This window comes from Cupressus sempervirens, chromosome 6 (assembly GCF_028749045.1).
Source record: "Cupressus sempervirens isolate cs-2001-9-10 chromosome 6, ASM2874904v1, whole genome shotgun sequence".
Lineage (NCBI taxonomy): Eukaryota > Viridiplantae > Streptophyta > Pinopsida > Cupressales > Cupressaceae > Cupressus > Cupressus sempervirens.
The window spans coordinates 571,768,764-571,840,852 of record NC_143123.1 but is presented as its reverse complement, the minus strand read 5'-3'; the positions used below and the strand labels follow the sequence as shown (position 1 = coordinate 571,840,852).

At 33.2% G+C, this 72,089-nt stretch overlaps 1 pseudogene; it reads left to right on the top strand.

Moving 5' to 3' along the window:
- The first annotated feature begins 17,538 nt into the window (after positions 1–17,538).
- Positions 17,539–38,710, top strand: LOC149553550 (polygalacturonase-like; annotated as a pseudogene).
- Positions 38,711–72,089: the final 33,379 nt, after the last annotated feature.

Sequence of the window (72,089 nt, the reverse complement as noted above, 5' to 3'; positions counted from 1 at the left end):
TAGATACAATGTGTCCTAATAATTTTCCTTGGCTTGTAGCAAAGACACACTTGGCTGGGTTGAGGGAAACCCCAAAATCTCTACATCTTAGAAATCCCTGTCCTAGATGATCAAAATGATCTTCTACATTCTTTGAATATACAGTTATATCATCAAGGTATACTAAGACAAACTTGTCAATTAATTTTTTGAAGGCCATCTCCATTGCCTTCTGAAATGTGGCACCTACATTTGTTAGCCCAAATGGCATCTCGCAATAAGCATAGGTGCCCCATTTAGTAGTGAATGTTATCTTATATCTGTCAGATTCTTTAACCAGCACTTGATTATAATGAGAGAATCCATCAAGAAAAGAGAATCTCCTTGAACCACTGACCTTGGATAGAATCTGCTCCATGGAAGGGAGAGGATGGTGATCTTTAAGAGAAGCCTAATTAAGGCCTCTAAAGTCCACACATAGTCTGATTTCTCCATTCTTCTTCCTTATAGGGACTCAAGATTCCTTGGTACATCATAAGCTGCACCCACTACTACAAGTCTATCAACATGTTTATTTTCTTTCCTAGGAATGCTCTGAATATTAAATGCATTGAAGCCCTCAAGAAAATCCCAGACTCTATGTTTGTAGGACTTGAGTAGGCCATTTTTGGTGATATTCTGGTTTCTCACTTGGTTAACTACCAACTCACTATCCCCATATACTCTCAAGGCTTGAATTCCTCTCTTTTGGGCAAGTAAGAGACCTTGAATCAAAGATTCATACTTGGCCACATTATTGGTGCAACTAAATTGGAGCCTAAAGGAGAAGTAGTATCTTATTTGTGTAGGAGAGATCAACATAACACCAGTCCCTGATCCATTTTTATTCCTTGAGCCATCAAAGTACATACTCCATGTTCCATTCATATCATCATTAGTCCTAACAAGGTCAGGAACTTGAGCATCTTTCTCTATTATGCAATATGTACTAAGGCCTATCTCAAGAGTCTCTAACATATGCTCAAACTGATATGCATTTGCCCACTCATCCAAGAAGAAATCAGGAATCTCTACTATGGAAGTGACATGCTCATTTACTATGTCATTTTCATCCATCTCTAGAATAGGGCAATTCATGTTGATGAAGTTGGGGGTGTAGGATTCAGTGTGATGAAGGGCTTGAGGTTCCACTCTAATTAAGGCATTGGCTCCATATCTGGTCTTAAATGATATATATGACTATGGATATTTCAAAGGCGGGAAGGGCAATATGAATTATGAATTTTGGCAGGAGAGTTAAAATACAACATTTCTGGTGACTCATAGGGGGCATGAGCCTACTTGATGCATGACCAGTGCCTGTAAACAATCCATTGGGCCATGGAGTCTAAAAGTATGATTCTGAGAACTACAAAACCCTAACCCGTCTGTGAGGAGATCAAAACATTTTAAAACCTAGCTCTGCAATTGCAACAAAACAAAACTTTCTCGACAACCTGAGACACCTCAAAATTTGCTACCTCACAGGGAGACGGCTGTGCCCACACACTTCTTGGAAAGCAGGAAGCAACAGAAAAGAAACTTGGCCCTCATCAAAAACAATCTTTAAGATAAATCCCAAATTTTTAGAAATAGGGTTTCAGATAGATCCCATTGATTGGAATGGGAAAAATCTCTCCATTAGGCCGGCTCAGCTAGAATGCATTAGCCTGTTTGCAACTAGCAATTAGATAGGGGCCACTCCATAGTGGGTCAAACTTGGAATGTCTTCCTGGTTTTGCTCTGTCTGAATCCCACTTTAGAACTAAATCTCCCTCTTTGAAGGTTCTGACCCTAGTTTTCTTATCAAAACTCCTTTTCATCTGCTATTGATGTATCTCTAGGGTTTGCATAGCCTTATTTCTCTTTTCTTCTAGTTCGATCAGCTATGCCATTCTTACTAACATGGCATTATTTTCAATCAATTCCAGCTGATGAGCCAATTCCAAGGATGGGAATTCCAATGAAATTAGGAGTTTGGCCTCTCTACCATATACCAGCACAAAAGGTGAATTCCCAACAGATCTCTTGGGTGTTATCCTATCAGCCACAGAGCAATTCTTAGTTTCTTATGCCAGACCCTCTGATTGTCTTCTATTGTCCTCTTCATGATTCTAATTAGATTCTTGTTGGAAGACTCGGCCAAACCATTGCCTTGGGAATAATAATTTGATGATGTGCTCAGGTAGATATTGTGATTCATTGCCCATGCACAAATTTGGGTTCCAAAAAAAGACCTAGCATTGTTTGAGATGATAGTGGAAGGAGCACTAAACCTAGATACAATTCCATCAAGGAACTCAACAACTGATGGTTCTGTGGCATCCTTCAAGACAACTACCTCTATCCACCTAGTGAAATAATCAGTAGCAGCCAATATCCATTTATGACCTACACTAGATGGAGGATTAATAGGACCTATAAAATCCAATCCCCACTGAGTAAAGGGTTGATCCACTTGAATAGGATGAAGGGGGAGAGCTGCAAGCCTCTATTTGCCTGAAAAGAAAGCACATTTCTCACATTTTCTCACATATCCATAACAATCATGGAACAAAGATGGCCAATAATAACCAACCCTCATGATCTTCATGGCAATTGTTCTTGCAGAGAAATAGCCACCATTAGGGCCATCATGAAGTTCCTTAATCATCCTCTCAGCCTGATCCCCTTTAATGCATCTCAACAGGGTCCCATTAAAATCCCTCCTGAATAGGATACCATCAATTACAACATAGGGGATGGACTACAGTCTATATTGTCTTCTTTTGGCTCTGTCCAATCCTTGAGGGTATCCATCCCCTGATAAGAAGCTCTTCATATCATTTATCTAGCTCCTTGGACCATTAATATTTCCTTCCTCCTGCTGCTCTGCTATTACCATAGTAGCCTCTTCACCTAAATCCTAGTCTGATAACATTTCTTTGCACAATCCTCTCCCTCTTACCAGCTTGGTAATGTGGATATCAACATCATATTCCATTACCCTAGTGATCCATCCAGCTCTCTTTTCATTGATATCTTTGCTTAACAAGAAATCCTTTACACTGGCATGGGGCACCAACAAATGGATCCTATTGTGGGATAAGAGGTGCTTGAATTTCTTCAAGGCTTTGATGACTGCAAGGACTTGCTTCTCTACAAAGTTGTACTTATCTTCATATTCTTTGAGCCCTTCACTGAAGAAGGCTATGGGCTGCTCCTCATCCTTGCCATTTGTTTGAGTCAAGATAGCAGCGATACTTGACTCACCACCTAAAGTGTAGAGGATGAAATCTTTCTCAAAATTTGGGTTCATGAGAGTAGGGGCTGAGGCTATGGCTGTCTTGATTTCTTCGAAACTCTCCTTCCCTTCCTTGGTCCATGAGAAGACCATACATTTCTTAAGCATAGCTGTAAGAGGTTTCACCATGGTAGCAAGATTAGGAATAAACCTTCTCACAAAATTTATTCTACCAAGGAAACTTTGCAGCCCCTTCTTATGTTTAGGAAGAGGAAGGGCGAGTATTTCCTTTGTTCTTTTTGGATCAATGGTCAGCCCATCCTTAGATACAATGTGTCCTAATAATTTTCCTTGGCTTGTAGCAAAGACACACTTGGCTGGGTTGAGGGAAACCCCAAACTCTCTACATCTTAAAAATACTTGTCTTAGATGATCAAAATGATCTTCTACATTCTTTGAATATACAGTTATATCATCAAGGTATACTAAGAAAAACTTGTCAATTAATTTTTTGAAGGCCATCTCCATTGCCTTCTAAAATGTGGCACCTACATTTGTTAGCCCAAATGGCATCTTGCAATAAGCATAGGTGCCCCATTTAGTAGTGAATGTTGTCTTATATCTGTCAGATTCTTTAACCAGCACTTGATTATAACCAGAGAATCCATCAAGAAAAGAGAATCTCCTTGAACCACTGACCTTGGATAGAATCTGCTCCATCGAAGGGAGAGGATGGTGATCTTTAAGAGAAGCCTGATTAAGGTCTCTAAAGTCCACACACAGTCTAATTTCTCCATTCTTCTTCCTTACAGGGACAAGGTTAGCTACCCATGATGAGTGTTTGATAGGAAATATTATATTAGCCTCTACCAACTTGGATAGTTCTTTTCTCGTTAGGGGCTCAATCTTAGGATTCATTGGTCTCTATTTTTGCCTTACTGGTTTGGCCTTATCAACTAAATCTATGGTATGCTGAAACAAACTAGGGTCAAACCCTTTTAAGTCATCATATGTTCAAGCAAATACATCATTAAATTCTTGACATAAATGAATGAAGTTTTCTTGCTCAGTTTCAGAACATACCTTTCCCATATTCAAAGATTTTCCATCAGCAATTGTAACTGGGGCATAATCATCCTTTTCTGTAGCTAGATTCATTCCTTTGCCTCTTGTTTGATCATCAGGATTAAAGACACTCTCTAAGGTTATGAGACCCTTGGGAAACTTGTTAGAACTAAGATGAATGACTTGATCACCATACTGATCTTGTAGTCTTGACTGGTTTCTATCTGAGAATTTTGCCTCATTCTGCAAGAAACTCACAATTTGCTCATCAAAATCAAAAACCTGCCAATGAGTGTTGTTGTTAGGGATGGCAGGCCTCACTACCACCTTTATTTGTTGCTTCTTTTCTTCCTCAAGATTCCTTGGTACATCATAAGCTGCACCCACTTCTGCAAGTCTATCAACATGTTTATTTTCTTTCCTAGGAATGCTCTGAATATTAAATGCATTGAAGCCCTCAAGAAAATCCCAGACTCTATGTTTGTAAGACTTGAGCAGGCCATTTTTGGTGATATTCTAGTTTCTCACTTGGTTAACTACCAACTCACTATCCCCATATACTCTCAAGGCTTGAATTCCTCTCTTTTGGGCAAGTAAGAGACCTTGAATCAAAGATTCATACTTGGCCACATTATTGGTGCAACTGAATTGGAGCCTAAAGGTGAAGTAGTATCTTATTTGTGTAGGAGAGATCAACATAACACCAGTCCCTGATCCATTTTTTATTCCTTGATCCATCAAAGTACATACTCCATGTTCCACTCATATCATCATTAGTCCTAACAAGGTCAAGAACTTGAGCATCTTTCTCTATTATGCAATATGTACTAAGGCCTATCTCAAGAGTCTCTAACATAGGCTCAAACTGATATGCATTTGCCCACTCATCCAAGAAGAAATCAGGAATCTCTACTATGGAAGTGACATGCTCATTTACTATGTCATTTTCATCCATCTCTAGAATAGGGCAATTCATGTTGATGAAGTTGGGGGTGTAGGATTTAGTGTGATGAAGGGCTTGAGGTTCCACTCTAATTAAGGCATTGGCTCCATATCTGGTCTTAAATGATATATATGACCAATCAGCAGATATGAATCCACCTATTTGGGTAGTGAAGTCTCATGAAAGACAAATGGCAAAATAGGGCTTGACTTTAGCAACAGATATGTCTTGAATCATAGTGCAACCAAGGCATGCATGTAGGGCCATCTCCACATTCCTAAGGATACCTATAGTTTTGATAGTACTACCATCTAATTGTAACACATCCCTAACAATGGGCTCATATTTCATTCCTAAAGCGTCAGCAACACACCTAGGCATTACTGAGCTACTAGCCCCTGAATCTATCATGCAATTGTGGACTAATTTTCCCCCTATAATCAGAGAAACATAGAATGGAGGATGTCTAACCTTTTTATTTGTCTCCACATCCCCTACTAGTTGTACTAGACTTGTGGCACTCTCCATGATAGATGGCAGATCCTTGGGTTCAATCTTCTCTAATTCTTGTTGCAACATCCTCTTCTGCATTGGTATGGTAGCAACAACATCCCACATAGAAATGTTCACATTGGTCTTCTTCATTTGCTCTACCACACTGAATGGAATATTAGGAAATTTGGTAGAAACTTTGGGAGCTGCACTTATAAGAGGTTGAGATGGAGCAACATAAGGATCACTTGCATCTTTCTTTCTAGAATCTTGCTTTTGCTGTTGTGAAGTACTTGTTTGTTCATTTTTTGCATGTGCATGAGGTGCAACACTTGAAGTTGAGGCCTGCTTAGGAGAAGGAGGGGCGACATGTTCCACAGCTCTCTTCTTACTTCTTTTGTTATGAGAAATGGAATCCTGGTTTACATTAGAATGCTCCCCAATCTGATGATTCATGAAAGAGCAATCATCATGTCCTTGAATATATGAGGCCTCCTTGGGATGATCCTCCTTGTACAATTGCTTTGCTATAGGTTCTTGGGTAGTTAGGGCCAAATAAGATTCTGCCTTCTAGCACATGCAATAGGCATAAGAATAGTTGCAAGAAGGACAGAAATCTTGATCTTGGGCCAAGTTATTTTGGGGGACTATAGCTCTGTTCTGATTTGAGCTTGAAGCAGAAGCATGACTATTTTGCCTACCCTAATGAAAAGAGCTATTCCACTGATTAGGAGGCCTACCACCATTTGGAGCCTGATATTGCAATTGGGGAGGCTTACCACCTTCAGCTTGCTGCCTTTCCAAGGCCACCACCTTGTTACTAATTTTTTGTATCATAGAAAAACTATCCTCTAATCTCTTTCCTTGGTCTTTCAACTCCCTCCCCTGCTCTTGCAATTTTTTTTATCCAGGGTCTTCTCTCTTTTATCTGTATTTAGCACTAGACCTTGGAGCATTTATTTGAGTTCATCTATCCCATTTGAGGATGTGGAAGCTTGGGGAACTGGAGTAAGGGCTTGTGATGTAGAAGTTGTAGGAAGAGAGGCCATTGCTGGTTGGTGGTTGGGAACATCAGGAAAGAAAGGCATAGGGGGCCTTGGAGCCAACTTTCCACCTTGTATTAGGATGTTCTTAGCTTTTATGGCTATCTCATAGGCATTAGGTAAGGTATCTCCTCCCATAGTTTGGATTGTAGTGGCAATATCACTGTTAAAAGCTCTAAGGTAATGCAAGAAGGCATTACCAGGGGTAGGTTTCACTGTAGTAGGTATTCTATCCCATGTCTTTTGAAATCTATAGTTAAAATCGGTCATACACTCATGGGGGGCTCTTTTTATAGTACTCAACTGCTCTAAAAGTGATAGATGGTCAATTCTATCCTCAAAATGTTTGCATAATCCTACTCCTAGTCCATCCCAATCAATTATAGAGCCATGAGCTAAGCCTATATACCACTGTAATGCTTTTCCTTTTAAAGATGAGGCTAGAAGTCTGACAACAACATCATCCTCTGTGATACCATGAATATTACAGACATTTGCTACTTCTTGGATATGCTTTAAAGGGGAGATGGAAGTTTCACCAGTAAAATCAGGTATACTTTTTAGTGCAAATACTGGTATATCATGTCTTTGGGCTAACAATAGAGGACTTCCATCATTAAAGGTGGCAAAAGCATGAACTCTTAGCTGTGCCATGTAAACAAGTGTTCTATTGATGAGTGGTGATGGCAGTCTAGCCTGAGTTTGAATAGTAGGAGGAGTAGAGACAAATCTTATAGGTATATTAACTATTATTACACCCCTAACTGGTGATAATGAAATTCTAGTCCTCCTTCTAGGATTTGAAAGAGAAAGCTCTTGATATTGAAATTTACCTCTAGAAGACCCCTTTGTTTCAGCTCTGGGCATCAATCGCTGCAACTTTGGTCTGGAACCAAATTTGTTGATGTTTAGAGTCGCCAAGTACTTTGAAGAATCAGCCTCTTGAAGGCTTGAATACTAAATCTAGCACTACCTCTTCAGAATTAATCTCTGAAACTCTTTCTTCTTTGACACCAGTAGACTTTAAATCCATTTGAAAAGTGTCCCATCAGGCATGCCAAAAACTATTGGTATGATTGGTGGAGGTTCAAAACTGATTTGAATCTTTGATACAGTCCCACCGGGTGTGCCAAAAATTGTTGTCACTTAGGTTTGCACCCTTGTCCAAGGCCTATGCATGAGGAAAACCTAGTGAAACATGGAAACAACCTCTAAGCTATGGGACTTGAACTGTGAGGTTGAGTCTCCAGAGAAGGCCAACTTCCTCTTACTATCAAGGTGCACCTAACTACTCTTACAGAGATAAAAGGGAGAAAGAGAGCATGAAAGAAAATCTACCTAGTCTAATCTAAGGAGGTGATGCACCAAAATAGAGTGTTCAGACTCATTTCTACCCATATATGCACTACAAAAACAAGATAACATTCAAAAGACATACACACCCAGACTTATGTCAATCAATAACCACATACAGATTAGGAAACCAAACTGAATAACACAAGGAAAGGATTTCACTTATATATTATCCAATAGGCCAAAAATAGACACAGTATGCAAGCCACAGATCTCAATAATACACCAATGAGAGGCAAGATAGATGCACATACACATCGATGGCTGAAGGAGATGATACAGAATGTTATACAGCTCAGAGAGAAAGGGAAATTTACACTATAGACCTGCGAGTAGTAGCAGAGAAATCAAAAAAGGAGTCCCCCTACAAAAACAATAAAATTTGCCTTTATAGCTTAGGCATAACTGAGATCTTTTTGCTGCTGAAGTGACCCTGCACCTACCTACCATTAAGTCCTACGGAGGACAATCATGGAAATCTAAGGAAAATCTGATCTTGTTGCAACAGGTGTCTTGAGAGGATTGAGAATGGTGCCATCGATGTTCTGACTGGGTAGATGGATCAAATGAGATGGTGGAGTGTCTCTCTATGTTTTGCATTCATTTCTAGTAGGTCAGGATTGATCATGAAGATCAGATCGCAAGATAAAATTGATCACCTTCACCCCTTAAGTTCATGAATCAGCGGGGGTCAGAGAGTCAACCTAGTTTCACAAGCCAACTGGGCCACATGGGCCAATCGCTTCTTTTTGTTCTGCCACCTGGGAAGTCCTTTGTGGTTGACCTCCTTTTATTGGACTAATCGCACCACCCCTGAACTATTATCATTAATTGTGGTAATTAAAAACTTGACTGTGACATTAACTACCGGCCGCTAACTATCACCCTTATTCTGCCAGTGAGACACATGTCGGTAAGACGCTATGTCACCATGGTATTCATCATGTAGTTTCACCATAGTGAGACAGTGCCCTCCATCGATTTGCCTTGATCTGACTATCATGAATACTCGTCATGCTCCACACTGTCCTTACCCTGGGCCCATCATATCTGGCACCACCTCAGCAACTGCACCACACCCAAATGACACTTGGCAATACCTGACAGATGTACCTTGGTGCAATCTAGCCCCGTTGACATGTGGTGAAAGGGTGACATGTCACTATGGTAAAGATTTCACAACTTCACCATAGCGACATATCATCATTCGTCGATCTGACTTAATTCGATGATCGTGAAGACTCATCGTACCTTGCACTTTGATCCTCTGCTGTCAGCACACCTGGCATCACCTTAGTGAACGCACCCTGGCGAGACCTGGCCCCACTGACACATGGTGAAAGGGTGCCATGTCACTATGGTAAATTTCACATAGCTTCTTCATAGCATGATAGCGCCTACCTTTGATCCCTGTAGATCTGACAGTGGAGATCTTTACCCTTTACTGCATTGGTGACTGTCAAGATCTGGTCCCATGCGTTGTATTCTAACCTCGCATACGTGGATGTTCCCCATTGGACTAATGAAGAACCACCTTGTTCTAACAAGGCACCAACTTGGAGGGTCTATACTGCCTTGACCCTATTGAGGGACACGTGGTGCCTAGGCACTATGTCGCTGTTGTAAATCTCGCGCAACTTTTCCATAGCACGATGGCACCCATCGTAGATCAATTTCAATCTGACGATCAAAATCACCTCATACTCTGCACATCCTTTCCACTAAAAATTGTTGGGCTCGTGAACCACATATGCCCTAACTCATACACTTGGCACCTCCCTACTGGCCTTTGAAATATCAACTGGCAGACCCATGACTTGACCCCACAGAGCGGCCACATGTCAACAAGTAATTCACCACCATGGCACCAGACTCCACCAACTGGGCAGATGAGGTACATGGGACCCAACCACTTGCCTAAAGCTCTTGCTGTGGATCTTTTTTGTTGCCATGAACCTTGCTCTCGACACTTGGACTCGTCGTAGAAACAACCTCCAATCGGGCGAGTGCTATGTCGCTATCAAAAAACTCATGGGTTTTTCGATAGCAACATGGCACCTTGTTGCCTTTTGAACTTTTCGGCCCATGAAAACTGACTATCCACCGTAAGACATTTTCGGTGATGCAACCTGCCTACCAGACACCTTTTTCGTCAGGTGCTATTTCGCTATGAAGATTTTTTGACCAACACACGATAGCGACATAGCGCCCATGGTGCTGTGAAACCTTTTCCAACCCGTCGTGAAACTTTGGATGACCTGCAAACTGGACCCACCTGACACGCATCAACAGGGCGCGATGTCACTAACATAAATCTCGCACAACTTCACCATAGTGAGACAATGCCAACCATAGATCTTCCTCAGATCTGACGGTAAAGATCTTGCGGGCTGCAAAATATATCATAAGGTTTAAAACTTTGGTATTTTTTAAAAAGAAAATTTCACTGGTATTTGACTATGGATATTTCAAAGGTGGGAAGGGCAATATGAATTATGAATTTTGGTGGGAAAGTTAAACTACAACAATTATTTTATATAAAGGACGAGTATTTCTAGCTCCACACTCAAAAAATAAGGAAAAATTTCTTAAAGAATATCATGACAGTCCCTTAGCAGGACACCGAGGTTATTACAAGACATATAAACATATTAGGGAAAAATATTCATGGAAAGGCTTAAAAAAAGATGTGCAGAAACATGTAGAAGAATGTATGATGTGTCAATGAAATAAGAGCAAATTGATACATCCGACTTACCAATTCCAAACCAGAAATGGGAAAGCATATCTATGGATTTCATAACAGGTTTCCCAAAGGTAGAAGGGAAGGACATTATCTTCATGGTAGTGGACAAACTTACAAAATATGCTTATTTCTTTTCTATCTCCATAGAATATAAAGCACACCAGGTAGTCGATTTATTTTTCAAAGAGATTTGTAGACTCCATGGGCTTCCTCAAAATATTGTTAGTGATAAAGATAGTAAATTCCTTAACAAATTCTAGCAAGAAATTTTTGCCTAACAGGGACAACACTGACTTTGAGTACTAGCTATCAACCCCAAACTAATGGGAAAATGGAGGTGGTGAACAAATGGTTAGAAGGATACCTAAGAAATTATGTTACCAAACAATACAATGCATGGATTAACTAGCTACACCTAAGCGAGCATTTTTATAACATCACTCATCATATGTCTATTAGAATGAGCACTTCTAAGGCACTATATTGTTATGATGCCTCATCATTTGGAGAATTGATAAACCGAGAGAGCAAAGTTCTAGGCACACAAGATTTTGTGAAGAAAAGTGTAGACATCCTCACATCCCTTAAAAATAATTTGCAATAGGCTCAAAATCAACAAAAGATATACATAGATAGAAAGCATACAAAAAGATCCTTCATCATTGGTGATTTAGTATTCATATGCCTACAACCTTACACACAAACCTCAATCAAGAGGAATGGAGTGGAAAAAGTCAAGCCTCAATTCTATGGTCCTTACAAGATTATACAAAGAATAAGAGAAGTGGCATACGAGCTGGAACTTTTGACAAATAGTAGAATTCATAATGTATTTCATGCGTTGTGCCTCAAGAGAGTTTTGGGACAAAAAATAGATCCATGTATCGATCTACCACCTTTAGATGATGAAGGACAACTTACCTCAGTACCTATGCATATTCTTGAGACACAAAAATGTAATCTAAGAAATATAACTATTACAGAATTCCTAATTAAATGGAAAAATTTACCAGAGTTAAATGCCACCTAGGAGAATGAAGAATTCTTGAAATATCTTAAGGACAAGCAAAATCAAGATCAAGGGACTGCAATGGACCTTGATTAATGTTCTTATTATTGTAAAATGATTGAATATCATAAATAATTGGATCAATTATTATAAATATTCTTTTAAATCTTATTGAATATCATAATTTGATTAATTATTATAAATATTTTTATTAAATCTTATTTATAAAAATAATTAAATATCGTATTGTTATAAATTAAAAAATATTAGATCTAATATTAAATAGATCAATTAAATATTGCTATGAAACTTATTATATTGAATTATAAAATTATGCATTGAATGTTAACATATAAAGAATACATTAAAAATAATTAATAAATTGGTGCAATATATCATTTTGATGTGGCATTCCACATGGCAATAAAGTCCAAGCCACAAAACATATTAAAGGTAGAAGGAAGAGGGGTTGTGAAGAATAGGAAACAGGTCAAAACAACATCTGCCACCTCAACAAACGTACACCAGCCAATCCCAAATCTACAAGCACATGAAAAAGGACAACACATCCTTCACATTGTACTAGCTATGCCATTAGCCACAACACTGCAAGAGGTACATACCATAGTAATTTTCATGGCCCATACATTTCAATTAAAATTTATATTAGACATCCCCAAAAATAATAGTTATTGTATGTTATAAACATTTATTAAATTCAGTTATAAATAATTCTATGCACATTAGTAGCAACCAATCCTTTGAATGAAAAAATAAACATTGAAATTAAGTAATAATATATTAATCTATTAGGAGAAATATAAGACTCGAAGCATGGGGGTAGCAAGGTATTAACACCTTGAACCAACCACCATGGTTGAGAATCCTCTATGTTGCCAAAATATTCTGATGTTGTCAAACATATGCATATGTTGTTGGCCTTGGATAGTGGAAGTACCTATGAGCTATGGAGCCTAATCTAGAGACATCGTTAAGATTGGGCTTAACTTATAGGGTAGAGTAACATAGTTAGTTTTATTATTATTAGTCTAATGTTTATTTTTGCAGGTATTACTTGTCCTTAACTATCCCAATGGGTGGGGACATTACATAATAATAATAAACATAATTAATAATCTTCTCTTCAAACTAAAATAACCCAAATTCAATGCTATTTTACTAAAGCCGCCTATATTTAGGACTAACTGGTTGGCTTCGAATGTAACTATAATTGTTATGTTTCTAACCTTCCTTAATAACTTTTATGAATTCATACTTATATAATATAGAATGACTATTAATATATAATTATCAGCCGATAGGCTCTTCTCCTTGAGAAATACTAGTTGGTTTGTCTAAATTTCTCAGTAGTCTTATGACGATAAAAATATTTTTGGTGCTAGAAAAAAAACTTACTTTGGTTGTCTAGAGTGGAGATGAGTGTTTTCATCATGCATAATGACAATTTTGTGTAAAACCTTCCCATCTATTATCCTTACACCCTCTATCATCATCAAAGTTGTCAATCCTCCTTAATGTAGACTAGTTTCACTTTATTACCACCTATACCTCTTCCCAGTCACATTCAATCAACTTTGATCACAAACTCAAAATTTTGATTACATGTTCATTATAGGACTCACTGTCCATAAGGCCCCATCAATGAGTCTTTTCCTTCAACCAATCCTTTAGCCATTTGGATTTATAACACCCAATCATTTTGGACTTTTCTCATGCACCCAACTCCCAATACTCACCAATCTTGACTCTATTAATTTGGAAGCATCTTAGATGAATCATTATGTCTGGTATGACAGTCCAATACATTATTACAAATAGTTATCAAATTAAATGTTGCCTTGGTCTCCCAGCCTATACTCAAAGTGTAAATACTTCTCACATCCCTTAAAATATTCCAATTTTGATTAGAACTAGATCACAATTATTTACAACTCATAGTCCAACAAAATAAAACTAAATAACCTAGCACACTAACTTGGAAAGAAAAATAAAATTCCACTACTCTTGAGAACCTTTTCTCTAGTTCTACATTTGTAGAAAATACTCACACCTTAGATGCACATATTCATCTCAAACTTGAAAAAAATAAATAGTACTACTCTATGACCTACCTCAAAAGGTGTGATATTACAATGGAGTCCAACACCCCTGCACCAAATCTGACCATCATCTTGCTTACATTGCTAAGATTCTTTGTTAGAGAATCTTGTAAGGAAACCCACAATATAGTAGTAGTCTCCATCTTGATCATGTACTTGAGGGTCAAATTTGTGGAAAAATGTGTGAGGCCCTTCCATAGGGATCTAATTCCCTCTATTTTAGTAATGGATGTGCTACTGTGAGAAACCCATTTGTATTATCCCACCATATTAATTTGAGCCCTTTTTTGTTGCAATAATAAATCGATATTTTTAGGAACAAAGTCCTCAACTAGTTTGAAACACAATTGAATTATTTCATTAACATTCAAATTAGTAGTAACAACTAGACAAAAGGATCCACAAAGCATAGAAATACCTCTAAGAAAAATTATTAATAGAAAGGATACCAAGAATTATGATATATTATGATAACTGTGTTGCTTGTGTAGCTTCTACACAAGGGCTAGCTCTAGAACGTTACCATAGAATTATTTATTTAGTTCAAGTGTTCCACGTCTACCATATGCTCCCTCTACACCTATACCTACTTTGACAAGAACAAGATTCACTTGTTCTTCCCCATCACCTTTGACAAGATCTTCACTTGGAAGTGAGTTGCCTTGGCACTTGAACCTTCTTTTGAGAAAGTACTTTGAACTACAGAGCTTCCTAAAAAATCTGGGTCAAACGATATTAAATCATGTGTAATCAAGGATGAATTTATAAATTGCAATAGGGTAAAAGAAAAAACCTATGTCACCCTTTTGTAAAGGAAAAGACTAACAAAAGTATAATTGTTCACCTTCAATGACATCTAATTGGTATTATTTATTTGAATTTATAAATGAAGTAAACTAATGAAATATGTAGAAATGGATGAATTTTAGGATTATAATTTTTTATAATTATCTAGAATAAGAATTGATATATTTTACTAATTTTTATAGATAACTTTTTAGGTGTTGAAAAACATTTAAATTTAGGGGTCTAGTTCCAACCATAAAAATATATGGAAATAAATTTATTTCATTTTGATCTCAAACTATATTATAGATAACATATATATCTAGAAAAATCAAAAATAAAATCATCTTTAGACCTATATTTTCTCTTTTATAAGGATTGAAATTTTAAGTCACCTAAAATCGATAGTTTTCATCTCCCACCACATTATGAAAAAAAAAAATCGAACTAGGAGAAAAATTAGAAAAAATAGTAAGAGTTATTGAAATGCAACTTTCCTGAAATAATTTTATTTCTATAGTAATTGGATACCAACTAGTATAAAGCATGAATTTAATAGGCATTTCCAATTGGAAAAGTGTGAGACCATATATAACTTAGCTATAATGAATTTATGTAGATCATATGTTTAAAAAAATGAATTTTAGAGAGAAATGCTCAAATTTAGTTGTTTTGATAAGTCAGCTTGTAAGGTGACACAACTTTGTACTTTTACCCAATACTATACAAGTTCTTTTACACTGTTGGATGAATATATTTGGAACTCATATGTCATGCATATAGACTGATTTTCATCATGATTTTTAGATCACGTATGCTCAGCACATGGTTAATTTAATCTATTGCATCATTTTCCCCAATTGTATTATGTACTATGCAGGTGTATTCATATTCTTTTTTATTTATCCAAGTATTTGTCATTTGGGATGTAGTCCATTTTTGTTGGAGTTGAGGAAAGCCAACTCCAAAGACGGCAAGATCACCTGCATGCGAACCTGTCAAAGAGAAGCCATAGAAGGGGAGGAGCATGGAGCATGGGCAAAACCCTAAACGGACATGAGAGACACCATGAATGCAAACACAAGAAGAAATGTATTTACAATAAGAAATGATGTGATAATGTTGTTGTTGTTATGATATTTTACAATGAGAGAGAGCCCAAATATAAAGAGCTCATGGAAGCTTGTAGAACAAGCTGGAAGGTGGTAGAAGATAAGTGTGACAACTAGAAGGGAACAAACTCCCGTGTTGTCACCAACTAACCACAACACGCATTAAATATGAAATATTAAATAAATGCATGACCTAAGTAAGCTTAAGCAATAGAATAAATAATTAATAATTAATTATTTACTCTAACACCCCCCCTTAAGTGCAACTTAGGGAAATGCCTTAAGCTCACAAAGCTAAGATGAATGCATAATGGGTCCCGACAACGAGGCCATTTTAGGTACCCAAGTACAATGCAAGGGAATGCAACCTCTGTAAGTAGGGAAAGAGAGAAAACCACATGGGAAAAACCCTCCCCCAAAAAGAGGTAAGAACCCAGTGAAGAGCTGAAGAAGTCTCCAACTAGGGAAATTGTCCCCTAAAATAGGAACAAAGAGTGATCATGAAGAAGTAGCATCACTGAAGCATGAAGAAGCTGCAAATCTACCAAACTGCTGATCTGAGGAAACCTCCATGGAAGAAGAAGGCACGAACTGAGCATGTCTATATGGTAGATGATCCATCTCACCGAAATGCATAGGTATCCAGCCACTGCAATCGCCTTATACATAGGATCAACCACTGAATACATAGTTCACACTATCGAACCATCGAACCAAGGATGCATTAGAACACAGCATAACCCCCCCTTAATGCAGACGGGGTGTGATGACAGGCAACTGAGAAGGTGAGCCAAATCTCCTGCAAACGAACCAAGAACGAGGAGAGAGGGAAAGAGGTACAGACACCGATAAAGACACGGTCTAACTGACTCTACATGGGGCTAATGTCATGGAAGGGACACTCACTTGACAAAGGGAGAATGCCTAAAACAGCAAACAAATAATCCCTCCCATGGTGCTTTATGAAATGGTGCATGCACAGCTGACTCAAAACAACGTTCATGACTCCCGAAAAACAAAAGTGACAGTTTATCTCAGTGTGAAATAGAAAGTGCTTCAAAATGATAGCTACAATGATCATAACTGAAAAAGATCTGAACCAAAAGAAAGTACAGCCGAAAAGAAAGCAAACCATGCCAGGAAAATGATCCTCGGGCCTAAAATACTCAAAATATCCACCATAGAGCAAAAACACCAAAACTATGATAGAAAGAGAAGAGGCCAAAAACGAAGAAAAAGGACTACATTTCTGAAAAGAACACATCACTAGTTTTCTAGAAATATAAAGTTTTCAAAAAACTGACATGGGATGTAAAAGATATGCATGCCGGAGTCAAAAATAGGACTTTGGACTTCAATAGAAAAAATGAGCAATAAAAAGCATCAAAACCAAAAAATGCCTGCACCAAAATCTCTGTCTCGGAACTAGCTTTCTGGTGCTTCTTTTGGATTGGAAAAATACCTTCGTATGCAAGAGTTATGGCCAAAAAACTAAAGATAGGTCCAAAAGCAATCGGGAGAGGTGCATGCAAGGGCTGATGCAGCGCTGATGTCAGCAAGTCAGACGATTAAATTTGATGGTTTGGTGGCCATCGCAAAAAAAAAGAGTGCCACGTGGCAGTACTGACATGGCGGGGGTGACGTGGCAGGTCCACGTGGTAAGGTGCCACGTGGCGCCCATGCCACGTGTCACCCTCGCAGTGGCTGATTCGGCTGACGGTGCTGCATAGCTATTGAGCAGAGGACTGGGCAGAGCGAAGGCGGTGGAACTGGGAGGAGGTGGCCGCAGGGGCGGCGGACTAGGATGCACCGCCGGCGGAGATCCATAGTCGGGCGGCGGCCGGGAGGAGGCCGAGCCGCGGCGGAGCGCGGGCGACACTGCCTGCTGCGGCCGCTGCGGGTTGCGCGCAGGTGGCGTGGTGGTGGTGCGCCCAAAACTATTTTTTTTTAAAAAAAATCCGTCGCTACGTCCGTACGACCGTACGATAGACCCCTGCAAGCAAAAAAGATTGCCTCCCGGAGCTCTGTCTCCAAAATTGAAAAACTTTATATGAATCCTGACTGCAAATGGCCTTCCGGATCCATTGGTGATGTCCGTTTGGGCTGAAAGTGCTCTGAAAAAATGCTGATCCCCTGATTTGAAGAAAAAATGCACAAACAAACTAGGGTTTGTGACTTCAAATCACGGTTTCAAAATTTCTTCAACGAAGCAGCAACAAGAAGGCTCTGATACCATGTTGGAGTTGAGGAAAGCCAACTCCGAAGATGCCAAGATCACCTGCATGCGAACCTGTCAAATAGAATCCATAGAAGGGGAGGAGCATGGAGCATGGGCAAAACCCTAAACGGACATGAGAGACACCATGAATGCAAACACAAGAAGAAATGTATTTACAATAAGAAATGATGTGATAATGTTGTTGTTGTTATGATATTTTACAATGAGAGAGAGCCCGAATATAAAGAGCTCATGGAACCTTGTAGAACAAGCTGGAAGGTGGTAGAAGATAAGTGTGACAACTAGAAGGGAACAAACTCCCGTGTTGTCACCAACTAACCACAACACGCATTAAATATGAAATATTAAATAAATGCATGACCTAAGTAAGCTTAAGCAATAGAATAAATAATTAATAATTAATTATTTACTCTAACAATTTTAAGGATCCTTATAATTTATGCTCTGCATACAACTATTTCTAATTTAGGGTCCCTTTCCCATAATATTTATGCTTTAGAACAGAAAAATGTATGTACCCTTTGATTCACATCAACCTACTTCTAGTCATTTATGAACTTAAGTGATCTCTTTCTTGCCCACTCCTTTGTTCATTTATAGAAATTAATTCTTAATTTCTTTATTGTGTATTGATGAAACTAATCTTTGAGCATTTGGAAGCAATAAAAAAAAAAGGAATCAAACCTCATCTCCCTTGATTTTAGCCTCGCATAGATTTCTTTTATGAACTACTCTATGAAAGACATAATTGTTGAAGAGTACTACTACCAAGATACTTCATATGATGTTGTTTCTATGATAGAGAAAAACATATGTAATATGAAAGGATACTTGAGCTTGAAATATTTTAAGAGAAAAAAATCTTCCCATGGAAACTATTTGGCAACAGATGGATGGAACTATCCAATGAACTACTTTGACTAGTATTGTTAGAATGAAAAGTTGAGAATTTTTATGTGCATTAAGTTGTAGTTTTTCAAAAAGTATGATGGTGCACTTATAGTAATACTCTTAGAGTTTTTAGAATAGAAAATAATACTCGAAAAAATTCTCATCGATTTTGTTTGTAATAGTAGCCACCAAATTCTATCAAACATTTTTTATATGCAGATGGATAAAAGACTTGATCTATCTATTCTAGTTAATTTTAAAGAGATTGGTAATGACACTTGAGGTGAATATTTAGTGAGGTTATTGTTCAAAGGGGAATTAACAATAGATATGGTAGTGGGGTTGAAAGTTAGTAACATTAACTTGATAAATTTTATTGCTAACAACCTGATTTAGTTTATATCTTTTGCTAGCAGAGTAGAAATTATAATTCATATTTTCTGCTCACCCAAAACTTGGTTTCAAAAAATCTTGAACAAGAAATTCCCACATGAAAAAAGCTATAATTTTAATTGATTGGACCAAATTTTAGGACCGAGCACACCCGTTGGTAAACTACAAAGTCTCAATAGTCTCTTTTGTCTCTACTTGATAGGATTTAGCATAACTAAATGTTAGCTCCAAGAAATGTTATGCTCCCTAGATAATTTAAGTCCAATTATTTACTAACTCATCTTATAGCATGTCATGAAAAACCTAATTTAATGTCTATGGCACCTCTAGCTTCAATCCTTTGCATGACAACAATAGCAATGTGAAGGACAATCTATTGGCATTCTAGAAGAGTGTGGAAACAATAGGATATGAATTCAAAGATGCAAAAAATATAATGTAGGAGGAAGACATTTTGAAAGAAAGAGGAAGAAGATGGTTGAGGAAAGTGGCGAGGTGAGTAGCCTTGATCTTCCTTTGTAGCATCATCATGAGTTGTATCATGCGCAACATGAGGAATTCTATCATTTTGACCACTCCCTTCTCTATTAATTTTGTTACATTCTTTAGATGGATGACCACAACCATGGAGGAATTAGAGTTTCCTATTATAGGCCTATCCTTCACATGGGTCTCCATATCCATCTTCATCTCCACATCCTAAGCTATTCTTGTGGTTTCAAGTTTTTGGTTCAAGGTTATCTATTTTTTTCAAGCATCTACTACTAGGTGGGCCCATTATTTCTCTCCTAAGTCTAATCTTTGATGTTGACTTTCATCTATATTATTTGATGTATCATTTACATTGATAAAGGAGAGGATGGATGTGGTCATCACCATCTCTTGATCCCACAATGGCATGTGATTTTTTTTTTTCTAACATCTAGCAATGCTGTAGTTTCCAAATTATTTCTCCTTCACAGTTTCATGAATATTAATTTGCTTTAGGCTTGCAAATCCATGAACCCACAAACTACTATTGTTTGAGTATCTTCAAGTTCAAACATCTAAAATCGGAATAGTTAATCTATGAAACAACTAAAACTCAATCTCCATTTAATCCTTGAAGTGAGAGACGCCATTAGATTGATAAAAATTAAGACATCTTTTGGTATCAATTCTAACAAGGAAAATTTAGAAAATGAAGAAATCACAGAAGCTTGAACAAAATTGATTACAAAATGTGGTCTATGACATTGTGCTAAAATAGTGAAAGAATGTTTTCATCATAAGATTTAAGAAAAAAGAGAGATATATAGCAAACAAGTAGGTGTCAAGCATCTTGCTAAACTAATGAGAACTATTATGTCTAACTATTTAAGGATTCAAGAGATGTTGAACATATGACACAATCATTATCAACTATTACCTAGTTAGAAAATGTAATTTTCTGTGGTCATACAATAATGGCTAGAATTTGTACAAAAGCATTGGTATATGCACCCAAATTAAAAAATGGAAAGGACTACCTGAGCCTTTGGAGAATATATCTATCAAAAAATGATCTATAAAACAATTATAGACAAACATTTAATGCTGATTTTGTGAAAAATTTGTTTTGGAAATTTTAGAAATCTTCACAGTTAGCCTAGTATAGCTAGGAACAATCCCTTCGGTAAAATATACATCTTTTGTATGATAAGTAGTTTGAACTCCCAAATCCAATTTGTAAAACATGATAGACATCTACAAAAGCCATGTAAAAAAGATTAATTCATTCCAACTTTGTGTGGGAAGTCATGACTAATTTGATGTCAATATCTCTTATCATTAATCCTATTGGTGTAATTAAATATTCACTAATTACACTTACTTAAGATTACTTAGGATAATACATTGCATAGTAGTTTGTGATTGAAACAATTGGGAGTTTGCACCTCAATTAAACACATGGTGTAGAAGAATTCCACTCTAGGTGGTCATAGTTTTTATCTCATTCCACCTTTAGTGTACTTATCATATTATCATCCTCACCATTACACATACTTCATTGCATAATGGAGGAAGATCCACCTTTGGTGGACATGTAATTACATTATCAATAATAGCATTCTTGCATCTTCATGTAATTGTCTTGCCAATCTCTTATGGAAGTTATCTTGGTCTTTCATTTGACCTTGGGGGTGTTGTAGAGTCACTTAGAACTCTAACATGGTATCAAAGCCCTCATGGTGTGAAGACCTCTTCTCAAGAAGTGCAATCTTAGCTTGACTTATTGTTGGTGCAACATTGGCAATTTGGACATCATAATTTGGAGGAGATTTCAAGAGTCGTATTTTGTGACCTTCTATTGCAGGCAAAAAATGGAGCTTGTTGGTGCAAATTAGAGGTTGGCATCATATAGAGGATGTCCAAAAACCCTTAAATCAATTTTTTTTTCATTCAAATCAAACATCTAAGGCCAAATCTAGAGCCATTTGATTTTTGAAGGTGTGGTGGCAACAATTCAAAAATAATAATTTTAGAGGCAATTTTCAAACATCAATATCTCCCTCATATAGACTCCTTTTTTTGAGCAATTTTTTTGTTTTGAGGTAGAATTTCACAATCTACACAGTGGTGTAGGTGATTTTGGGTCACTATCTCTATTTTTTTTGAAAATCACAGATCTTGTTTTTTTCAACTTTCAAGGTTCTATTTGGACACATTCAGTAACATTTTCAAGTGCAATTTTTTTAAAGTGCATGATTTTTCCTCTACTTTCTAGATTTGTAATTAGATTTTAGTGATTTGGAGTGGGCATATCACTTTTAGAAATAGGTCTTTTTTGGCTATATTTACTCTTGGTGAATACTTGGATTTCAATTTTCTTAATTGAATCAGTAATTTTAAGGAGTTATCAGTTGATTTCAGTCATCATTTGATTTCATTATAGATTTTTCAAAAGTTTCATTACTCACTCCATATAACTATCATGAATGGAAATAAGTAATCTCTATCAATTGATGAGTATTTGATTTCTTAGAATGATTCTTGGACAAGATCCAGAACTAGCTATAGTTGTTGCAGAAAGAAGGAAATGGTTTGATATAGGGGATAAAGAAATTGTCTCTCTTATATCTACCATCTCTAATGATTTTTTATATCATATTTCATCCTACACACATCCTCATGATACATGTACTACATTGGAAGGAATCTTTGGTAAACCTAATAGAATAAGAAAATTCAAATTGGAGAATGAGCTTATAGGTCTAAGTCCATGTGATTTTGACAATATTCAAGACTTTTTCTCTAAGTTCAATTCCATTAAATTGCACCTTTCTAATTGTGTCATTAGTAAAGATGATGAGCAATTCATATTATCTATTCTTTCCAAGCTAGGTCTTGAATATTCAATCTTTGTTTCCACAATCTATGCTACTATTGATGCTCTTGTTAGTGCATAAAAAATGCCTTCTCTTGATGAATTTTTAGCTCATCTCACAAGGGAACAAAAAAAGTTAGCACACATGGGTTAGTTGAAGCCTTCAAAGCATCAAGCATTGGTTGCAAATGACTCCTCTCCAAAGGTTCCCATAGGAAAGGGAAACAAAGAACACAAGGATCCTAAGCACCATGACAAAGGTGATGACCCTCCTTCACAACTTAATATTAAATCCAAGTCCTCTTCAAGAGAGGAAACATGTAGGAGTAAGAGAGATAAGTGTGCTTATTGCAAAAAGTTAGGAAATGATGAGCATATATGTTTCCATAAGAAAATTGATGAGCTCACTCACATTCTTTAAAAGAACAATATCTAGTTGCCCTCATCACTATCTTCTTCTTCTTCTCAATATCAGGTAGCTACTACATCTACATCATCATCTAGAGGTAAAGGACAAGAAATCATTGCTTCCAGACATCCTAAAAAAGTTAAATGGATTCTTGATACAGGTGCATCACATCATATAGAATCTTCTATGGATATGTTTTCTTTTGTTGAGCCTTGTAGTTCTCCACCTATATTGATGGATAATAATTGTTGGAATTATAGATGGAGTAACTGAGAGGGGGGGTGAATCAGTTACCACAAAAATAAATCTATAGATCCCTTAGATATCTTAAATAACTAGTTACTGTTGTCAGTCAATAGCCACACAAAAAATACTATAACTCGATAGATGAACTATGTATTAAGTTATTACTAATATTTAAACATTCACAATTATTAACATACATGCAAAAGTAAATAACATGAACACAAGAGACACCACATTTAACATGGAAACCCAATATGGGAAAAACCACCAAGTAACTAACTACCAATTTTCACTCTTCTGAAGTGAGCCCTGTTAGGAGCCAACCCTATTAAAGGTTACAAAACACACCATTATGTGTGACCCTATTAGAGGATTTAAACACCCTACTAGGAGTGTCCTTGCTAGAGGACTTTAGAACAATTCAATAGAAATGTCCACCTTGTTAGAGGATTTACAAAATGGCTGCTAAACCAACTCTATTAAGAGATTTAGAATTCGCTGCTACAATTGTGAGAAAGTAACAATGAGTGACTTGAATGAGATACAACTGAGCTTTGCTAATATACATCTTTGTTTTGCTTCAATAGATCCTCACTGATTGAATACAACTCTATTTCTCCTCAAGGATATATGATCCTTCTCCAAAATTTTCTCACACTTCCTCTTCACAATCAACTTACTTGCATCCTCCTTCATTAAATTTAGAATTTACAACTTGACCTTTTATTTATACATTACAAATTGTCAAGTTGACTTATTTACAAGTTATATTTACCAATAAACAATACATCAGTCAGCTACAGACATTACATGAAACAAATAATCTATATTTCCCAAAATAATGAAATCCTTCATTGGCCAACCCTGCTCGATAGACACTGCTTCAGAAATGAATTTCAGTTTTAACCAAGTGAAGCTCAATAAGTACTTCAAACTTTGCAAAAATCCTTTGGAGACCGAGTGAACTTGGTAAGAATTGATTTTCCTTCACTGAATTTGTGAGCTCGATAGAAACTAACTTTCCTTTGTTAACCTTGGTAGCTCGGTTAACACTAACCTCTATCTCAGAATCCTTTGATGCTCAAGTGAGCTTGGTAGAAACTATCTTCATAGTGTAGAATTTAGGAATGCTCAGTAGACTCTATAATTCTCTTTGCTGTGCTTCTAAACTTGGTAGACTTTTTCTTTTGCTTTGCTGACCAACTAAGCTCGGTAGACTCTATCTAATAACTGATATGACATTTGTGTAATATCAAAGGCAACACTGAATTAAACAATTGTATCCAAAAATATCCCTCTTTGGCATTGATGGAAACACAACATGTCATAGAAGAATGAAATTTGAAAAAAAGTCTTTTCAAAACATTTCTCCCTCTTATATTATATTCCACAAACTTCTCAAATACAATAGTCTCCCTCTGTGAAGGAATTACATAATCAGCAAACTCTCCACAAACAAACACAAATTTCAGAAAGATTATGATAGTATACTCTCCCTCTTTGACAACACATGCCAAAGAAAATACAAGCCAAATGAGTAGTAATGTACCTTAAGTACTGATTCATATGTAATGTTCTCATGATTATGCTATATCAACTAATAAATATTAAACTTGTTACCTGTTGATGCATCACTTAAAACTTCATTTTAGTGAGCCTTAGATATGGGAATGACCCCTAACTTACCTCTTAGATACAAGAATGCATCTTTAAGTAAAGGCTTGGTGAATATGTCAGCAATTTTTTTCTTTGTATGGACATATTCCAATCTGATCTCCTTATCCTACACCAATTCTCTGACAAAATGATATTCTATTACAATGTGCTTGGTTTTTGAATGAATCACTGAATTTTTATATATGTTAATTGTACTTGTATTTTCACAAAACATAACAATTGGTTTTTTGATTCTCACCTTTATGCATTCCAATAATTTCTTGAACCAAACAATATTAGAACAGTTTATTGCTATTGCAACATACTTTGCTTCAGCTGTGGATTGGGATTTACAATTTTTCTTTTTAATTGTCCAAGAAACCAACCTCTTTCTAAGAAAGAAAGCTCCTCCACTTGTACTCTTTTTTTCATCAATGTTTCTTGCCCAATCTACATCAATAAACACTTCCAAATCTAGATTATCTCCAAATTTGTACCATAATCCATAATCTTTACTGCGTTTCAAGTATCTCATGATCCTTTTGATTGCCATCATGTGATTTTCTCTTAGTTTTTCTGAAACTACAATACCAACTACAAGAGCAATATCTGGCCTTGTATGAATCACATACTACAACTTTCCAATCATAGATCTATATAATGTATGATCTACCTCCTTTGATTCATCATCATTGGTAAGCTTCAATCTAGTACACATAGGAGTCCCAAATAGTTTATAGTCTCCCATACCAAACTTTTTTAGTATCTCCTTGATGTATTTAGACTGAGTGATGTAGATGCCATTCTTACTCTACTGAATTTGAAGACCAACAAAGAATTTTATCTCACCAAACAATGACATCTCAAATTCCTTGTTCATTTGCTCTAAAAATTCTTTGCAAAGATCATCATTTCCTATGAACAAAGTATCATCCACAAATATTTCTACCAAAACAATTTTATTATCTAGTCCTTCCTTGATATACAAGCTACTATTATCATTAGTTCTCTAAAAACCAATCTGAATAAGATAATTATGCAATCTTTCATACCATGCTCTAGGGGTTTGTTTTAGACCATATAATGCTTTGTATAATTTTCAAACCATGTCCTTCTTGTTTGGATCAAAAAAACCTTTAGGCTACTCAATGTAGACTTCTTCTTCTAGTACACCATTGAGAAATGTTGACTTGACATCCATGTGATAAACCTTAAATCCTATATATGTAGCATATGCAAGTAGGGTCCTGACACCTTCCAATATTGCAATAGGACCAAAAGTCTCTCCATAGTCTATTCTTTCTTCTTGAGAGTATCCTTTGCATACTAGTCTAGCTTTGTTCTTTGACACCTTACCATCTTCATCCAACTTATTTCTAAACACCCACTAAGTTCTAATCACATTTTTTATCTTTAGGCCTAGGTACAAGAGTCCATGTTTTTTTTTCTCTATCTTCTCTATCTCTTTATTCATATCCTCAATCCAACTTTCATTTTCTAATGCATCTTTGACACTTCTAGGTTCAAAATCAGCAAGTAAACAAGTACCTTTCAACTTACTTCTTGTCATAGTACCTTTAGATTTGTCTCCAATGATATGATCTAGTGTATGATGTCTCCTGACATACTTTTCTAATATAAGTTCCTTTCCTTTTCAACACATTGCACTATCATCCTCTTGCACTTCAACTTGAGGTTTTGGCTATTCTATCTACTACTCGGGTCCTTTAGATCCAGTAGGCATTGGCTAAGTAGCATCAGAATGTGACTCAATTTCTTTCAACTCAGTTTGAACTTCCTATAGCTTGGTTACTGAAGACTCGGGAGTAAAAGATTCTTGATTGACAAGTGTATCTGGCACTTTATCAAGTTCAATGAAAACAAATCTCCTATAATCTTCTAGTTCCCTTTTGCTTTCTTCTTTAGTTCTTTCTACAAACTCATCAACTTTCACATGTGAACTTTCTATGACTTGGTGAGTAGACAAATTCAAACATCTATATGGTTTACTCTTGCAAGAATATCCCAAAAATATTCCGTCATCACTCTTCACATCAAATTTACCTTTTCTAGATTCTTTCAAGATGTAACATTTGCTTCCAAATACTTTTAGGTAACTTACATTAGGTTTATAGCCATACCATAACTCATAACAGGTTTTGAATGAGTCCTTCTTTAGCTGTACTTGGTTCAAGGTATGAACTACAGTGCTGATAGCTTCCTTCAAGTATTTGATAGCAATATTCTTTTCAATCATTAAGGTTCTTGCATAGTCCATTATAGATCTATTCCTCCTTTCAACTATTCCATTTTTCTTGGGAGCTCCAGGGGTTGATACCTATCTTTTGATTCCCCTTTCAGTGCAAAAGTTATTGAGCCTATAGGAGATGAATTCACCACCTTTGTCTAACCTCAAACATTTCATTCTTTTGCCTATTTCTTTTTCTACTTTGGCCAATTACAACTTGAACTTCTCAAAAGCTTCTAATTTCTCTCTTAGGTACATGATAGTCATCAATCTAGAGTAATCATCAACAGAAAAAATGAAGATCATTTCTCTAGTATAGCTTTCAATTCCAATAGGTCCACACAAATCAGTCTACACAATTTCTAAAATTTCTTCAGACTAATAGTTCTTACTTTTGAAGCCAGTTTTTCCCATCTTACCAACCTTTGGTTTCTGTATACTGGGAATGCCTCTTACCTTTCTAAATTTTCTTATTTTCACAAGGTTATCAAAGTTCACATGACACAACCTTCTATGCCATAACCAACTTTCTTCAACTTGAGCAATCAAGAATGTAAATTCACCAAGTTCAAGATAGAACAAGTTACATTTTGTTTGAATGCTTGATCCAATCAACTTTCCTTTGTCATCCAACAGTCTTGCCTTACCATGCATGAATTCCACTTTGAATCCATTATTAAGTATCTGTGCCACACTTAGCAGATTATGGTTTAGTCCTTCTACCCAATATGCATTATCACATACAAACTCTTTGGTTAGTGAGATTTTTCCTCTTCCTTTTATGTAACAAGGTTCATTATTACCAAACCTCACACTACCATCATCATAGTCTTCAAAATGTTCTAACTTAGTTTTATCAATAATTATATGATGAGAGCAACCACTATCTATAATCCATGTATCTTTTTTTCTCACATGAGAGATAAGTGAAATTTCCTCATGATTATTAGAATCATCTTTTACAACAATATAGAAAATTTCATCTTCTTCTTCATTAGAATCATTAGAATCCTTGGCCATGAAACATGTTTTCTTACCTTTTCCTTGAATGATTTGAAGTCTTTCTTTCCATTTCACTTGTGACCTTTCTTCTCATCCTTGTTCTACTTATTTGGGAACCTAGCAACAATATGTCCAATTTCTTCACATGAAAAACAAATTATATGAACCTTACCTTTGTATTTCCCTCTACCTCTAGAATATTTCCTTGCAAGTAGAGCTTCAACCACCTCAAGATCACTATCTAAACTTTCTTTAGATTCTTCTTCACTTTTTGACTGAAAATATTTTATCTTCTTGCTTTTCTCCTTGAGTGAAAGCTTGGCTTCAAATGCTGATTCAATGTTCTTGGAAGCTGGAACATAGTTATCATAGTTTTCTAGCTCAAATGCAGTCAATCTTCCAACTATGGCCTCTAAATTTATCTTATGATTTGCTTCACATCTTCTTTCTTGAATTGCAAAAACTTTAATTGCATAAATAGGAAGTAATGTTCTAAGAACTTTACTTATAACTATTTCCTCCTCAATGTCTCCTCCAAAATCTTTGATTGCACTAACAACTACTTTGACTCTTTCAACATACTTAGCAATGTTTTCATCCTCTCTCATCCTCAACTAATCAAATTGTTCTCTTAAAATTTCTACTTTGGCTCTTCTCACATTATCATCACCTCCATAGATATCTTTCAACTTGTTCCACATTTCAAAGAGAATTGTGCAATTTTTGACATCATCAAATTCTTCATAGCTTAGGGTAGATGCAATGTCTATCATCATAGTGTTATGAGTCTTCTTCTTAGCAATTTCATTAGTAGATAGTGTGCTAGAAGGTGTTACATATGCTTGATCAAGATATTTCAATCCTGAATCTCCAATGGAGTCTCATGAGACCTTGCCATGCTGAAAAGTTATCCCTATTAAGCCTTGGAATTTCCCTCTTCTAAGACATCCTAATGTTTAGCTTAGGTCCTTGAAATCTTTCCTACAAGCACCAAAAGCTCTGATACCAATTTTTGGAATTATAGATGGAGTAATTGAGAGGGGGGTGAATCAGTTACCACAAAAATAAATCCACAGATCCCTCAAATGTCTTAAATAACTAGTTACTATTGTCACTCAGTAGCCACACATAAAAATGTTGTAACTCGATAGATGAACTGTCTATTAAGTTATTATTGATCTTTAATCATTCACAATTATTAACATGCATGCAAAAGTAAATAACATGAACACAAGAGACACCACTTTTGACATGCAAACACAATATGGGAAAAACCACCAAGTAACTAGCTACCAATTTTCACTCTTTTGAAGTGAGCCCTATTAGGAGCCAACCCTGTTAAAGGTTACAAAATAGATTATTAGTTATGACCCTGTTAGAGGATTTAAACACCTTTCTAGGAGTGGCCTTGCTAGAGGACTTTAGAAAAATTCAATAGAACTGTCCACCTTGTTAGAGGATTTACAAAATGGCTACTAAACCAACTCTATTAAGAGATTTAGAATTCACTACTACAATTATGAGAAAGTAACAATGAGTGACCTAAATGAGATGCAACTGAACTTTGTTGATACAAATCTCTATTTTACTTTAATAGATCCTCACTGATCAAATACAACTCTGCTACTCCTTAAGGATATATGATCCTTTTTCAAAACTTTCTCACACTTCCTCTTCACAATCAAACTACTTGCATCCTCCTTCATTATAATTAGAATCCACAACTTGAATTTTTATTTATACATTACAAATTATCAAGTCATCTTATTTACAAGTTACATTTACCAATAAACAATACATCAGTAAGCTATAGACATTACATGAAACAAATAAACTATATTTCCCAAAATAATGAAATCCTTCATTAGCCTACCTTGCTCGGTAAACACTACTCCAAAAATGATTTCTAGTGTTAACCAAGTGAAGCTTGGTAAACACTGTGAACTCTGTAAAAATCCTTTTGAGACTGAGTGAACTTAGTAAGAACTAATTTTTCTTTGCTAAGCTTGTCAGCTCGGTAGAAACTAACTTTCCTTTGCTAACCTTGGGAGCTCGGTTAACATTAACCTTTGTCTCAGAATCCCTTGACACCCAAGTGAGCTTGGTAGAAACTATCTTCACATTTTAGAATTTAGGAACACTTGATAGACTCTGTAATTCTCTTCACTGACCTTCTAAACTTGGTAGACTCTATCTTTTACTTTGTTGACCAACTGAGCTCAATAGACTTTGTCTGATAACTAATATGACATTTGTGTAACATCAAAGACAACACACAATTAAACAATTGTATCCAACAAATAATAAATACATAAAGGTTTGTGGTAAAGGTTTTATTTCTATGGGAGAGGTTACATTTATTCCAATATTTTTGTAGATATATACATTAATTATACCAACTTTTTTTTTTCAAAACCATATGTGCAGATATAAATATTAAGTACAACATGTCCAATATTTTTGCAAATATATGCATTAGTTACACCAAATTTTTCTTTCAAAACCTTATGTGTAGATATAAAAATTAAGTACAACATGTCCAATATTTTTGTAGATATACACATTAATTATGCCAATTTTTTGTTTTAGAACCATGTGTAGATATAAACATTAAGTACAACATGTCCAATATTTTTACAAATATACACATTAGTTACACCAAATTTTTCTTTCAAAACCATATGTGAAAAAATAAACATTAGGTACAACACGTCCAATAATTTTTTTAAATATATTTTCATGTGAAGAAAGACCACACCTAACAATATGAACCCATAACAAAATAATGAGATAATGGCTACATTGTGGTCTCAGTTTCAAAGAAAAGTTGATAAATTTAATTTTCCTTGAAAAAAGTGAAAGGACTTAAGCAATTGAAGAATTCTAATCACAATAGCCCAAAGTCATTGTAGGTAACATGGTCATGCTAAAGGGGGCCATGATTTTTGTCAATTATTGTATGTGGATTTCTTATTGGAGGAACATGGAGGTGTGAATATCCAAGGTGAGGATAACACTCCCATGGAAGAAGATTATAATGTTCTAGAGGACATGATTGAAGAAGATGGTATTGGCATAGCTAATAAAGGTTATCATGATGATGGTACTAGCACATTTGATAATGATGATGAAAATGGTCTTGATATATCTATACTTGAGAAGGCACATGAGCCCTTGTATGAAGGTTCATAAATGGATGAATGAATGAATGAAGTATGTAATTAGATGTTAATAGGGAATTTAAATTGAAGTTAGGGGGAAGGGGGGGTAAGCTAGATGAGAATCCACCTTTACATGATTGGCCTTGTTAAGTAGAGAATATTAAAGTATTCTCAAAATCATGTGAAGCTCAAACTAACATACCAAAGATATCTTCCTAACAAGCTAATAGTTTATTTTCTTTGAGATAGAGTTCCATGTCCATTCCTTTATCAATCACTACCATTTTAGGCCCCTCAATTTCCTAGGTATGTGCTATTGTCAACTAAACTATGCCCTTAAGTGGCAATGAAAAATCACCAAATTAGGGTTATGCCAACTTGATCTAGAATTTAAAAATTGTTATGAAATTTCAATCAAAAAGTTGTGAGAACATAATTGGTAGGAAATTAAATTTTATGTATGAACTACTAGGCCTTATCTAAATAAAGAAAAAATTGATTGGTCAAAATTTTGAATTTTAATGCAATAGTACAAAAATTTTGGGACAAAAATAATAAGTAGGCATATATTTGACCACCTTAATCAAAATTGAATGATAATAGTTTTTAATAAGATTCTAGATATAAGAATTAGACTTATTCTTGGATTTGACACATATTTTTGGTTATTTTTATTCCAAATATACAATTATTTATGAATTTTCTACTATTGTATTTTTGGAATAAAAACACCCCATGTCTAACCAACTTAACTAATTAAAAGCTTTATAAAATTTAGTTTTCCCTTTATTTCCTTATAGTAGAAGAGGTATATAATGTGACACATTTTTTGAATTTCAAAAATGTTATACCATTTAAAAGTTAGATTTGTTTTTCAATTATTGTATCAATCAACACTTTATGCATAACTCTATTACAAAATGAATAATAATTACTTACTAAACTAATTTGACAAACATAAAATTTATGGAAAGATAAGAACATTCTTAAGAAACCCTTTTCATTTCATCAAATTTGGGTGAAACAAAAGTCGCCAGACACATGTTTGAAGTAAAAAAAATACAAGAACAAGCTAAAAGCATGTCTTCTGGACATTTTGTATGTTGACCATGTAGGGTTGGTGCCCAAAGCAATACTAGGACTTATAAAGGTATTAATATTTTGGTATGGTATCAGGATGGGTGGGAAAAAAGTTAGAATAGATTTTGATATGGATCAAAGTGTATTTACTTGGTTGAAACAATGATTCAATCAATAGTTTAGTAACTCTTCTTACATGTTCAAACAAATTTTTGAATGTGTCTTGAAATGTATGGTTGACCTTGTTCAGCATACTTTTCTTTCCTATATAATGCTCATATTCATATTTAATGTGGTTGTGTTAGTATCCCTATTATCCATGATATATACTCTATTATATTGACATTGATGTCTATAATATTGAATAATTTTGTAGATCTCCAAAAACCACAAGTGGGACTTGATGAAAAACCATGTGTTGTTGTTGGGAAAAGTGGTCTCTTGGCTCTGTATGATAGTTTGTTTAGTTAGGTTTACAATAGCCTTAATCTTATTTATGATTTCCATATTTCTAATGCTCAATATAATTTCTTAGGAGATAAATAGGAAAGATAATTTATTTTAATACATTACACAAATTAAAATATGTCTTGCTATCATGTAGCTAGATGTTGGATCATCTAAACTTCTTGTAACTGATAATGAATTCAAGGATTCAAAGATTAGAAAAAAATTGAGTGAAACTATTAGTTCTTTACTAGAACTGCACGTAGTTCCAATTTCCAATGAAAATGATGTAGTAAGCACAACAAAAGAACCATACAAGGTATTTATTCCTACAATGAATTCAAACCACATACTTTTTTTATAAGTATACCAAATTTTTATTTTCATTCATGTTGTAAGATTGTATCTATTTATCTATTCTAGATGTATGATGTGAAGATTAACATTTAATGTATAATCTTAGACAATTATGTTCATGATGTATGGATATTATTGAAGTTTGACAATTTGGTTAGCTTCTTGTTGTATCAAGAGCATGTTAATTATGGTGTACATGCTTATATTACTACACTAATTGACATTACTTTAGACTAAGCTATTTCCACAAGTGGTTGAATTGCATGCTTATTGTATCACTAATTTAATAAAAAATGCATTTTTTTGACACTTTGTGTAGTTGAAGTCTAACTTTTCAAATGACTCTTTCCTCATTTTGTGGTGTTTTCTTATATGACATTATTATAGAAAATCTAGTCTTTACATGGGAGAAATCTCTTATTAATTTGAATTTGAATCTTTACATCATGTCACTTGATTTTATAGAATACAATATGATAGTGAAACTCATGAGAATTGAAAAGTCATAAAAAATTAGAGAGAAATATAATAAAATATAGTAAAATTATGCAAGCTCTAGGGCTTTACATATACCCAACATAGCTTGCCTTCTCTTATCATCTCTATCTATTCTTTCACAACTCTTGATTTATTTGTCACACATATAAAGGAGTGTGAGATCAATCCAAACTTTCTTATTTATTCCAAGCTACAAACTCATAAAGCATTCAAGAAAATGGTAGAGCAAGGAGCAATCATTGAGATCATTAATAATGAGACTATCAGACACTTGAGATGCAAAGGATATCATGATCTACTTGATGGAGCTTTGTTGACCTACATTACACAATAGTAAATACCATTTTTTTTATACCAAAAAGCAATTTATAGTTTCACAGATTTAACTATCTTTTAGGTGTATTTTTCAAATCCCTTCCATGAATGTTAAACACCTTCAAATATAATAGCCTCCATTTCAAATATGGAAAAAAAATCAATATGTTAAAACTTTTTAATTGTGTGCATATTTAAATTCATCTATAATTTAAAACAACCTTTCGAAGGTTGGTCTATAAAGAAAAGGGCTATTATCTTTTGACACATTTATCCATTGTTTCTTTCAAACCTTGAATTTTCATGTAGGATGTTGCACCAATTTCTATGGCTAGAGAATGGGAGATTAGAATGTGTTGAGTTGCAGAATGTGTTTAGTTGCAACTTAGTTAGCATTCTCTCATTGTTTAAGATTGAACCCCAAGTTTTGTAATCCTTTACTATATATGTATCAACTTTCCTTGTGGTAAGATGTTGGCATTGTCTTATTTGTTTCTTACTAGTTGTTTGTAGATTGTGTAGTGTATGTTGATGCTCTCCATTGTTGTAAGGCCAACTACAATATAAAGTTTGAGATTATTCAACTTCTTACCATGTATTTATAGATAAAAAATAGAAGTTAAGACATACTAAAATGAAATTCCTTGTACACATTCCTATATCGAGTGGTAAGATATTAGTCTTTATATTTCCAAATTTGTAAGCTTGATTAATAAGAGATTTTCTCTTCCAACTAGGGTAGGTAAATAATATCAGATATACTAAAATTTAAATTCCAAAGAGAAAACTGTATCTTATATATTTTTATACACAAATTTGTAATGTGTTTTTTTTATACACAAATTGGTAATGTGTGAAGATTGACCTTCCTAAATACTTTTCAAACTTTTTCAAACTAGGAGTTCAATAGAATGAAAATGACAACCTGTGTATATTATAAATTGGCAATGTGGATTGGAAATTTCAAAGAGAAATGTATCTTATATTTTAAAGATGTATTGGATAATTTTCTTTGGTGCTTAAATGACCAGGAAATAATTAAAAATGTTACTCTCCTAACATGATAAAACCTATGTGTTAGTGATTATCCAATCCCACATAGAGGCGAAGTGCCCTTAAATAAGCTACTTGTCTTATATTTCTATGAAGATTCCTACAATGTTCAATGAATTTACTAGAAACACAACTTTGAGATTTCCCAATGAAAATAGTTGCTAGTGATGCTACATTTGGAAAAATAATAGTGAAAAGAATGCCCAGAGTTAGCTGAAAAATACCATTCAAATAGCTTACAAAAGTTATCTCAGCAAAGGACTCATATGCACAATAAATTAAGGCTTTAGCACACCTTAAGTATAAACTTATCATGGGTTCAAAAAAATGATTTGTTGCACCCACATAGCTCTTTTTGTGAATAGAAAAATAATATTTAAAACAATATGCCCAACATGTTTCAGTGAAGAAATGTTAGAGAAGATTCTAATTAGTCCCCTCTTCATCCAACAATCTTCATAAATACCACTTGGGTATACAAGAAAATCAGTAAACTTGTTTTTAAGGTTAGAATGGATGTGTTACACAAGTTGTTGGTATCTTTGATTGTAGTATACATTTTATCTGCAACTCCCACAAATGCCACAATTGACAATACTCCTCCTTCTCAAAAGTTATAAAAATCTCCTCCTCCACCCACTGATCTACCATTACCAGTTTCAAATATTCATGTTCTAGTGTGGCCACCATTTTTGCGTAACAAGTCTCCTCCTCATAGATTTTACAAATCCCCTAATATTGATTGAATTCCAATCCACACTCAACCCAAAATTTCCCCCCTTCTAAGCCACTAACTTATCCTATACCAATCAATCCTAACAATTATCCTCTTTCAAGCATTTTTTAAATTGGTCTCTTTGTATCTTATATTTGTGAAGATAAATTGGTAAACTAGGATTTTAACACAAAGAAGATGTTAGTCTCTTAGTATCTTAAATTGGAATAAATGTCAACATTAAATTTGAGTTAAATCATAGTTAATCATTGTAGTTAAATCAGAGTTACATCATGATAGAAAGTGATGGTCCATATATGCTAGTCTTGCTAGTAATAAATGATCTTTTAATGTACAAAAGTACGGTGTAGTGGGTAATGGAGCACATGATGATATAGAGGTCTTAGTTTTCAATTATTCTCTTGTTATTATTACCAATTTTTTTGATTGAATCAAAGGAAGAAGACATTGTTGATGGTTTTCATTTATTTACTTGTTACTAATGCTAGATCCTACTTAATTTTTTCCATCTTCACCAAGAGAAATATTGTATCTAACTAACAAGAAACTTATGTTATTGAAATACCAATTCTTTTCATAGGCATTTTCTTGTGCATTGAATGAGGCTTGCAAAGTGTCAGGTGCAACTTTACATGTACCATGTGGCAAGACATTTTTGGTTAACAATTTGAGTTTCTAGGGAACCTATCAACCTGGCTTCATTTTTTAGGTAAGATCAAATATTCAAAAAATTTGATGTAATAGTACTTAAAGTCAATCTCATTAAAATTGTGTCTAACATTTTTATTTGTTGTAAGATGAGTAGTAATCTTTGGGATAGCTTAAATATTAGTTGTCAACACTTAATTTTTAGGTTAAACATATTAAATAGTTATAGTTAATTTATCTTATTCAAGTGGTTTAAAAAGAGAGGAAAATTGAAAAAGAACAAATGGTGTATCAAAGAATACTGAGGATGATCTGGAATCAACAGAGATTCAAGCAATCAAACTTCTCAAGAAATTGGCTTAGTTCTAGTTTTATGTTAGTTTCTTTATGTTTCTGGCTTTTTGTTGGCCTTTTTAAACTCATTTTTTGGGTTTTCTGCTAGTCTCTAATCTTTAGGATGGTGGAGTTTATAAAGTTTTATCCCTTTTCCAGCATAGTTTTATTTTTGAACATAATCATAATTTATATTTTGTAAGTTGATACATTTAGATTTAGGTGGTGTAAAGCCTACTTTTTCCTTAATATAAAATCCTTTTTTATTCAAAATTAATATTTTAGTAATATTTAAATTTGATCATAATTCTTCTCTTGTATACTGATTGGAAAATATGATAATAACTCATTCAAATTTTCTTTTATTTGTATTTCTAGATCGATGGAAAGATTGTTGCACCCAAGAATCCCAGTAGTTGGAAGAACAATTATGTGGAAGGGCACAATTTACAAAAGAGGATATAATTGGTCAAGAAAATAGAAGATTAGACCAATGGTTAGTACATATTTATATTTGGTGAACATCTGTACCATCTTTTTAATTTTAGAATATTGATGCATATCATACAACTTGACATGTCTATAGGCAAATCAATTCAATGATGTTAGGAGAAGTGTATTCATTGGATTGAGGATGATCAACAATCCTTAATTTCATATGATATTGATAGGTTGTAACAATGTCTAGATCATTGGTATTACAATTTAGGCTCCAAAAGAAAGCCCAAACATTGATGGAATTGATACATTCATATCAACAAACATAGTTATAAAAGGTTGCACTGTTGGAATAGGTAATGAAATGGGTCAAGTATTATAAACTAAAAGATTTCATTTGCAAGAAGGTGTTTTAATCTCAAAGGTTGAGTTGTTACCAAATTTTTTAGATTCTATACATTTTCTCTAATTAACACTATGAATCACATTTTATAATTTATAGATTCTCTCTAGCTACTATCCAAAAAATTGATAGCTATTATCCAAAAATATACACAATGGAAGAATAGTGTTGATTTGTTACAATTATTAAAAAATTAAATTCTAACAAATTATAAGAAAAGAAAGATCCTTTTCTAGTTCACAAATTTTCTTATCATATTATGACATATAAATTATATTCTCTAATACTATCAAAAGATATAGATAATAGAAATTAATATAGATATAAATTTATGACTCAAAATTTTCATTTCCTTAAATAGTTATGTTGTAGATTACTTCTAAATAATTTAAATCAAATAGTTTCACCAATACTACAAGAGATTTTCCCATTCATTCTTATATAATAATTTAAATAGTAGTTAATGGAGATTAAGAGAGATATTTATTATGTATATAGATGAATATATGAATGCATGGAAATGTGATCAATGCAGGTGATGATTGAATCAGGATAGGTGATAGGTCTTCTAATATCAAAATTAGTGGTATCACATGTGGTCTAGGCCATCAGATAATGTAATATACATGAATTCAAATCCTTTATAGTTTCATATCTGTCTAAATATGTTTTGGTATGAGAATGTTTTTGAATTTTTTTTTTTTGTAGTATTTGAAGTCTTGGAAAAGGAAGCTCGAAAGTAGATGTCCACTTGATTCATGTGTCAAACTACAAATTGAAATCAACAATGAATGGATTAAGAATTAAGATATGGCAAGTGTTAAAACATTTCTTTCAAAACTATAACAAAAGAAAAACCAAATATTTCTCTATGCTAAGGGTTGATCAAATATATTCATAAATTGCTATAAAGCAAGAGTTTAAGAAGCATGGTAGTCATTGTTATTTCCATGGGAGTTCCTCATTCAAAATGTTTTTTTGAGAAACATTTCATAATATAATAGGAGGGTTCTTGCATACCAAGGGATATAACATATGAGAACATGATGGGGACACAACCCAAGCACAGAATGGACACAATAGGAAAAGGAAAATTTTATTAACTATGAAAAATATGCTAATACACTTAGTGTAAATAAATAGACTCCAAAACATGCCCAAGTTATTGGTGCTACCACCATCAATGATCACATCACAACATTTATCCTCACACTTACACCTGGTATGTAATAAACTCCTCCTTTGTCCTAGTTCAATCTCACCACTTAGTAAGACCCTTTCATTTACTAAAGTCTCTCCTCTTTTTGCATCCTCTAAATGTGATGATTGTGCATCCTCATCCACATGAGCAACCCTAGCTTGACCCTGAGCTCTCCTATCTGTCCTTCCTTGTTGTTGAGGGCATTCAAAGGCATGTTGATCTTCTTCTTTTTAATGGAAATAGGTACCATGGAAGCCTCCTCTTCCTTTTCCAAATCCTCTACCTCTTCCTCTATAATTTCCAAAGTCTTGATCACGAGAGCGATTGAAACCCTTGTTCCTCTGGTTCCTGCTAATACCCACATCTTCATTTTTCTTCTGGGTTTCATTTTGACCTCCAAATGACCTACCACTTCCCCTTCCTCCTTGATTGTGCCCTCTTTGTCTCCCTTCAAACCTCTTATTTAGCTTCTCTTCAACTCGTAGGGCAAACTGGTATGCCTCTTCAACACTGGCCATTCTTACTAGACTTAATTCCTCCTGGATGCTAGGTCGTAACCCACTGATATAACAAGCAACCTTCTCCTTATTTGCTTCTATATTCCCTTCTCTAATCAAAAGTCAGTAAAACTCCTCTGTATATTCTTGGACTGATTTTCTTGCTTTCTTTAACCCATGCATCTTCTTAAACAAATCAAGCCTGTAGTCAACAGGAATGAACTGCTTCTTTAGTTTGTCCACCATGCGATCCCACCTTGTGATCTTCTCCTTTCCTCTTCTATTTCTTTCTAATTGAACCTCTCGCCACCAAATTTTGGCATGTCCTTTTAGTTTGGCCTTTGCAAAATTAACCCCATCTGGATCCCTAATATCCTCATACTCAAAGTACTCTTCCAGTTCATTGATCTAATTGATCAACTCATCTGGTTTCAGATTTCCTGAAAATACAACCACATCAATTGTAGGTCTTTTCCCAAACTTAGTAATGGCTCTAAAAAGCCTCTCCTCTGCCTGATTCAAAACTTCCCTATCAATTTCCCTTTCTGGTCCAATTTCTTATTCTTCATTATCGTCCTCACTTTCGTCACCTATAGTAACATTTATTCCTCTATGGAGATCCTCCTGCAACACTTGTACCTGCCTTTGGAGGGCTCTAACCTCCTCAGGATTAATAGCTTCAGCCCTTCCACCATGCTCTCTTTCTGGAGGCATCTTCTTAACTCAAACCCACAACCACACAGTCCTAGTGCAAACTACCTCATAGTCGGCGCTCTGTCTACACACTCAGGAAAACCAGCTCTGATACCACTTGATGGGGACACAACCCAAGCACATAATGGACACAAAAGGAAAGGAAAAATTTTATTAACTATGAAAAATATGCTAGTACACTTAGTGTAGAGAAACAAACTCCAAAACATGCCCTATGGGCTTACAATAGCATAAATTTGGAGATAAATTCTCTCCCAGTACCTTCTCTCAAACTCCACTCCTAACTGCCTTTTACAATGCCAGAAATGTCCTTAAATAGACCCCAAAGGGTTAAGGATTAGGAATACATTCTAGAAAGTTCTAGTTGGCATCCACTGACCAAGTAGAAGGCTCTAGAAGCTGCATTAGAATTTGGCGCAAAGTTAGAAGAATCCAAAAATGGTAACCGAACTTTCGAGAGGCATAACTTTTGAACCGTAGCTCTGATTGACGAACCATTTACATTTTTGAAAAGCTCTCAAAGCACTCTATAGCCTTATTGTTAAGATTTTCTCATCCCCCATTTTTTGGCTCTATTTGAGGTCATTTAATGCCCCTAACCTGACTTTGAAGCATTCTTAGGAGGTCTCCAAAAATTGAAAAACTACAATAACTTTCAAACCATGGGGCCTTTTGACCTGGTTCTTTTTCTAGAATGATCTAAATTATAATTACAATCATCCAAACAATTTACACCTTCTATTTCACCAAAATTATGGCTCAATTACATACTCCTATTTTTTTGGCATTTACACGTATCCCAAGGTGATTAAAAACTCTAACCCAGAGCACTAATAGTGGAACTATGAGAGTTGGAACCTTTATTTGACCCAAATGGGTATCCAGAAATTAAAACACATGAAACAGAAACTAAGTCTACATACATTTTTTTGGGTGACACAGGATTGCCCTTATACCTCTGGATGCTCCTACATTAGAACATTGATATGGTAAATGTGAAAAACCCAAAGTAGATTATGAATGTGAGTACTAAGAAACCTCTTCATTAAAATTTAAATTTATGATATTTATTTCTTCTTCTCTATAGAAAGCTTATTATTGAGCCACTAAATGGCCACAATGGAATTTCTTAAGTAGGAACTTTAATTTTCCATTCTAAGTGGAAGAAAAGTGTGGTCAAATGATTCCTTGTGGGCTAGATGATATAGAGGGAGCTGAAGACATCATAATTTTACTAATCCAATTTTAATTTGATTCTTTGAAATTCATGGTGATGATCTTTTTGGTAAATAAGCTTGATGCTATGTAGGTTAAAGGGGAAATAGATAAACTTTCCATGGAATAAGTTGTGCATAAAAATTGCATTAGTGTACTTGATGGTGCTCCATCTAAGGTTTTATTAAAAGATTTACCATAGCTAGGATAGGTTTGTCCTACCATGTAATCCCCTTGAATATTTAATATTGATAACATAAATTTTACATTGATCTACTAATAGGTCACCATAGGAAGTGTTTTCATAATTAGTTCTATCTAAGATTGTTAATATAATGATTTTTTCTTGAATAAATTTAATTACAACAAGGTGTTATATATAATTTATTTGGTATTAAATTTTAATGATTTAACTAATTAGTGTTTATAGTTCTTTATATTTATCCCTCAACATGGCTTTATGTTGTCATGCCATAGCATAGTCATTATATTATCAAAACATTTCAAAGAAATTTTTAAGGAAACAAATAAGAATGTGAAAATTGAGATATGTAGGTCCTCCATTACTCATGTTCTAGCTTTGGAATCCTCTTTCATATGATATAGGTTGAGTACAAAATTGTATGCTCAGGACATTTTACTAGACAATATGCATGGGATTAAAGAGTATGAAAGGAACATCTCCACATATAGAGCTAATGTGGCCTCTTTTGTTTGTAATTAAGTTAATATCATGTTTAGTAATAATTTGTACTCATATAGTAATGAAAAATTTCCATGAACGAACTTTTATATATATTACAAATCTTGATTTCTTTTATTTAATATCTTATTCTAATATTATTCATTGAAATCCGATATCCTAAATGGTATTTGATTATTTTCATAATTGCTAAATGACAATAATTGTAACTAGGAATACTATAATTGTAGTGGTGTTAATCTAACTCATGGTAGCCTTCTAGTTAATCAATCACCATCTGATATCCCCATGACTACAACTGTAGGATTGTCAAAGTTTTCTACTTCTAAAGAAGCATGGAAACATGAATGACTCATCCACCAGGAGGCAAGGAAATAGTTTAGATGAAGTACCTCTATTGGGTGCATTAGATATTGGTGGTGTGGTGGGGCCAGGCAATAGTCATGAAAATGTAGGCTCGGACTATCCTATCCTAGATGATAGCTTAAATAGCTCACTTCAAGAGAAACATAGTCAGCTTAAAGAGAAATATATATCTTGCTGTCAGAGAATTTGGTTGCAAGTGAAGTAGATATTAAGCACCCAAAGTTGTAGAATGTCAAATTTGAGATGAAAAATGCTCAATTGGAGATGAAAAACAAAGAGCTCAACATGTTTCTTATAGAGGTTAAGAAGAAAAATATGGATTACTCTCTTCAATTGCATGAACAATAGTTGTTCAAATGCAATAGGGAGGAATCACTTTCTACAAACAAGAAGATGTTCTCTGAACCAACCCATACATATGATGACATGTTAGATGTCTTGATAGGTCATAGTGAAGGGTGGAAGGCAGAGTACAATGAGGTGGCTCGTTTGCCTTCTAATAGAGGGAAATAACCAACTTCCATCCCATTTTCAATGTGTGGATGTGAAGGTACATCAAAATGTGGTGAGATATACATATGTAATTGAATATTTTGAGCCACAAGTTGTTGTTGTTCATTTCAATGACAAATCCTAGCTCTATTAAACAATTTCATATGAACCTAATATTTGGACATATAAATTCATGTCTTCTAAAAAATAGGAGACTAATTGCACATACATTTGACAATTTAGTACTTTGATAATTGATATCTAAAATATATTTTGTATACTATTAATATTTATAAATCATTATAGATCCATTTTATTCGTAATTGTTTATTGGAATGCTATTATTATATACATATTGGTGCTCTTATTTTGCAAGGACTAAATGCAATAAATGTCATGGATGGATTGAAGGTTTTTCATATTTAGTAAATATTTTATATCAGATGACTTTCAATCATAATGTCATATGGTCTACAAGTTATTAAATTGAGGTACATTGTTGTTCATTTAATTTGACACAATATGTAATGCAAGAAATTTAATGAATGCATGTAACAAATTGCAAATGAAGTATTAAGATGGTAGATGCTCATGTATATTTAGCATTAAATAAGAATTTTCTTCTTCCATCCCTGATTCTATGTTCATCTTGGGTTGTATTTTACTCTTCCAACTTGAATTTCACCTCTATTGTATTTTTTTTAACAAATCAGATTGGTCAACATTTTGACCAATGGCCACTAATAATGCTCATACAAAATATAGCCTATTTTGACCAAGTATTTGATCAAAATTCTAACCAATTGGAGGGTTTGTCAAAATTTTGATGATAAAAGTTGTGACACACCATTTGGTTGCAAATTTGACCAACATGGGTCAAAATTTAAACCAATTTTCATTGAAAAATGGGTCAACATTTAGTAGTGTCTTTAACTGATGTAGCTGATTAAATCCTTTTATAAGGTATACTTAACAGTATTTTGTTAAATCTCTTGACTAAGTACACACTTGTATAGTGTTGTAAGATCCTTTAAATAGATAGATCCTGTTTGATCTATTTGTATTAAACCTAGTATGGTAAGTCACCAAAAGTGACAATAGATTATAGCCGTAACAAGGTACCTTGTTATTGCAGTAGTGATTAATTAGTGGGTACCATCCCTAGCATAGTTTTCCCTCTAACTAAGGGTTTCTACATTACCAAATACTTGTGTTATGTGTGATGATTTTATGGTTTATGTCTTCATGATTCACTCATAATAGGTTAGACATTGTTATTTTCATTTACAATTACTTTGGTTAATGATATATGTTTATCAAGTTGTGAAAAGCAAAAGGGAATCACACATTTTGTTCAAAGGATAATTTTTTAAAGGATGACATTACTAGTTTTTCTAAGGATAATAATGATCATCTTTGCATTTTAGGAAATTTTTTGAAAGGTGTAGGGGATGTAGAGTATCCTTGAGTCCTAAAAAGTGTATATTTTCTATCCATGAAGGAAAGCTTCTTGGATACATAATTTTGAAGCATGGTACTACCATTGATCCTAAAAGGGTAGATGTTATCCTAGCCTTATCCCTACCATCACATAAGAAAGTATTGCAAAGTTTCCTAAGCATTATTAATTGTGTTAGAAGGTTCATTCATAATGTTACAACATTACTTAGACCTATAAGGATGCTTAAGAAGAATGCAAGTTTCACTTGGACTAAGGAAGCTAAAAAAAAATTGAAGAAGAAAAATAAGGTATTGCTACAACACTTACTCTTATCAATCCTTATTTTTCTACATACTTTACATTGTATTCCTTTGGAGGCATAGATTGCATTTCTACAGTGTTATTACAGAAGAATGATGATAATTAGGAGTGGCCAATAGCCTTCTACAACAAGGGCTTAGATGAGTATGGATAGAGGTATACTTTTGTTGAAAAATAGATTTTGGCTATCATTACAAGTTTGGAAAAATTTAGACATCTGGTTTCACATAACACTATTCATCTTATGGTTTTACACCCTAATATTAAGGACTTTCTATTAAACAACTTGGATCTTAACTATAAGAGGCTTGGTTGGATCACAAAAGTCATGGAATATGATATTCAAATATAGATTTCTAATATTTTTAGAGGAAATAGCTTATGTGAATAGCTATGTGGATATTCTATTGATGTTAAACTAAAAGAATTTGATGTTGGTCTAATTAATGGTGATATAGAATGAAGTGATGAGGTAATGAATACCTTAAGCTGGGTAGGAGAAATCAAGCACCATTTTCTACTTAGTTAATTCCCCTAAGGTTTTAATAATGCTAAGAGAAGGTACCATCAATTACAAGCCATTCCTTTGGTAGTGATTGAAAAAAATTTGTACATAAAGGAATATCATGGAGTATTGTTGAGCTGTATAAAACTAGACTAGATTGAGAAGATTTTGGAGGAGCTCCATGATGGAGAAGTTGGTGGACACTTTTCTCCTAGGTTCACATCTCTTAAGATTATGAGAGACAAGTACTTTTTTGTGATCTCTACAAAGACATATTTAAATGGGTGATAAAATGAAAGCAATGTGCTCTATTTACCTACAAGAAAAAACTGACATCCCTTCCCCTACAACTTTTTAGTGACTACCCCTAATTTACTTTTCATGTTTTATTGTTGAATTCTTTTAGATCGGCATTTATGGCCATGTGTTTAACTGATTTGATTGATGCTATTTCATACGTAGTTATGTATTTGATGAGATACTTGATACTTGGTTATATCATGTGTTCATGGTTATTCTTTCAATGATGATGCTTTATATGTTTCATATAGTGATTTGAGTTTCTTTTGTAATTATGATTATATGAGTGATTTATATACTTACATGTGTATGGTGTACATGAATGTTTCATATACTTCCATGTGTAAGGTGTAAATGAATTTTTTTACTTTATGTTTGACACTTTTGATGTGGTTTAGGGAGGGAATCATAGTCACCTGCTAGTTGGGATCTACACAATGTACCACTCCCTATCATTTTCTATTTAGTTTGCATTTATATACATATGTACATGTTTGGCTTTTATGCAGATTATGGGTACAAAACACCAACTTCCTCAAATTGCTAGGATGAGCATGCCCTATCATAGTATCTCAATGGTAAAGAGGGGAGATAAATCTTGAGTCCAAATGCTAACCTTAAGCCAATTGTCCTAGAATATAGGATGACTATCTAATTTATGCACCCTTCTGAATTTGTCAAGTGGTGTGAATTCAAGATTTTGATCCTTTAAGTTTGATTTTGTACTTTGTCTTTTAGATGAGTTTTTCTTATTTAGTTTGTGGTCCTATTGTGATTTTCAATTATATATAAATCAAATAAAGATATTATTAAATGGTTTAACTTAATGAAAATTATATATTTTTTAAAATAAAAAATTAATTATAGTTAATTAATTGAGAAATTAATTACATAGAGGAAATATATTTAATGATTTAATTAAAAGTCTAAATTTGGTGTAAATATATTTATTTAATTTAATAATAATTAATTTAGAAGTTTCATTTTTAAAATGAACTCTAAATATTATTATTAGTTAAATTAATAAATATACTTTCTAATTAATTAAATTAATAAATATAATATAGTTTTTAGATTTATTAATTATTATAAATAATAATAATAATAATTAATTAATGATTATTTATTAATTTTGAAATAAAATAAAAAAATTATTAATTAAAAAATGATTTTTGAAAAAAATTATTAATCTTGAAAATTAAATTAATGCTACTCATTTTGTTATAAAGTGGATGTTGGTATTAAAGAATATATAAGTTTAGTTAAACTATTAGTTGCATATAAATGATTTTATATTTATTAATGCATGTGGGAAGTTAATAAATAAATAATTATAATTTAGTTATATTTTAAGAGAAGTTATAGTGGAGTTCACTATATACTCATCTAGTTATGAATGCTAAATATTATGAGAGAAGCTATGGATAATTAAAATTAAAATTTCAAATTCGAGTTATCTCAAGTTCCATTATGAGTTAAAGGAAAAGTAGGTATTAATATTAGACTTAAATAAAAGTCAAATTAATACTTTAGAAATGAAATTGATATTAAGATTTAATCTAATAATACACATTTATGTGAAATATTAAATCATTCATGTATATAAATTAATAACATGGTAATATTGCATGATTGATAATATTTCATAACCTTTATGAAATGTAATTGTGTAGTTGCTCTATTCTTCTGATCTTGTTATTAAGTTCTATGGTCATATTCTAGTATATTGCACATTGATTATTTGAGATCCTATGGGATGATGTATCTTATCATGATGTATATTACTTTGGCATTTTGTACCTTGTGACTTGTACAAGGGATGATTATGCATTTTGATTATGTCATGTGGTATCTTATGTACATGTATATTATTTCATTTGGTTTTGTACTTTGGTTATCCTATTATGTCAACTTTGTTATGTATCAAATTTAATCTTAATAAAACTTATGTACGTGACTCAACATCATGGAACCTTTAAGAGATGTAACTGTTATTGTATAAAGTTCATATATGAGCTATTGCTTCCACTATGTTATCTCTTATTTGTTTTAATCTATCAAAACAAAATGTTTAGTAAACTTGGTGACTTAATAGGTTAATTTATTTTGGGTTTCCTAGTAGGGTGTTACAATCTTATTCTGGTTGATCAACCATTCCTTAACTTGGGGAAAAGTTTTATTGGTCATATTAACCCTCCTTTCTAATTCTCATCACAAATGGATCCTAATAGCTACAAATTATTTTCCTAAAGAAATAGAAGTTGTAGTTCTAAAGGAACTTCAATCCTAAATTTCTATCAAGATAATTTGGATAGATTTGGTGTTCTAGATTCTATTATTTCATATAATTATATATTATTTTTTGGTATGAAGATTTCAAAATGGGATTTGACCAATAATATATAATTGAATACCTCATCTAACTATTACCCATAGGAAAATGGTCAAGTTGAATTGATAAACAAAAATCTAATTTAGGTTATAAGAAGGACTGTTGAGGATAATCAAATAGCTTGGTACAACAAGCTAATTTTTTCTATTTGGGCTAATACAAAAACCCCTAATAGGTCAACATGTAACTCATCCTATACTCTTGTGTATGGTAGAGAAGCAAGGCTACCTATTTATGTTGAGTTGCCCTCTTTGGGTTTGATTAAAGAGTTAGATTTGATTGAGGGGGGACCTATGGAAGTTAGACTTGGTGAGCTAATTGAGTTAGAGGAAAGAAGAAGGAACACATTAAAATGCATGGAAAATCATCAAGAATAGATGAAAATGACCTTTGATAAGAAAGCAATGTATAAGACCTTCAATGTGGGAGACTTGGTACTCAAGTGGGATGAACTTCAGAGAAGACCTAGGAAACACACTATGTTTGATGCATTATAGAGTGATCCTTTTATGATTTTAGAATGTAAAGCCCACAATGCTTTGTAGCTCTCCAATCCAAGAGGATGGTCTAGATACCTATCCCATTCAATAGGATCAACCACAAACATTGATATTGAGGTTAATTTTCCCCTAGTATAGTAGTATTTAGTTTCTATTTTCAATAAGTGTGCAACACAAGTTCAAATTTCAATTCATTTCAATGTTTTGTTCTCCTCTAAGTGTTGAAGCACCATTTCACTTTCAATTTTTGTTAGTTGTTGTTAGTGATAAGTCCAAAACTTATTGATGCTACTCTTCAAAGCACACCTAAATAAATGTCATTCATTGGTATTAGTAGGAGGAGTTCTCACTCACAAAAGTCATTGGCACCTACTGAAGAGGATTCTATTAGGTCACATCAATAGATCCCAAATACTTTGTTTTTTTAGTCTAGATTTTGTTGTTGTTTTTGTTTGTGAGTTTTTAGTTTCGAAGCCTTTCCATCTTAGCCATATCTAGTACTAAAGCATAAATAAATCAATGAGCATTTTATGATCAAATGATGAGTAGCAGGGCATGCGGATAATCATGGTTTCTATTTCAAGTTTTCTTTTTAATCTATCAATACTCCATGGCCAATGGATGATCTAAGGTAGTTGGTCATGATTCTTAGAAGAAAAACATTCAGTTAGAGGCCTAATTATTAGGAAAATTTGTTTTCTACAATGCCCTAGTCTTTTGGTTATTATATGATCTTGATTAACATTTGTGCTTGTTGGAAAGTGGACAGGCTTGATTTGTGAACCACAGTCAACAACATAAATGTTGACATGGCCTTGTACCCCGTACCTCTCGCAAGGGCCACGTCAGTGAGAAAGGGAAGTAGTTGAGATGGATAGCTAAGTCCATGCAAGCATATAAATTTAAAAGGAAACAAAAATATTAAACTCTTACTCCACCCTTGTAACACACTCCCCAATGCCTCCATCCCAAGCTCTCCAACTTGGAGGCATAACATGCATGCTATGGGGGACAGAGTTTGTGCTAGTGCAGACTTGGGTAGAGCTAGGTTAAATAATAGAGAGAAAATATTGCAAGAACCTCCTTGCATTGTATCTTATGTTATTTCAATTCATGTGTTTATGTGTGGAAGGATAGATTTAATGATGATGATTAATTATAACATTTTGTTTCGAATTCAATTATGTTAAGTAAGGAATTCGTCATGTTGAAATTTCAATCAAATTTCATATGTGCTAGGAGATGAAATAATTTCCTCCTTTTTTATTTAACAAACTATTTCTATCATCTTGATAAAGCATGCAAATGGTAAATCCAAATTCAAAAGGGAAGCATACACCCTCGTTATAAACCTAATTGCAAAAACATAATATTGACACATAAATAAATAAATAAATAAATATATATATATATATATATATATATATATATATATATATATATATATATATATATATATATATATATTTCATTGTTATAAACACCTAGCAAACATAAAATATGCCTCTTTAATAGTTATGAAAGTTTGTAAAAGATTGCACAAAAAAAAAGAGACACAAAAAAATTAGCATGAGAAAAAAAAAAAAATTGTATCATCCCAGGAGCTTTTTTCTCTCTAGAAATTGTATGGGGAGACAATTTTAACCCCCCCTTGATAACAGACCATATTCCAATTGATTCCCTTTTAAAAACTATTTTCAATTCCTTTAAACATATAAATAAATAAATTTGGAGTAAAACAAATAAATAATGCAATTATATATGTACATCTCTGTCCTAAAGCTCACCTAAATAACTTTAAACATTTACTACCCACCCTTTATCCTGATCTACCCAAGTACAGTGGGGGTGTTGGGTTAAGGGCTTAGGGTAGAGGGTGGGTAGTAAATGTTTAAATTTATTTAGGTAAGCTTTAGGATAGAGATGTACATATATATATATATATATATTGCATTATTTATTTGTTTGTATAGATTAAATTAGTCATTAGTAAATTTCGAATTGCCTTTGTAACTAAATTAATATGTCATTTAAGATTTTAGCATGTGTTAGATTTTAATGTTTTCTTTTGTATGTATTGTCTTGTTTAAGTTAGTTGATATATGTTCTAAGTTTTCTTTGTTGTTAATTAAAATGTTTTATATATATCATTGTTAGTTTAGTATGTTTTATCTTATGTAAAGTTTTTTTTTAAATTTAGGGTTAGCATGTTTTTTTTAGTTTTAGGTTAGAAGGTTTGATGTTAGTAGGGGTTTAGAATTGTCTATGTTTTAAATTAAGATCTTAAGTTAATTAGTTAGTTTTAGTTAGTTTATCAATCTAAGTTAGTTTTCCTTGGGTTAATGTTTTGTTTTAACTTATGTTAGTTTGTAATAAGCTAGTTTAAATCTTGAGCTAGTATAAATGGAAATTAGGATGTGAATTTTAACAAGTTCTTGTTAATATTGAAAATTGTTGTAAGTATAGCTGAAACTTCTCCTCCATTTAAATATTATTAGATGTTAGTTCTAATAAATTTAGGTTTAAAATTAAATGTTTGGTAAAATTTTAATTAGTGTAACTCTAGTTTTCATTGGTAAAGAAAGTTAATGGTTATGTTGCAAATATAAGTTATCTTAGTAAATTTTAGTGTAGATTCTAGTTAATTCAATTTTTACCTATATTTTTACTATCATTATTTTTATTTTTCAATAGATCATTAATTCAATTATATTTAGTTTTAGAATTGAGTTTGATTGTGGTTAGACAATTATTTCATGATATCATAGTAATTAGTTCTTTGAGGTCTAGGCTATGCAATAGTTGGACTTATACTCCACTGATCGATATTAGAATAATTTTAATACATTGTTGTAATATTAATGTAATAACGAATCAAGTGTTGATACCAATTTAATAATGAGAGTTTAACTTTAACAATGTATTCTTTCTCACGATTATAAACTCGAGATGAAATGTAGTAAACCTATTCCTTCTCTTGTGAATCAACTCTTAAACCGTAGTGAACCTTATTTTAAATTATTATTTAAAAAAAAAAAATTGTGTTTTTTTTTCCCGTAGATTTTTGGGCATGATAGTGCTCATTTTCCATGAAAAGGAAAAATAAAGGTACACGTACACTTATAAACTAGCTTAAATAAAGGTGCATATTGCAAGGATAGGAAGTATAATAGCACATGTACAACTATGGGCATTATGTGTGTATTTAATGAATATAAAATATATAGAATAAGATGTGTGTAATGATGATCAACCAAGTTCATGGGATTACATAGGCCATGAGCATAGCCAAAAACATACTGAATGTCCTAAATATGAGTACATGCATACATAAGAATAAGAGAGGTGTAGGGTAGCAAACAATTCCTAAGAAGGACATACATATGTTGATCCTTTGCTTTGACTCTTGTATCCTTCCAGTATCTTGCTTACCATAGAACCTGCATGGATTTTGGAAAATAAAAGGGGTTGTTAGTTATAGAAAGATCTAACAAATACTTGACATACTACAAGTAATCTTATAATCATGCACACATATATTCATCCCTAAAACATCAAAGTATCTAGCCAAATATATTCAAAATAAGTGCAAACAGACCAAGGGATGATGTTGAAGAAGAGAATATCATGCTTTATCTAATATTATTTTTTCTATGTGCAAGTATAGATGTTATAGATTATTGATTTCCAATGCAATAAATTCTCTCATCTAGGAACTCCAAAAATCCTAAAGTGGAGCTCTTTGAGAACCTTTTGGGATTAAGGATATTCTAGGAAAGAACACCTTTGGGAAAGAGAAAAGGTATCTCTTAGTTCTACATATCAATATTGTGAGGGACCCTAGTATCTCCCTAATCAAGAGTTAATAGGATCACTCTAGTGCCAAGGAGTTAAACTAATGCAGTTCAAAGATAATCATATTTGATGCCCATGATTACTAGATGTAAAACATCATAGGCCTATAGTATTACATTGTTAAATCAATCATGGATCGAGTCAAGTATTCAAAATTACTCCATCATATGAGCAATGTTCCAAGGATGGAATCAAAAAGAAAAGAATACCTCATTCACATTATGGAATAAGAAAGTAAAGGAGAAAAGTGTAGATCTATCATCAAGAAAGCTACATCTTGTACAAGGTACATAATTAGAGAGCATGTACATTTTACCATATGGATGCAATATGTTCTAATGTTACAAATGGATCAGCCCTCATGATGCATCATTTTTCAGCATCTCACAAATGGATCAAGATCAGCAATAAAAGTCATATATGTGTGAAACTGTAGCAACTAGTCAAATGCATGCATATGCACATGTAAGAAAAACATATAATCAAAATAAAAGAACATAATGAAGGTAGAGTTTTACTTTAATTTTTAGCATCAAGAAAAGTAAGTTCAATGCTATTTTATTAATAGAAATCTATGTATGCATGAAATATAAAGGAGTAGGAATGAGAACATGTAAAGACCTCCAAAACATGGAACAACAAGATGTATCAAGTTGCATAATGCATGAAGCCACTATGGGTCTCATGGCATAGAGGACATCCCCCTCCTTCTCCCTCAAAAACGCATGTTAAAAAGATGAGCATGCATACAAGGCATGATAGAATCATGAACACAAACCCCTCCCCCCTTACTATTCATTTAAAGAAGAAGAAGTATATGGACATTGCCCTTGATAAATTAGGATTTAAAGTTCATTTCTAAATCTGAAGCATAACATTGAAATGGAGACACAAGATTCAACCCCATCTTTTCAAGAATAAGGAGAAATAAATAAAATACATGATGCCAAGTACTAATCATGTATGTGGAAAACTACATCATCAAGCCATAATTCAAATGCATCTTTTATTTCGAGCATGGAACAATTATATGGATATGTAATGATGCTATAAGAAAATATCAGTCATAAGTTTAAAATGTGTGTAATGAAATAATAAAAGCATCAAATCCAAGTATGTCAAAGGCTATATATGCATAGAGAATGAAGAATCCAATCAAAGACATAAGTTATGAAGTATGGCTCATTGTTTCCAATACAAGAGCATTTACGCAACACCATAGATGTCCACGTAAAAATATAAGCTTCATCGTGTATAAAATATGCATAGTGTTGAAAGTAATAAATCAATGAGTTTTCACTAAACATGGATCTATGCATGGAAGCAATTAGAAAGTCAGTCCAAGCATGAGTAGCAAATCCAAAACACCATGTGCATTTTGAAATCCCTATCTATTGGAAACTAAAATGAATACCACAAAGTCATTGCTTGGAAATACAATCCAAATGTATAGTTGTGGTTGGGTAAGGCCTTCAAAGAGTTGTTCTAACTCTTAGCAATGGAAAGTTGGAGTCCATGATAGGGCACATCATTCTTAAAAAAACATAGTCTCAATATCAAATATCAAAGGTAGGGTGAAGCCATGGTCATTAAATACCTAAATTCTTGTGTCCATACATTAGAAAGGTGTGAAAGATACAGTCATAGTCACATAGATATTCAAGGGAAAAAAATTTCAAAGTCTGGAGGTAGCTTTCATGGAACATGAAATGAACAAAAATTGAGTGTACATGCAATCCTTTTGACCTTAAAAAAATAGAAGCATCATGAGAACCTTTGATCATGATAGTAGAAAAATCTCAAGTGCATAAAGCTTACAATGTATCCCATGTTAAAACATATGTACATAAAATAAATACTACATCCATGAAGCTCATGGCCTCTATAATCTCTAGCTCAAAGAAATAACAATGGAAATGTGAATAACTAAGAAAATATGTAAGTGTTATTTGTAGGCAATGGCTTAATGTCATTTTTCTTCTTTCTCAAGCTAGACAATGACCAAATAGAGGCATTAGTTTCCAATCCCTTACCTTATATTATCCATGGGAGTTTGTTTTTATTCACAAATCTGATCCAACTCCCTTTTCAAATTATAACTTTCCCATTTTCTTCCAGTTCATGTTCAGATGCAAGCTAGGGCACTTTTTTTTCTGCTCAACAGTGTATTTCCAAGATCATAGTTTGCATTATGGTGATTTATGTTGAGAGGGGGATATTTTCAATATTATAAGGGGGAGCCTTTGTTTGTAAGTTTAAGTGTAAGGAGAGGGTCATGTCAAATCAAGATTTTACTTTTGAGAGGATGTTTTTTAGTGCAAAGTGGGGGGATATTTTTAATATAATTGAAAAGGAAGTATTTTAGAATTCTAAAATGCCTAAGTTTCAAGAAGGGGTTTGTATCTCCATGAAGTTATAAGGGTTTTGCATTTGAATGAAAGTAAAAAGTGTGTGTATAGATCCTTGTGAGGGGAGATTTTTATTTTTTCACATGCCAATATTGTAAATATATAAATAGATGATATTTTAGATATCATTCTATTTAAATATATATATTTGATTACACAAGTGATGAAATGGTGAGATTTGATTAAGTCAAATTCATGGGATTTGGTATTTAATTAAGTGAGAAACTTTTACAAAAGGGAAATTATGTGTTTTCATTGTTACCCACACTTATCATATAATTATAATGAGGTTGTTAGAACTCATTTTAAACTATCATGATCCTTGGAGTCAAGATCTCATGTGCAAATTTTCAAGTTGTAGTTGGTGCTAGTTGCCCTTTTGATTCCCAAATTTAGGGGAGTTCATAGACACATTTCCAAAGTTTCATCAAAAGGATTTATATTTGGAGTTGGAGCCTATTTATACCTTTCTCCATGTCACTTTTCTAGCTAATTTTTACAATCTACCTCCTTGGAGTTGGATTTTTCTCCTTAGAGAGTTAGTAACGTTTATAGCTCAAGTCCTATTATGTGATCTAGTTTTGATCATTTTTTCATTTTGATTATAATATAATAGTGATCCTCTTTTTCCCTATTTCAATGTTTCTTTGTCTTTTGAGTGTTTTCAACTCTAAGTTTTTTTTTGTTTAAAGATCTTTGGCTTAAGGTTTAATATTTAAAAGGCATGTGAGAGGTTTACTCATGAGATAAGTTAGGCTAATTTGTGTGTAACCATGTTTACAAGATATGAAATGAATTTCCTTCTTTTAAACATCTGTACCTTATTACATTATATGCATCTTAAGCTAGTAGGGTCATTTTGTGATGAATTTGTTGTGTTTAATTCTAGTTGTGGGTTTTGTCTTCAAAGTTGTATCATCTTCATATTTTTGGTGAACCACCTCTTTTTTTATTTAAGTTTTTGTTATTTTTTTCTCTCTTCCCCTTATCCAAATATTTTTAAGTCAAGTTCTAATAGGTCACTCAAGGAAAGCTAACCTTTTTTAATGGAGGTTGATCTATTAACATGGCATACGTACAAGTTCAGGATCATCCCATGTTTGACTAGATTATTGTAAGTTTATTTTAGCACAAGGGTGCAATCTAGTTGACATTAATAATTAAAATAATATTTAAGTTATTTGTGCATGTAGTCATGAAAAACAATAGCCATATCTCATTGACAAGTCTCACCCACATTTTTTTATCTAATAAGCATCATGACCCAACAATAAGTTCCCTAGTGTATTATAAATATAGTTTTATATTGATCCTCTATGGAGGTAAAGATCTTATTATAAAAATATAAATCATCCATGAAGGATAATAAAACATATATGCAACTATAGAATCCACTATTATGTCAATATTAGGTAAGGGGAAATCACCTATCAAAAATACTTTATCTAAATCTTAAAGTTGATGCACATCAGTATCTTTTCTCACCCTTAGAAATAGAAAGAATACTCGATATCTAAGGAGAATAATCAATAGAGAGAATAAATTTAGAACCTAAAAGTTTATCAATTTTCACTTTCAAAAGAAGAGAAATACTCAAATTTATCTTATGAATCTTTTGTTTATCAAGTTTAACATTTGATGTAAAAAATCCTTTATGTGTCACAATCTTAGGATCAATGTTAGGAATAGTTGAATAAGACCATGCAAAATAAAACATAAATTCAATTAAGAGAGCACTAATTAGATCATGTTCTCCCTGGGTTAAAAAACTCTCCCATTTTAATCACCTCTTTAGGATTAACTAGATCTATTTGGTCAACAATGATGCCCATGATTATTAAATTACTTTTTGTATAATTTTCAATTGTTAAAATATCTTCATATGTGTTGTCAAAACCCATATTTCCCCCAAAGAAACCACTAACATTTAGGCAACATGTTCATCTCCTCAAATTATGGAAAGAAAGAATATTATCATAGACCGCTAGACAATCACCTAGAGCATCACCATTAGAAAAATATCCATTTTAATTTTTTTTTATCAATATCCAAAAGATTTGGGACAATTGGTTTTAAAGGTCCACTTTAGATGTGATTAACATTCAAAGGAAATAGTGAAGGTTTATTATAAGGATTAAATCCTAACCCATATGTATGTTCAGTAAATCCACTATCTAAAGGGCATTGTATACCTTGTTTAAACTTTCCACAATCCTTACTAGTAAATCCAGATTTTTCTAACAAATTAGAACTCACACTATAAAAATAAACCATGTTTACACAAGTTAAAGGTGCTTCAAAAGTTATTTTATCATAGCAAATAGACTTAATTGTATCAATATTCACCTGAAAGAGGAGCAGCAGTAGGAGTAGACATGTTGTTCATGAAATCAAAATCTAAAACCCAGTATCCTCTAATAAAATTAGGACTGAAATTTAGGTTACCTAATCATGTTTATAAATAGAATAAGAAGGCTCTTCATTCTTTGGAGGTTCATCTTTAATATTACGTGGCATAATCTCTTGGGTAGGAGGAAAAGGCTAAGCATATTCCACATTTCAAGATGGATTAGGTTCAACATTAATATGAAGGGGATACATGAGATTTTAATAAATAAAATGCACCTTTTGATAAAGAGTAGAAGGGAGAAAATGCATAGAATGTAACCAAGGTCATCCTTAAATAAGATTGCAGTTCAAAGGTCCACTGATAATATGCACAAGAATATCCAATATTACAAGAGAAAATTTAATAGGTAATGTAATAATACCCAAATCTTTCTTACCAATATAATCAAATCCTCGAATAGGAACATTATCAAGTTGAATAGTAAAAAGATCCACATGTAAAGATGTAATATATTCATACTACAAACATTCGATCCAAAACAATTATCAACCAATGTTTGGTGTATAGTATTCCTATTAATAAATATAAATAATTTAAGAGCATCACACTTATTTTGAGTTTTGGGAAAGGTAAGGTCATCCATAGTGAAGTAAATAGGAGGAATAGATAGCACAAAATGCATGCATTCCAAAAATGAAATGATAGTATCTAGATTAGGTGGAGGAATGGTAAGAGTAGATCAAGCTTGTTTCAAAGCTCAATGATAAGTAGATGAAGTCTGAAGCAAATTCCAAGGAGAAACCTTAGTAGGAGTAGCTCTTAATTTTTCAATTGAAAAATACTCCTTGGAGGAGGTGGGTAACTAATATTCTTGAGGAACTGTATGTTGCAAAAGTAGCAATGAAAATAGAATAGTAGGTTGAGGATCATTTTGAGTGTGATAAGCATGAGAAAAAAAATGTGAATCATGGGAATTACTTAAAGGGTTATTCATATTCCCTTAAATAGTAATTAGAAGACATCACTAAAAAGTCATCAATGACTTAGATTGCAGATGCAAGGGGTATCAATAGAACAAATAGTTTTGGTAGAAGGAATCCATATACACAGCATAGTATAAAGCTTTGTGGGAAGAGGTGTAGAAGAATGTGGAATAGGATTGTGAGAAACCTTATCTAGCAATATAGTATCTTTACAAGGAAACTCCATAACAAGGGTTCTATATTTATGTACCATAAAGATACAATTAAGGTACTCATAAATAAAATCAAACCTCTTGATAAACTAAGTTACCAATGCAATTTTTATGTGATTTTTTTGTTTTTCTATAATTTTATATAAATAATGTAAAACTATATAAGAAGGGTAATCTAATATACATGAAAAATGAAAACTACAATAGAATGCAAGGTGGAATCTAACATATAAAATAAAGAGTTATTGCAAGTGGGTTTACCAAAAATGTTTAGTGGGGAATGTGAAGTGGAGAAATAAATTTAAAATCATCATATAGCTTGACACATCAAGAGGAAATGGCCAAAGAGAAGGATTCTTTTTCAACCAATCCTCAAGGATATTAAATCTTAGTAGGTCAATGTTATCCAAATAATAGTGGACCACAAACAAAAACCAAGATCTAACAATTATGAAGGTAGGTAAAACAATGTCTTAAATCCTAGAGATCTTAGTAAGTTACTTCTAAATCCATGAACAATAATCTAAGATGAATGTAAATTTCTAAATTGATAAAATAAAATAAAGGTACTTACCTTGAAAAGAAGACAAACGATTGAATTTGAAGTTATGTCCACTACACTACTCTAGTCAGAATGTGAAGCCTCACCCAATTCGTCATAGTACCAATGAGATAATTGCATTTCAGTGATTTTAATTCTATGTTTGATACACTTTTGAGACTGTAGGGTTATGTCATTTTAATATCTACATTTTGATGATCCACAATTACCTCTGCATATTATGACCTAATTGATGCATTTAATGATTCTATTTCATGTTGTAAGCTATTGACATTGCTTTAATAGAAACTGAATGGTAGAAATGCTTGTAATATAAGAAGGTAATGTTGAAGTGGAAATTAGAGTTAAAAGATAAATTTTGTTATGCACTGACACCTAACCCACATACCTAGGGATTCAATAGTTATGGATTCAACATCTTGTCGTAGAATATGAAGTTATTCAGAATATTAAATTGACCATGTTATGTTTATAAGTAAAGTTTAGTTTTATAGTATTTTGAACATTTTACATGGAAATTGTTAGAAGAAGTAATGTAATTAAAAGGAATGAAGTATGGAACTCAAATGTCAAATGTGATATGTAAGTTTTGATATTTTAATATTTTGAAGGTTATATTTGAAATTATTAAGAAAGGGAAAGTTAATTTGAGATAATGAAATATATGCAAGCCTAATGTTGAATGAGATAATGATTTATTTTGCATATGCTTATATGATTTTCTTGGACTACTAACACTCGAGTTTAGTGTGCAGGAATTTGACCATGGGTTAAAGGAGAATTAAGGCTCAAACTACTAAAAAACATGACATAGCCAAGGTTGAATCAGTGGAAAAGATTCAAACCTCATTGTAATGTGTTTTATTTCGTATATGTGAATTGTATGTGTGCGTAGTAGCCTAGTTCATGTATTATTGTAAAATAAGTTTTTTTTTTAATATAATGTGATATTTTGTGTCTGTCACTTGACACTTGTGCTTGTTACGTGAGCGACATGTTATTAGTCAATGGATCATGTGGCCACCTTATTCCATGATAAATGCCTCAATTGAGGAATTTGATTATTGCCTTAGTCAGTAAAAGGGACAAAGTCATCACCTTGGGGAAGTTGAAATTTGAATCATCTAGCTTTGGGAGGGTCATAAAGTAACTTTAAGGTAAGTTGTGATTAAAATCAACCCTACCCATGTTAGTACTATAGATTAGGGAGCTATTAATAACCCCTACGGTGTCTAGTGGACCTAGGAGACCCCATGAAAATGACATTCTTTATGGAATCCGAAAATGAGAACGATATATAGAGGTAGGGCTAAATGAGAAAACTACTTGGCCACTCTCTAAATCTTAGAGACAGTTAGGTTTTGGAGGGAGAGGGAGTGGAGCTCTACTGCAACTATCCTTACTCTAGCTTGGACCAAGGTTGGTATCTCAAACTTGCTTCTTTTCAATTTCTTTTTTGTTAGCATGGTTAAGCAAATCTGCAAGAGTGGAGTTTACCAATGGAGTATGCATTGCATTGCATTGTGGAGTAGCATTCATGTGAGCGTTTGAATGGTGTTCATTCCATGTAGATTAGTGTGACACCATTGTGCATCTTGTTGTATTGTGTGGAATATTGTGAGTATGAGGTTTGGATTTCCTCCATTTCCTTGTTGTATTATGGGTGTTGATATTGTATTGTGATAATGTGATGTGCTCTTGAAAATTTCTTATTTTATTTCTACTTGGTTTTGTTTTCTTATTTGTGCTTGAGTGTTGTTATGGGTGTGGGACTTACACTCACCCTTGTGGGAAGGGAATAGAAGTCTAGGGTGAATGGGCAGTAGTTGGATTGCATAGTTGAGGACCTTGGAGTATGGGCTCCATTATATGCCATTGTCATATTCATATTTTGCCTTGGGGGAGGATAAGAAAAAAAAAATGGTGAGGAAGGAAGTAACTAAAGTATGGGTTTGTAGGAAGCTAAAGTTGTTGGTTGTTTGTGGTGGAGGATGTTGTGTTGGTAGTGTGTGTGGTGGAAGATGTTTATGAAGCCCCAGAAGGGCCTTGTATTTTGTTGATTTAGCCCCGAAAGGGCATGAGTTTTATGGAAAATATGATATGAAATGGTAAACCTGCTTGTGTTTCCACCTTCACCCTATGTTCAAGGTTCCAATGGTGAGCCTTTGTGAAATATCCTTGGGATGGGATTTGTTGCAGTTTTGTTATGTGGTGTATATGTTTCTTACAAGTGTGTATGTAGATTTTTTTTGAGCCTTATTCCCCTAGCGCGGGGGTGGTCTCTTTGAGGCCTATGGTTGGGTGGAAAGCACCCATGGTCCTTGTTGTTTTGTTGTCATGCATTTGTAGGTTCTTAGAGAAAAATCTTGGAAACTTGGAGTCCTTGTTATCTTCCTTGTGCATAGGAGGAGAAGACAATATTGCATTGAGATGAGATAGAGAGAAAAACTCCATTTTGTTATGTGAGCCTAAATGTATTGTAAGAGAAAGCTACTGTCTTAGTTTGATTGTCAATGGAAAGGTTGTGAGTGCTCATGTGTAGTAAAAGTATTTTCCATTGTGTATATTATGATATGTTGACTTCACCACCTTTTTGTGTATCATGAGGGTATCACTGAAGATAACTCATTGTAATAATAGTGTTGTTTTATTGGATGGTAACACCAATCAGAGATCCAAATTACTTGATTCTCTTGAGTGGAATGCAAAAGAAATTTGATATCATAGAAGAGATAATATTCATAGGAAGGATTATCCTGGTGGATTTCTATTATCATTTTAGTTCCATTGTTTACCAATTGTGAATGTACATTCAAATCTAGATTTGCATAAGAAGATAATGTTGATAAAATGGTTTCTAAATTTCATAACTCATAGATAGGGATAATCCAGATAATTGCATATAAAGTCTTGTCATGAAATGTTTAGTTATTGGATTAAGTTTAATGTTTTGAATGCTACATGAATGTGTAAGAGCATAAGAATCACTTGTTGTAGGTGTTCATTTATCTTTCTGCATTTTGTATAGGAATGCAAAATTAATTCCTAGGTCTATTACAGACCAATAAAATATTCAAAAAGAACCATCCAATCCCATGCAAGGTATTAGTAAATGCAAGAGACTAAAGTAGATCTGATATACTCTAATTCAATGACAAATAAAGAAAGAGCATGCTTATTTAATATCAATAATAATACTTAAAAAAGAAATTGCATGGCACCAAGCGCCATCCTCATAAAAGTTTAAAGAAAAGAAAACAATAAAAAAAAATACAATTCAAAACTTTACAAGGGATAGTGGTACACATGGCACCTACCCTTCTTAATTATTTTGGGAAGGCTAAAGCTTGTCCATGCTTTTGACATGACTTAAACCCACTCTTTAGGTGACCAGCATTAAAAGAGATGGAAAACCAAGAAAAGATAATCATGCTAGTTGCTGACTTTTACCTAGCAAAAAATACATTTATGACTCCTTTCTGACTCATCATGTCAGCAACTCTTCCCTAGGTGCCTAATGCTTGGTAAAGTGAAAAGTTATCAATTACACTTCCCACCCATCAACTCACGTATAAAGTAGGACAAGGGAAAATTTTGCAAAGTGTTAAAAGTTGAAATGAATGTCATAGGTCAAATTTTCCTTGTGGGACAAGCTACCATTTGACTTGATTGTCCTCTTGATGTCCTAGGGGGATGTGACTCTTGTCACCCCACTTTGGGATAAGAAACAAGGTACGTGAACTTCTAATGGGAGAAGATTTTGCATTTTTTTTTAAATATAGATATATGTATATAGATAGTCTATATGGTGGCAGGTTTCTTAGCCTCATAGGATAAGGGAGAACTTATTATATTAAAATTTGAGTTAGTAAATCGTATGCAAAGTTCATGTTTTAATTTTTGATGTTGTCATTGATTAGTGTTAGGATTTAGGAATAGCTAGACACTAGGAATTGACATTTATATTCTTATTGGGGTAATCTTGTATGGGTCATTCTAATATTCTTGGGATTAGAATATTATAAGAAATCAATTATGTTATAGGGGAATATGATCATAAGATAAAATAAGAAAGTAATTATAAGATATAAGGAAAGTGGCCAAAGTAATAATGTTCAAAATAAATAATTATCATTAGTTAGTCATTCACATAGATTGCTAGTTAGCAAGCATTCACTAACATGTATTGGTAGTATGTTAATGTAGTATGGTTAGGATATAAGTAGTATAAATGGGAACAAGTTATTTATTAATTAAACGTTCATGGGTTTGAAGGTATTATTGAAGGCAAGTAAATCATAATGTGTAAATGGACATAGATAAATCGGTAGTAGCTATGGTAGCATATAACTGATCAATTGAGGAGTAATTAGTACCAATTAGTGAGTGTTAGTTTGGTCCAAGATTATCATTGAAAAAAAAAAAAAAAATTGTGTTTTGTTTTGTAAATCTTGGACATGACATTTTGGTATTAGAGCGCTCGGGTTGAAACACTGGGCATTGATGGGTCCATAAACAAATGTAAAATTTAAATGTTACCTTTAAAAGAGAAAAACTTCAATTGACTCATCTTTTAAGCTAGTATATGCTATGAGAGAGTCAACTAAAGCATAGCACCCTTATTGTTCTTGACCTGTTGATAAGATAACCTTTGACCAATTTTTTTTATAAATGACTTTTAATCATAGTAAATAGATTATTCTAAATGATACTAACCAATATAATTCTCCTAGTACTAGGTAACTTTGTTCATCATCGTAATAATAATTTCATTTTGAAAATTAATACTAAAATAAAATAATTAACCCTAATAATACATTCACCAAACCCTTCTCTCACTACTTATAGATTTAGTACAAGCCATTGTCATAAAATTACTATAAATAAGGACTTACATATAGATCTAAAGAGTTATATATATAGCATCAAGGAGCTAGCATTTTCCTTATCACATAGGTGAACAATGATCTATCATTAGTGTCATTCTCAACTTAAAGATACGACATATATAAAAACATTTACCTCTAACATTCCTAGATGAAGGATCTTTCTGAGGCACTACTAATATCATTATAGTGAAAATAAGAAAAGAAAGAAATCAACAATAAACAAGAATTGAATTTCAATTAAAAGATTAAATTTATTTTATAAGATTTTACTCTTTTCTTTAAAAATAAATAAATATAATCTATGCAGTTTTGCTTCTAACTAACATTAGCTAAACTTGTATTTCTTTACTCATTCCATTGATAAAGGAATACTAAGATAATATTATGTGTCAAAAATGTTCCTATATGCATTTCACATTTGTCACTACATGTAAGAGAGCTTAGTGACCATAGATTGAACTAGAATGAAGAAATTGTAAAGAAAATAAATACAAGATTTATCTAAGATTTTCTATGCAAGTAAATGAATATAAACTAGATGAAATACAAATTTAATCTAAGAGTTAGTAAGAAAACATTGAAGCAAGAACATGTAAAATGAAAGTATTGAATGAGAATGTAATAAACTGTTTTAAAAAGCACAAATGTGGAGTACTCAAACTGATAGAGTTTATTCATTCACAAATTTCATCCTCTCAAATGAGAGACACAAGTTCCCAATTTATAGAGAAATCCAAAATAAATCAATGGTGTATATCAATTAGATGAATGGTGGAGATTGAATGAATGTTCACTTTGAAATGGAAGTTTCCTTTTAAGAGAGAGTTAATTGATTATTTTCCTTGTTCTTTTTAAAATCACTCAATGTTTCCATTTTTTTGTATAAAAACAAATCAAAAGAAGATTTTGGAGATTTTGTTAAAATTATGTCTCATATTTTGAATATTTAAATTCAAATAATAAATATATGTAGATATTTAATTCAAATAAGTAATAAATTCATTTTGCATGTAATTTTAGAAAATATCAAAATTAATATAATCAAAGTATTAGGAAAATTTAATTTAATTAATTGACTTAGTGGGTTTAATAGCCAAGATGTCGATATTCATGAGCTTATTATTTTATTTATAATTATTTCTTTATTAATTCTTATAGTAATTTTTGTAGATTAATGATTTCCTACAAATGATATTTAAATCAAATAGAGTCAATTAGGACTAGAAATGCCTAATAAATTAGGATTTTGTTGATCATTAGAAAGATTAGGAGTAAGTTTTTGAGACCAATTTGAGGTATTACAAATATAAAAGTACAAGGTATACTATCCATTATATTTAATAGAATATATATATTACGATCCAATTTAATACTATTCCTATAACTAACAACATTAACTATTTATCATTAATTGTACATATATGACAATTATAATTGATTATCATTAATAATAATGTTGAAGGGTCTAGGTGTCATAAAAATATAGCATATAAATTAGGGTAGTGTACATGTTGGATAAGTTGGATAATTACTTATTTAGGCACATCCATTTGGACACAATTCAAATTGGGAATCTAGGTTTCAAAATGAATTTACATATTACTTTATAGATATCATGCTTACCCTCAAGGATAGGATGTTAAATTGAATCATTGATAAAGGATATTTCTATAGTAAGGTTGTGTAAGCATATGTTTCCTTCTGAGATCAACTATTAGCAGAGTTTAGTTACAACACTAGGTGCCTAACCCATTATGTTTCAACATATGCAATAAATGACCACTTGGTGTAAGATGTATTAGTACACCCAATTAAACCATGAGCTATGGATGAAGCACTTTGAGACATAGGGGATATGAGACTTCTTACTAAGCCATTAGTTCCATAAAACAACAATGTATCCTCTTCTCCACCAAGGAACCCTGGTATGGCTATGTTATTTCTGTGAGCTTCATATTTGATGTGAATTCTTGTTGGTCATTTGTTCAAACTTTAAATTTATATCATCTTTATTTCTACCAATAATTTGACACTTCATATTTCATTAGATTTCTTGAAGTTGGTCCCATTGTGCCTCAGGGACATGTCTTGTGTTATTTGAAAATTTGCTAATGTGGCCACATACATATTATTTTCTTGTAAAATATTCCCTTTATTTGTGAGTTTCTTTTGAGGCATTTTCTTGGATTGTATTGAAATGGCCATACCAAGGAGAATCCTTGAGAAAACATTTAGGGAATTAATGTACCTATAAAATTTCTAGTTATCCATTGAAAAGTTGCTACACAAGATTTCTAAGACACTAACCCCTTTGTATGTCATAATTATGGAATAAGGACCAACCTCTTTTACCATAGGTATGTTATGTATATTAAACTAGTTAAGACCATAGATGCCTATTATGTTGGGGACCCTAAGAAAGGACATAATAAATTTAGTAGTTAGACCTTAGTAAAGTAAGGATTGGATTACTTGGCACCAACAGTAGAATACTCAAGTAGGGTTAGCTCTGATAATTACAACATAGGCAATAATACAACACTGATACCTAGTTGATGAACTCTAGGAGGAGGTTCATGCCTAGGGGGGGACGATGTGAAGCCTCACCCAATTCGTCATAGTACCAATGAGATAATTGAATTTCGATGATTTTAATTCTATGTTTGATACACTTTTGAGACTGTAGGGTAATGTCATTTTAATATCTTCATTTTGATGATCCACAATTACCTTTGCATATTATGAACTAATTGATGCATTTAATGATTCTATTTCATGTTGTAAGCTATTGACATTGCTCTAATAGAAATTGAATGGTAGAAATGCTTGTAATATAAGAAGGTAATGTTGAAGTGGAAATTAGAGTTAAAAGATAAATTTTGTTATGCATTGAGACCTAACCCGCATACCTAGGGATTCAATAGTTATGGATTCAGCATCTTGTCGTAGAATATGAAGTTATTCAGAATATTAAATTGACCATGTTATGTTGATAATTAAAGTTTATTTTTATAGTATTTTGAACATTTTACATGGAAATTGTTAGAAGAAGTAATGTAATTAAAAGGAATAAATTATGGAACTCAAATGTCGAATGTGATATGTAAGTTTTGATATTTTAATATTTTTAAGGTTATATTTGAAATGATTAAGAAAGGGAAAGTTAATTTGAGATGATGAAATATATGCAAGCCTAATGTTGAATGAGATAATGATTTATTTTGCATATGCTTATATGATTTTCTTGGACTACTGACACTCGAGTTTAGTGTGCAGGAATTTGACCATGGGTTAAAGGGGAATTAAGGCTCAAACTACTACAAACATGACATAGCCAAGGTTGAATCAGTGGAAAAGATTCAGACCTCATTGTAATGTGTTTTATTTCGTATATGTGAATTGTATGTGTGCGTAATAGCCTAGTTCATGTATTATTGTAAAATAAGTTTTTTGTTTTAATATAATGTGATATTTTGTGTGTGTCACTTGACACTTGTTCTTGTTATGTGAGCGACATGTTATTAGTAAATGGATCATGTTGCCACCTTATTCCGTGATAAATGCCTCAATTGAGGAATTTGATTATTGCCTTAGTCAGTAAAAGGGACAAAGTCATCACCTTGGGGAAGTTGAAATTTGAATCACCTAGCTTTGGGAGGGTCATAAAGTAACTTTAAGGTAAGTTGTGATTAAAATCAACCCTACCCATGTTAGTACTATAGGTTAGGGAGCTATTAATAACCCCTAGGGTGTCTAGTGGATCTAGGAGACCCCATGAAAATGACATTCTTTATGGAATCCGAAAATGAGAACGATATATAGAGGTAGGGCTAAATGAGAAAACTACTTGGCCACTCTCTAAATCTTAGAGACATTTAGGTTTTGGAGGGAGAGGGAGTGGAGCTCTACTGTAACTATCCTTACTCTAGCTTGGACCAAGTTTGGTATCTCAAACTTGCTTCTTTTCAATTTCTTTTTTGTTAGCATGGTTAAACAAATCTGCAAGAGTGGAGTTTACCAATGGAGTATGCATTGCATTGCATTGTGGAGTAGCATTCATGTGAGTGTTTGAATGGTGTTCATTCCATGTAGATTAGTGTGACACCATTGTGCATCTTGTTGTATTGTGTGGAATATTGTGAGTATGAGGTTTGGATTTCCTCCATTTCCTTGTTGTATTATGGGTGTTGATATTGTGTTGTGATAATGTGATGTGCTCTTGAAAATTTATTGTTTTATTTCTACTTGGTTTTGTTTTCTTATTTGTGCTTGAGTGTTGTTATGGGTGTGAGACTTACACTCACCCTTGTGGGAAGGGAAGAGAAGTCCAGGGTGAATGGGCAGCAGTTGGATTGCATAGTTGAGGACCTTGGAGTATGGGCTCCATTGTATGCCATTGTCATATTCATATTTTTCCTTGGGGGAGGATAAGAAAAAAAAAAAGAAATGGCGATGAAGGAAGTAACTAAAGTATGGGTTTGTAGGAAGCTAAAGCTATTGGTAGTGTGTGGTGGAGGATGTTGTGTTGGTAGTGTGTGTGGTGGAAGATGTTTATGAAGCCCTGAAAGGGCATGATATTATGAAGCCCTGAAAGGGCCTTGTATTTTGTTGATTTAGGCCCAAAAGGGCATGAGTTTTATGGCGAATATGATATGAAATGGTAAACCTGCTTGTGTTTCCACCTTCACCCTATGTTCAAGGTTCCAATGGTGAGCCTTTGTGAAATATCCTTGGGATGGGATTTGTTGTAGTTTTATTATGTGGTGTATATGTTTCTTACAAGTGTGGATGTGGATTTCATTTGAGCCTTGTTCCCCTAGCGTGGGAGTGGTCTCTTTGAGGCCTATGGTTGGGTGGAAAGCACCCATGGTCCTTGTTGTTTTTTTGTGATGCATTTGCAGGTTCTTAAAGAAAAATCTTGGAAACTTGGAGTCCTTGTTATCTTCCTTGTGCATAGGAGGAGAAGACAATATTGCATTGAGATGAGATATAGATAAAAACTCCATTTTGTTATGTGAGCCTAAATGTATTGTAAGAGAAAGCTATTGTCTTAGTTTGATTGTCAATGGAAAGGTTGTGAGTGCTCATGTGTAGTAAAAGTATTTTCCATTGTGTATATTATGATATGTTGACTTCACCACCTTTTTGTGTATCATGAGGGTATCACTGAAGATAATTCATTGTAATAATATTGTTGTTTTATTGGATGGTAACACCAATCAGAGATCCAAATTACTTGATGCTCTTGAGTGGAATGCAAAAGAAATTTGATATCATAGAAGAGATAATATTCATAGGAAGGATTATCCTGGTGGATTGCTATTATCATTTTAGTTCCATTGTTTACCAATTGTGAATGTACATTCAAATCTAGATTTGCATAGGAAGATAATGTTGAGAAAATGGTTTCTAAATTTCATAACTCATAGATATGGATAATCTAGATAATTTCATATAAAGTCTTGTCATGAAATGTTTAGTTATTGGATTAAGTTTAATGTTTTGAATGCTAAATGAATCACAATTTTAAAACTATACTTAGTTTATAATTATCTCCTAATTATCCTTGCAATAACTTACCTTACATATCAAGTGAATAATATAGAATGTATAAGAGCATAAGAATCACTTGTTGTTGGTGTTCATTTATCTTTCTGCATTTTGTATGGGAATGCAAAATTAATTCCTAGGTCTATTACAGACCAATAAAATATTCAAAAAGAACCATCCAATCCCATGCAAGGTATTAGTAAATGCAAGAGACTAAAGTAGATCTGATATACTCTAATTCAATGACAAAGAAAGAAAGAGCATGCTTATTTAATATCAATAATAATACTTAAAAAAGAAATTACATGGCACCAAGCACCATCCTCATAAAAGTTTAAAGAAAAGAAAACAATAAAAAAAAATACAATTCAAAACTTTACAAGGGATAGTGGTACACATGGCGCCTACCCTTCTTAATTGTTTTCGGAAGGCTAAAGCTTGTCCATGCTTTTGACATGACTTAAACCCACTCTTTAGGCGACCAGCATTGAAAGAGATGGAAAACCAAGAAAAGGTAATCATGCTAGTTGCTGACTTTTACCTAGCAAAAAATACGTTTATGACTCCTTTCTGACTCATCATGTCAGCAACTCTTCCCTAGGCGCCTAATGCTTGGTAAAGTGAAAAGTTATCAATTACACTTCCCACCCATCAACTCACGTATAAAGTAGGACAAGGGAAAATTTTGCAAAGTGTTAAAAGTTGAAATGAATGTCATAGGTCAAATTTTCCTTGTGGGACAAGCTGCCATTTGACTTGATTGTCCTCTTGATGTCCTAGGGGGATGTGACTCATGTCACCCCACTTTGGGGTAATTAAAAAGGTATGTGAACCTCTAATGGGAGAAGATTTTGCATTTTTTTTAAAATATAGATATATGTATATAGATAGTCTATAGGGTGGCAAGTTTCTTAGCCTCATAGGATAAGGGAGAACTTATTATATTAAAATTTGAGTTAGTAAATCGTATGCAAAGTTCATGTTTTAATTTTTGATGTTGTCATTGATTAGTGTTAGGATTTAGGAATAGCTAGACACTAGGAATTGACATTTATATTCTTATTGGGGTAATCTCGTATGGGTCATTCTAATATTCTTGGGATTAGAATATTATAAGAAATCAATTATGTTATAGGGGAATATGATCATAAGATAAAATAAGAAAGTAATTATAAGATATAAGGAAAGTGGCCAAAGTAATAATGTTCAAAATAAATAATTATCATTAGTTAGTCATTCACATAGATTGCTAGTTAGCAAGAATTCACTAACATGTATTAGTAGTATGTTAATGTAGTATGGTTGGGATATAAGTAGTATAAATGGGAACAAGTTAGTTAGTAATTAAATGTTCATGGGTTTGAAGGTATTATTGAAGGCAAGTAAATCATAATGTGTAAATGGACATAGATAAATTGGTAGTAGCTATGGTAGCATATAACTGATCAATTGAGGAGTAATTAGTACCAGTTAGTGAGTGTTAGTTTGGTCCAAGATTATCATTATAAAAAATAAAAAAAATAGTTGTGTTTCATCTTGTAAATCTCGGGCATGACACATAAAATGAGCCTAGTTCTAGGCCTAAAACTCCCAGATCTATCAAAACTCAAAATATTTTGTCTTTCTAGAACAAATGAATATTCCAAGAAGGGTCAACTTGGAAGGGTCAATTTAGTAGGGATGTAGTACATCCATAATTATGAGTGTCCAATCCCTAAAGTGATTTCATACTCTACAAGCTCTACAAAAAGGGTATAGAAATCTATAATTTGTTCCAACTTCTAAGATCTAGTGATATTGCAAAATGGTTGTTTTTGGTGGCTATGTAGGGAAAAGTTGATGCTGAGAAGGGCATGCATATGTTGACCCTTTTCTTTGACTCCTACATCCTTCCAATATCTAGCTTGCCATAGAACCTACATGGGTTTTAGAAGAGATAAGGGGGTTGTTAGTTCTAGAAAGCTCTAAAAAATGCTTAGCATACTACAAGTAATCTTACAATCATGCACATATATATTCATCCCTAAAACATCAAAGTATAAAAACAACTATATTCAAAATAAGTACAAAGAGGTCACGTGATGATGTTGAAGAAAAGAATACCATGTTTTATCTAATATTATTTTTTCCTTTTGCAAGTAGAGATGATATTGAGTGTTTCTTTTAAATACAATAAATTCTCTCATCTAGAAACTCCAAAAATCCTAAAGTGGAGCTCTTTGAGAACCTTTTGGGATTAAGGATATTCTAGGAAACAACACCTTTGGGAAATAGAAAATGTCTCTCTTAGTGCTACATATCAATGTTGTGAGGGAGACTGGTATCTCCCTAATCATGATTTACCATGATCACTCTATCACCAAGGAGTTGTACTAATGTAGTAAAAATAGAATAGTTCTAGAGGCTCATGATTACTAGAGGCAAACCATGATAGGCCTCGATTATTACACTGTTAAATCAATTGTGGATCAAATGAAGTATTTAAAATTACTATATATATGAGAAATTTTCCAAGGCTGTAATCAAAAGGAAATGAGTTCCTCACTCATAGTCTGAAATAAGAAAGTAAAGGAGAACAAGGTAGATCTATAGTCAAGAAGGGTACATCTCACAAACAACATACATAATTAGAGAGAATGTACATTTTACCATATGGATGAAATATGTTCTAATGTTACAAATGGATCATCCCTCATGATGCATAATTTTTTAGCATATCACAAATGGATCAACCATCATGATACATGAATAGCATGCATACGGTGCATGGTCAAGATCAGCAATAAAATTCACACATGTGTGAAACTATAGCCAAGAGTTAAAT